The sequence below is a fragment of the Miscanthus floridulus genome, chromosome 12, assembly GCF_019320115.1.
Source record: "Miscanthus floridulus cultivar M001 chromosome 12, ASM1932011v1, whole genome shotgun sequence".
Taxonomy (NCBI): Eukaryota; Viridiplantae; Streptophyta; class Magnoliopsida; order Poales; family Poaceae; genus Miscanthus; species Miscanthus floridulus.
The window spans coordinates 16,033,366-16,105,454 of record NC_089591.1 but is presented as its reverse complement, the minus strand read 5'-3'; the positions used below and the strand labels follow the sequence as shown (position 1 = coordinate 16,105,454).

General features: G+C 47.7%; 1 protein-coding gene across 6 annotated transcripts; it reads right to left on the bottom strand.

Moving 5' to 3' along the window:
* Positions 1-21,337: 21,337 nt before the first annotated feature.
* Positions 21,338-47,483, bottom strand: LOC136495282 (glycerol-3-phosphate dehydrogenase SDP6, mitochondrial-like). Of its 6 annotated transcripts, none has more exons than XM_066491246.1 (12): positions 46,773-47,482; positions 46,323-46,691; positions 43,905-44,099; positions 43,541-43,638; positions 43,158-43,263; positions 42,658-42,788; positions 30,587-31,060; positions 27,695-28,026; positions 26,768-26,928; positions 24,088-24,346; positions 21,921-22,218; positions 21,339-21,845 (listed from the first exon to the last, which is right to left on the bottom strand). In XM_066491246.1, exons 6-12 carry the CDS (start codon positions 42,743-42,745, stop codon positions 21,838-21,840), a joined length of 1,620 nt encoding a protein of 539 aa, XP_066347343.1. In that variant the 5' UTR covers positions 42,746-42,788; positions 43,158-43,263; positions 43,541-43,638; positions 43,905-44,099; positions 46,323-46,691; positions 46,773-47,482; the 3' UTR covers positions 21,339-21,837. The 6 variants fall into 6 exon arrangements, with proteins under 6 accessions (XP_066347342.1, XP_066347343.1, XP_066347344.1 ...); XM_066491247.1 differs by having other exon boundaries at positions 43,905-43,962; XM_066491248.1 differs by lacking the exon at positions 43,541-43,638.
* Positions 47,484-72,089: the final 24,606 nt, after the last annotated feature.

Sequence of the window (72,089 nt, the reverse complement as noted above, 5' to 3'; positions counted from 1 at the left end):
CATCGTCATCATAGTATTACTAGTAGTTGTGGTAGTAGTAGTGGTAGAGTAGCAGTGGTGGTAGTCATAGGAGTCATAGGAGTGGTTGTGACATTGTTATATATGTGGTTGGATATAATCTTGTGCATGTCGGCCATCGTGTCGTTGGTTTTCTTGCAGGTTTTGGAAACCTCACCGTGCAGGGGAGGTGTTGCCAAAATTTTGTATTGATAGTTTTATATTTCTTTTTTTGTAGAGAAGAGCCCATCAGAGCGGAGCCGAAGTACCTCGGCGACCCCGATCGCCTTCCTCGCCGCTGTGGGTCTGCCTGCACCACGTCGCCTAGCCACTGCACCGACCCGCCATGGCCTCACTAGCCTGACTCCATGGCCACCCTAGGTATAACCCCTCTTTCTGTATCATGGTTGTAGATCACGTAACCCAGTTAGGCATCTCCCGTTCGAAAGAGATACAGTTGAAAATATGCAGATATTTCCATATCTAAAACCATATCTGTTTTGAATTGTCCACATTTTTTGGACAGCCCGCAGATGCGTAGGTGGAGTTAGTTTTCCATGGTCTGCTCTGATCCGAGACTAGAGTTTTGGCATCATCTCCCTGTTATTCTCTGGATACACACTCTCTTGAGCAGGACGTGTATTTGGAGAACAGCGGGGAGGACCTATCCTCACCTATTAGATGAGTAGAGCATGGAAACTAACCCCATCTACGGATCCTCATGTGGGATTAGGACCTATCCTCACCTATTAGATAGTAGGAACATCATGTAGATGCAATTAATGTTTATATTACTCGTCGCTATAAATGTTAGAGGATGGAGGACCATGAGTGGATGTACACGGGCCACGCAAGTCAGGGTTAGGTCACCAATGAATGGATCGACAAGATCGATGCTTTCTTGGAATGGGCATTTGGCGTGGCTGCTAAAGGAGCGAGTAAAATTTGCTGCCCCTACAGCAAATGTGCAAACAAAAAAAGACAAACAAAGAAGGTCATGGGGGAACATCTTTGGAAGAATGGATTTACTGACAGACTATACCCGATGGGTCTACCATGGTGAAGCCGATCATATGAGAGAGGAGGTGGGAGACCACGCGTCGAGGATTATGATGCTGATGCTAGGGTAGCAGACATGTTAAATGACTATCACGAGGAACAGTTCGCTGAAGGATGTACGGAGGAGGAGCCAGAGGCAACCGTAAAGGCGTTCTACGACAAGTTTGCCATGGCACAGAAACCTCTTCACGGCTAGACAAAGGTTTCTCAACTGGATGCCATTGGACACATAATGGCGTTAAAGTCCCAGTATAGCCTGAGTCGATATGCCTTCGATGGTATGTTGACTGTTATTGGCAGCCTGCTTCTAGGAGGGTCACCTTCTGCTAAAGAGCATGCATGAGTCACAGAAACTCCTTCGTGCACTTAAGATGTCGTATGAGTAGATGCATGCTTCCCTGAAGGGGTGCATCCTATTTAGGAAATAATACATGGAAGCAAAGTACTGTCCAAAGTGTAAATCCTCTAGGTTCCTAGAGGTAGATTCTAGTGATGGCCAGAAGAGGTAGCTTCACATTCCCATGACAATCCTATGGCACCTTCCGTTCATACCGAGGATCCAACGGCTATACATGACTGAGGAATCCGTGAAACAGATGATATGGCACAAAAATGGCAAACGATACAATCCTGACAGGATGATACATGCATCCGATGGTGAAGCATGGACCCACTTTGATGGCATTCATCATGAGAAAGCTAAAGAGGCTTGTAATGTACGTGTTGCGCTGGCAACATATGGGTTCAATCCTTATGGAATGATGGCTGCCCCATACACATGTTGGCCCATGTTTGTTATCCCCCTCAATCTCCCCCCCCACCGTATGCTTTCAACAGATAGAATGTATTCTTGTCGTTGATAATTCCTAGACACCCAGGGAATAATATGGGTGTGTTCATGGAGCCTATGATTGATGAATTGGTCCATGCTTGGGAGGAAGGGGTATGGACATATGACCGAGCTATAAAGAAAAACTTCAAAATGCATGTTTGGTACCACTACTCCCTGTATGACTTCCTGGCGTATGCTTTAGTACATGCAAAGTCTTGGCGCCGCTACGGGTGTAGTTCCGCCACCTTCGCTATTCGCTCCACCTCCACCTCCACCTCCTCACTATTCTACTACTATGAGTATAAATGTTTTAGTTTGTATGTTCATGCTTACGGTCAAACCTAGTGGAGTATGAAAGTTTTATTCATGTATGGTATATATTTATCTTGTCTCACACATGCAATCTCTTCTCCTTTGTGCAGAATCAATCGGCGGCATCGAATGATCCTCATGCTTCAGCGAATCCTTCACCAAATCAGTCTTATTGGCCATCTGGTTAAGATTCTAGTGGTTGTTAATGGTACTTCTATTTGCAATTGTGGTTGTAGATGATGGAGCACTTGGATTACTTGTGAACTTATTTGTGATATATTGTGAGACATGTGACGTTTGTGATATATATATGACGTTTGTGATATATATGTGGTGTTGGTGATATATATGTGTTGTTGATGATATATATGTGATGTTGGTGGTGTTTGTTATATATATCTTCTGTTTGTTTGGATGGGATGTAAAAAACAAATAAAAAAGTTGTTTTCAGTCACTTTGCCGAGTGCAATGGCCATGACACTCGACAAAGTGACTACCTAGGAATATGCTTTGCTGAGTGCAAAGGCCATTGCACTCGGCAAACATCATAGATTTGTTGAGTACCATGGGCCAGGCACTCGGCAAAGGTCTCCTATTTACTGAGTGTCTTGACAGGACACTTGGCAAATAGGCTACCTTTACCGAGTGTCTTGCTGGTGGCACTCGGCATAGTGGCCACCTTTGCCGAGTGTCTGAGTCAACGACGCTCGGCAAAGCAGCGACCTTTGCCGAGTGCTTGACCTTGACACTCGACAAAGCCGCTGTCATGGTGGCGCTCGCTGTCATGGTGACTTTTCTTTGCCGAGTGTCAGATTAACACTCGGCAAAGGCTTTGCCGAGTGCCCGATAAAGTGCACTCGGCAAAGAGGTCTTTGCCGATAAACTATTTACCGAGCGCTCTTTGCCGAGTGTATATCGGACTTTGCCAAGTGCCTGAGGCACTCGACAAAGAAGCTGAATCCGATAGTGTCTTGTACCAAATACACACATCGTACCATTAGCTTTTCTAAAAAGGAAGAAGCATATAAAAAGTAAACTTAGCTTTTGTTGGGGTGGCTCATTAGAGCAATTTTTAAAGGCAAAATAAATACAAGGGCTGATCGATCCCCAACTTAGGATTTTAGCACAACAAAATTGGAATTACAAAGGGTTCAAATCGTGATTATTTCAAAATTTAACTTTTACATTAAGCAAGATATTGCTAGTTTCAATTTTAAAAACTGAACCCAAAAAGGCCAATATGCTTGAAGTTAATCAGTTTATTTTTTATTGAATGGTGTAAGATTTGATAGTTGAAAATTCATATTTTCAAGTGTTACAATCGTGTAATGAAACTAATTTTTTATTAGGGTCCAATATGATTAAGACGTTAAGAATTTGAGTAAGAGTTCAAACTTTTGTGTTCCCAAATTTTACTTCAAAATAACCAAAACGTTTCTACACAACCAACTAAAGGGTAAAGGAAAAAATAATGACTCTTTTACCTGTGTGCCATTATAAAAGATGGTCCAGATCTATGTGTGACTAAAAAGTTTGAACGTACCCAGGTGCCATAACGCTAAACTTTCTTGCCTTCCACGCCATTCCGTTCACTTTGAGCTCTAACACTGTCTAACTAGGACGGGAGAAGTCCAAAATACCATTGCCTGAACGCACGTGAGTGCACATGACAGTGTGGGGCCAATAAAATAAAAAATCAACTTGTCAAGAGAAAAGAAAAAACAACGAAGCCTTTATCCTAACTCCATAAGCTCCCGTCCGCACCACGGGTCTAGCGCGGCCGATTTCCGGCGAGTGGAGGCCATGCCGACGACAAAGGATGGCTGAGTGCCCACCCTTGGAGCCACGTGCACTAGCTGGTGCTCGCAATTTTGAGGGCAGTGGCCTAAGAGATGATGCTAATGCCGAGCACCATTGACTCAGACGCGGAGCAGCGCTGCAGCCAGCGTCCCACCACTTCACACCATTACAGGCCAAGCCAAGGTCACCACCAAGCCCACCACCCTCTCCTCCACCCCGCGCTCATAGCTCGAGATATGGCTAAGTTCACCATTCCTGCCAGTTGTCGCCACCATGGCTGCCACCCACGGCAACCAACAGCAACCCCCGGGCGTAGCACAGCCACACCAGGCCGCCGAACAGCGCCGGCACCCGTAGCACCAGCCTCCCTAGCACAAGCACATCAAAGACCATAGCTAGGAACATCGGTAGGGACACGGCGGCATTGACCAGCGTCGTGCTCTAGATAGCCCTGTGATCATCGATGCAAATGCAGCCCCGACCACGAGCGTGGAGTCATGCAGCACAGGGTGGATGGGGGCCACGCCAAGCATCTCCATGACACGCGCGATGGCCATGGCCACCTCGTCAGGTGCGTCTAGAGACCTCCGTGCATGATGAGGTGGCGGCTGGTGCCTCCTGGTATGGGACCTCATCGATTTGCATGAGGTGCTCAAAGGCGTGGAAGATGCCATGGTTCTTGATCTCCTTAAGCGTCGTGGCATGGACGCCATGGGAGGAGAGAGACTAGAGGCAGCATTGAGGTAGCGCCTTTCGTCAATGTCCAAGATGGCGTTGGTGGCCATGGCCTCGTCGTCCCCATCATGCGACGAGTGCCCGTTGAGCCGGGTGCGGGAGGGGGCAGTGTGGGGTCTAGGTCATCGTTGGAACTATTTGGTGGCACGCCATTTTGGTGAATGGGTGGTGTCAGGGACCAATACTAGGGTACCTGAAGAGGAGCTAATGATCATCAATATTGATTCATCCGAGCTGTCAAGAGCGCAACTATAGCTCCAATCGACCCCTGGACGTGCGGGCTCCGCCTCGCTCGGCCTTCGGGAGAAGGCTCTGCCTCGCCTGGCCTCTAGGGGAGGGCTCTACCTCGCCCGACCCCAAGGCCGAGGGCTCTGCCTTGCCCGACCCTTAGGTTTCCGCTCTACCTCACCCGGCCTCTGGGGGAGGGCTTCACCTCGCTTGACCTCAAGGCCGTGGGCTCCACATCGCCCGACCCTTGGGTTTATGCTCCATCTCGCTCGGCCTCTGGAAGAGGGCTCCGCCTCATCTAACCCTAAGGCTGTGGGCTCTGCCTCGCCTGACCCTTGGGTTTGCGCTCTGTCTTGCCCGGCCTCTAGGAGAGGGCTCCGCCTCACCCGCCCCTTGGGTTTGCACTCTGCCTCGCCTGGCCTCTAGGGGAGGGCTCCACCTCGCCCAGCCCCAAGGCCATGGACTCTGCCTCGTTCGACCCTTGGGTTTGCACTCCGCCTTGCCTGGCCTCTAAGGGAGGGCTTTGCCTAGCCCAACCATAAGGCAGTGAGCTCTGCCTCGCCTGACCCATGGGTTTGCGCTCCACCTCGTCCTACCTCTTGGAGAGGGCCCCACCTCGCTCGATCCCAAGGCCATGGGCTCCGCCTCACCTGACCCCAACGTCACGGGCTTCACCTTGCCCAACCCTAAGGCTATAGACTACGCCTCACCTGATGGAGACCCATGCCACCGCCAACCACTCTAGGTCTAAGTGTATGGGCCTGGGTCAAAGATATGACATCAGGGAGGTGACTAGCATGCCCCGCTGTAACCCACAGCCACGACGGGCCATACCTGAGGACTCACATTAGGAAAAACATCGGGCATACTAGTGCTGTCCTGCCTAACCCTCATATAAACACTGACAGACGTGTTAGTTCACCATGACATCCACCAGGACAGAGTGGAGCGCCATGATCGGCAAACAATGCCTGCGCATGGCGCCAGTGATAGATAGGGCCATGATGTGGAGCTGTCTCTGTCGACATTTATAGGGTCAGTGAGACCTGCATGAAGGATAAGGACCTAGTGGTCCTAAAGGCCGCTCTCTCCCTATCATTTCTTCTCTTTTCTGCCACTGTAACCTGTGCTTTCCCTTGGTCTATAAAAGGGAAAGCAGGATGCCCTAGGATGGGCATCGGATCGATCCAGGCTAGACCCAATCGAATCATCATGAACCCATCGAACCTCAAACTGACCAGAACACAACACAAGCACATGGCTGAGCGACAACCAAGCTCTTAGCACCCGTTCACTCTTTCTACTAGGGACTTGGGACATATCCCTCTCTCACCCATTTATAACCCCTACTACAAACTTTTGGTGCTAGTAACACGAGCAGCAGCGACAAACTAGATGTAGGGACATTCTGCCCAAACCAGTATAAACCTTGTGTCCTCTAAGCACACCATCTGAACCAGATGCGCAATATTAGAAATTTACTTGTCAGTGGTGACTCAAAACACCGATAGTTGGCACGCTAGGTAGGGGCCTTTTGTGCATCTCGACATCCGTACCAGGCCTTGGATGGCTAATCACAACCTTAGCTGGGTCCCGGGCACACATGTGCGCTTTGGGGACCTATACTTCATTGTCATGATGAAGGGAGAGTTGGTGATGGCTCCCACCTCTGTCGTGACTAAGGCGCTTGAGGAGTTGTAGCTACACGCACCGGAGGCCCACGCCCCTAGAAGTGACCAGCTCCTTGACTTCGACTACGGGAAGTTACAGCGCCAGCTCGGTGCCTTCCTGGCACCCCAACCATCCTGGGAGGACCTGTGCCACCTCACCTTCTCGTTCGCCAATGTCATGGCATAGCTTGCTGGAGGGGAGCCGCTCTCTCTAGAAAGCCTCATCCAGAGCACCCCGACAGTGCTCCCATTCGGTCTCTGCAACATTGCAGAGACCGATGGCCACCTTGTGGCACAACGCATGCCTCCATCACCCACAAATGACAGGTTTGTGGGGATGACCAAATATGTCACGGAGTCTTTTCATGATCTCCTCGTGAGAGAAATGGAGTTGCCCTCCACCTCTGACTCCAGCAGGGGGGCCATCACCCCTCTCGTGAGTGTTTCATGGTAGGTACCCCCGAGGGACATGTCAGAAGCATCCACAAGGAAGAGGCTACCCTAATGAACGACTTCGATGACAAGGTCAAGAGGGATGCAGGGGCCCAACCATGTCTACAGGTGGAGCAGCTAAAGGTCCAGCACCAAGAGCTTGAGGAAGAGTGACATTAGCTTGAGCAGGAACGCATGGAGCTCAAGTGAGAGATTGAGCGCCATGGAGATGGTGGGGGCACGCACGCCATGGCCCGTAACATGAACCAGAGGATCATCAAAGATGATGAAGTGCTCCCACACTTTGCCCAGACAAGCCAGAACATCGCTACTACGGCTGCCTTGCACCGGGGACTTTTGGGGCCCATAATGCCCGAAGACCATTGGGCCCATTGTGAGATTCGCACGCTACTTGAGTGTGTGGCAACGCAATAGGACAAGAGCTCATCGTCTCGACAACATGAGCTCATCGCTAGCCAGAGCACGCCCTTAGAGCAACCCGATAATGACATGTCAGTCCACCCGGCATCACAAGGAGGCAGGCCATGCACCATAGTCCCAGTGCATAAGCATCTCAGCCGCCATCATGATGCGCGCGACACCCATGTGCCCATAGGCATGCCCGCAACAATGCGAGGGAGGGAGCTAGCCATGGCTAGCACCCTTGTCATGGTGGACACTATGACAGTGGCGAGGACCGAAGCCTGAGCCATGGCCTACTGGAACCTCAGGCCTTTGGCCGACACATCCTCAATGTTGCCTTCCTGCCATGGTATCGACCACCGACCAACATCCCAAAATACTCTAGGGAAACAAACCCCAGACTGTGGCTTGAGGATTATTGGCTTCTTGCCAAGCCAATGGAGTGGATGATGATGATTTTATTATCCGCAACCTTCCATTGTTCCTAGCCGATTTAGCGTAGATGTGGTTGGAACACCTTCCGCCCAACAGGATCTAGAGTTGGGCGGACCTGAAGGAGATCTTCATGGGAAACCTCTAGGGCATGCACAAGCATTCTGGGAACCCATGAGATCTAAAAAACTACCAGCAGAAGGCTGGGGAAACCCTTTGGGGGTACATCCGGTGCTTCTCCTGACAGTGCAATGAGCTAACTAATGTCACCAATGCTGACATCATAGGAGCTTTCCTATCTAGGACTACTTGTGAGTCCCTAGTCCATAAGCTAGGACATAAGGGCCCATGAACCACCAAGGAGCTCCTCGACATCGCCACTAGCCACACCTCGGGTGAGGAGGCGGTCAAGGCGATCTTCGACCGCCTCAAGGGCAAGGTGAAGTGGGACAAGGATGCCGATGATGGCGCCTCCAACTGCCCCAGCAAGAAGAAGAGCAATTAGCGACGCGAGGGCTCGCTCGTGGCCATCGTCGACCACAAGGGGGGTTGGTAGCCCATAGAAGGTATCTTAAACCACTTTGAGAAGCTGTTTGAAGGGCCATGTCCAAACCATGCCTTCCCCATCAAGCATCTCTACAAGGACTATGGCCTCATGAAGCAGTTCTTGTCTAGAGGCTCCAACAAGGGGAGCACAGGGAGGACCCCAAGCCGACCATAGATGATGCCGAGGGGAATAATGGTGGCTTTTTAACACTGGATGGCTGCCTCATGATCTTTGGAAGGTCGATGGCCTACAACTCCAAGTGTCGTCAGAAGCTTGCACACCACGATAACCTTCCTCCGATGGTCGGAGTCCACCATAACCTTTGATCAAACCAACCACCCAGAGAATGTCCTGCAACTAGGGAGATGTCCGCTCGTGGTGGACCCGATCATCAGCACAAAGTGGCTCACCAAGGTACTAATGGATGGAGGCAACGGCCTCAACATCATGTACGCCGAAACACTCAATGCCATGGGCATCGACCGATCGCGCATCCGACCGACCGGAGCACCTTTCCACGGCATCATGCCTGAAAAATAGGCCATGCCACTTGGGTAGATTGATCTACCCATCACCTTCAGGGATCCATCTAATTATAGGATGGAGACCCTCACCTTTGAGGTGGTCAGGCTCCATGGAACCTACCACACCATCCTAGGATGTCCATGCTACTCAAAGTTCATGGCCGTCACCAACTATACCTACCTAAAGCTGAAGATGTTGGGACCATGTGGGGTCATCACCATCGGCACCTCCTTCCAGCATGCCTACGAGTGCGAAGTCGAGTGCTACGAACATGCCACGGCAATCGTCACCTCCAAAGAGCTTGCGACCATTAAGAAGGAGGTCGCTGAAGAAGCGGCCAACCCTAAGCGGTCAGCTACGTCTTTCGAGTCTATGGAGGGCGCCAAGGAGGTCCTCATAGACCCCAGCGGCTCCAAAGGCAAAGCAATGCGCATTAGCACCACGCTTTCCTCTGAATAGGAAAGTGCGCTCATCGACTTCCTCCGTGCCAATAGAGATATCTTTGCATGAAAACCCTTAGACATACCAGGCATTCTGAGAGAAGTCGCTGAGCATGCCTTGAAGATCAGGCTAGGATCCAAGCCGGTGAAGCAGCGCCTGCGCCGCTTCGACGAGGAGAAGCACAGGGCCATCGGTGAGGAAATTACAAAGCTTTTGTCAGTTGAGTTCATCAAGGAAGTATTCCACCTCGAATGGTTAGCCAATCCCATTCTTATATGAAAGAAGAGTGGGAAATGGAGAATGTGTGTTGACTACATGGGTCTCAACAAGGCATGTCCAAAGGATTTGTTTCCTTTGCCACACATAGACCAAGTAGTCGACTCAACCTCAGGGTGTGAAACCCTTTGCTTCCTTGATGCATACTCTGAGTACCATCAAATCATGGTGAAAGAGTCTGACCAGCTCACGACATCTTTCATCACCCTATTTGGATCGTTCTACTACGTCACAATGTCGTTCGATCTAAAAACATGGGGGCTACGTACTAGCATTGTATGCTCAAGTGTTTCGGGGACCTCATTGGGTGAACCATTGAGGCCTACATAGATGACATCATGGTCAACTCCAAACAGGCTGACCAGGTCATAGCCGACCTTGAGCAAACCTTCGCAAAACTTCAAGCAAACGACATTAAGCTCAACCTCAAGAAGTGCGTTTTTGGCATCTTAAGGGGTATACTGCTAGGTTTCATCTTCTCCAAGCGTGGCATCGAGGCCAAACTAGAGAAGATCTTGGCCATCCCAAGGATGGGCCTGATTCAGAATGTAAAGGGGGTATAGCGAGTTGTAGGGTGCCTCACCGCACTCAGCCGCTTCATCTCGTACCTCAACGAATGAGGTCTCCACCTCTATCGGCTTTTGAAGAAGACCAACTATTTTGAATGGACGCCCAAGGCCCAAGAGGCACTTGACGTGGTCAAGCAGCTACTGACGAAGGCCCCGATCCTGGTCCCTCCAACCGATGAAGAATCACTTCTGCTCTACATTGCCGCCACCACGCAAGTGGTCAGCGCTGCCCTAGTGGTGGAGAGAGAAGAAGAAGGGCATGCCCTCAACGTGCAACATCCCGTGTACTTCGTTAGTGAGGTCTTGTCCAATTCTAAGACTTGCTACCCCTAAATCCAAAAGCTCCTGTATGCCATCCTTATCACCAAGAGGAAGCTGCGTCTCTACTTCGATCCATATATGGTGACGGTCGTGACGTCCTTCCCCCTTGGTGAGGTCGTCCAAAACCAGGATGCCACAGGAAGAATCACAAAGTGGGCACTCGAGCTGATGGGTCAAGGCATTTGGTATGCCCCCAGACGACTATCAAGTCCCAAGTGTTGGCTAATTTTGTTGCAGAGTGGATCGAGGTCAAAATGCCACCGGTAGTCGTCGACCAGGAGTACAAGACGATGTACTTCGATGGATCGCTGATGAAGAAAGGCATCGGCGCAGGGCTGGTTTTCATTTTGCCCCTCAAGGTATGCATGAGGTACACAGTTCGCATCCATTTCCCCTCCTCCAACAATGTGGTCGAGTATGAGGTGCTCATCAATGGCCTACGCATCACCATCGAGTTGGGTATCTGACACCTCGACATCTAGGGCGACTCCTAGCTGGTCATCGACCAAGTCATGAAGGAGTTGAGCTGCCACAATGCCAAGATGGATACATATTGCTGAGAAGTCTGCTAATTGGAGGACAAGTTCAATGGTCACAAGCTCAACCACATCCCAAGGTGTCTCAATGAGGCAGCCAACACGCTGGTGAAAGCGGCGTTCGGTCGAGAGCTGGTGCCAATGGGAATCTTCGCCAACGATTAGCACAACCCTTGGTCCACTATGAGAAGCTGAAATAGGCCAGTGATGGGCTGCCTACCCTAGGCTCGAGGGCTAACCAGCCATTGGCTCCATCCGACCCTGAGGTCATGGAGCTAGACAAGGATCCAGTGATAGAGCCCGACCCTCTAGTCGACTGGAGGATGCCTTACCTCAACTATCTCCTCCGTGAGGCTCTATCGACGGACAAGATGGAGGCTCGGCATCTCACATGTCGTGTCAAGTTCTTTGTCATTATTGATGGCAAACTCTACAGGCAGAGCCACACTAGGATCCTACAATGCTGCATCCCCATCGAGCAAGGGAAGCAGTTGCTGAGTGATATCCACGGTGGGGTCTATGGTCACCATGCCACATCTAGAACCCTAGTCGAAAACACATTCTGACAAGGCTTCTACTGGCCAACTGCAGTAGCTAACACTGAACATATTGTGTGTACCTACGAAGGGTGTCAGTACTATGCCCGATAGACCCACCTACCGGCCCAAGCACTCCAGACGATCCCCATCATGTGGTCATTTGTGGTCTGGGGACTCGATCTGGTTGGAGCTCTCAAGAGGGCACCTAGGGGCTATACGCACATGCTTGTCACTATAGACAAGTTTACGAAGTGGATAGAGGCTCGACCAATCTCTGCGATCAAGTCCAAGCAAGCCATGCTATTCTTCCACGACATTGTCCATCGCTTTGGGGTCTCAAACTCTATTATCACGGACAACGACACGTAGTTCACCGGAAAGAAGTTCCTCTGATTCTGCAAAGAATACCACATCCATGTCGATTGAGCTACCATGGTGCACGCCCACACCAATGGGAAGGTCAAGCGTGCGAATGGCATGGTCCTACAAGGCCTCAAGTCTAGGATCTTCAACCATTTGAACAAATTTGGTGGACGATGGGTTGTGGAACTTCCTATGATGCTCTAGAGCCTAAGGACGACCCCTAGCCGAGCCACCAGCTACACATTGTTCTTCATGGTCTATGGTTTTGTGGCTATCCTCCCGATCAACCTCGACTATGGAGCGCCAAGGGTTAGGGCGTACGACAAATAGGGAGCCAAGGCATCCCTCAAAGATGCCATGGACTAGCTAGACGAAGCATGCGACGTCGCCCTCCTCCACTCGACCAAATACTAGCAAGCATTGCGCTAGTACCATAGCCATCGAGTGTGGGGTTGGGCCTTCAACATCGGGGACCTAGTGCTCTATCTTGTCCAGAGCAACATGAACCACCACAAGCTATCTCCACCATGGGAGGGACCGTACGTCATCATGGAGGTGCTCTGACTAGGCGCATACAAGCTCAAGACCATTGACGGTGAAGTCTTCATCAATGCCTAGAACATCGAGCAGCTATGTTGATTTTACCCTTAATAAACACACACTTTCTCTTATCAGTTTTGCTTTCAAACTCCCTGATCTTTAGTGACACCCGACCCTAGTAGCGACGAGGGGTCGGACCTCGCTCGGGGGCTAGTAAGAGCATATCTATCTAGAAGACATTCTCTATGCTCGACCCTTTCTCAGGTTAAGACCTAGAAGCGAAGTTTGCAGAAACAAATACTGAGTAAAACTAGTCAGACTCTGAGAAACATACGCCTTGGTGGCTATGACGTCTTTGCTCACCAATGTGATCAGAGTTTTTTTCCGCACCCTGGGCTTTTTGGCCTTAGCTATGGAAAGAGTCGGTATGCATTTAAGAGTCTATCCACCTGGCAAGCATTCTTCGTGCCCGACCCTCTCTCACAATGAGACCTAGAAGCTAGGCTTGCGGAAACAAAATCTAAGTAAAACTGGTCGGACTGTAAGAAACCTATGCCCCAGTGGCTACGGTGTCTTTGCTCACTAGCATGATCAGAGTTTGTTTGCCTGCACCCCAAGCTTTATAGCCTCAACAATGGAAAGGGTCAAAATGCACTAACCTTTTTATATGAAAAGGGGAGAAGGGCTAACCTTTTTATATGAAAAGGGGAGAAGAGCTTGTCCACTTATTACAAGCTCGCTGCATGGCTCATCTCCCTAACTAAATTCTTAGGGGGATGATCTCATCCTCTATCTCCATAGGAAAGCCCTATGCCAGCGGGTCACCCAAGCCGCTCGAATGGCTTAGGCCACTGCCGAGAATGGTTAGGGAGCAGTGGAATGCCACACAAGGGTTATGCCGACCCCGTTATGAACAATGGACCTAGGTTCCACCCAGACATATCTAGTAAGAGCTCCCTGAGCCCGTCACTCGAGCCATCTAGGTAAGTCTTGTGCCAGCGGGTCACCCAAGTTGATCGGTCGGTTTAGGCCACTACCGAGAGATGGGTTAGCCTTAATTTATGTATGTTTTTCTCTTATTAATTTTGCTATCGAGCCCTCGACCCCAGCAATGGCAAGGGGTCGGGCCTCACTCGGGGGCTGGTAGGAGTGTCTATTCGGTAGACATTCTCTAAGCCCAACCCCTTTCTCACGCTAAAAACCTAGGGGCAAGGTGTGCGGAAACAAACTCTATGTAAAACTGGTCGGACTGCTAGAAACCTACGCCCCAACGGCTATGGCGTTCTACTCACCAGCGTGATCAAAGTTTTTGCCCCTGCACCCCGAGCTTTAGCCTCCGCCTTCCCTAGAAGGGTTTGGAGGGACCCACCAGTGGAATCTCCATCGAGGAGAGGCTGGCAGGTCGCCCAAGTTGGTCGGATAGCTTGGGTCACTGTAGAGAGATGGGTATGGAGAAGTAGGATGCCCCATGCAGGTTACACCAACTCCATCACAAATGATGGACCCAGGCCCCACACGGACATATCCGGTAAGGAGCCCCCTGAACCCATCACTCGAGCTATCAAGGTAACTTTACCGACCCCACTTTACTTTTCCCGTACATGAGCATTCATTCATTCATTCTCATGCATGCATTCTAAAAGGATCAAGATGCCCAAGAGGGGGGTGAATTGGGCTAATTTTAAATTTCTTTGCAATAATTAAATCCTATGGTTAGCCCAATTAACCCCTTGTGCCTAGAAAGTGTATCTAATTGTTCTACTGCACAAAAGACTTGCAACATAAGTTCCAATCCTACTCTAGCATGGCAATTCTATGAATGTAAAGACAAGAATTGAATTGCACAAAGTAAATGCTCAAAGTAAATAGAGAAGGAGGAACGCGGCGATGTTTTGCCGAGGTATCGGAGATTCGCCACTCCTCACTAGTCCTCGTTGGAGCACCCGCACAAGGGTATAGCTCCCCCTTGATCCGCGCAAGGATCAAGTGCTCTCTATGGGTTGATTCTTTGACACTCCGTCGTGGTGAATCACCCACAACCGCTCACAACTTGAGTTGGGTCATCCATAAGCTCTTTGGATGATCACCAAGCTCTCAATCACCACCAAGCCATCTAGGTGATGGCGATCACCAAGAGTAACAAGCACGAACTCTCACTTGACCATGACAAGCCTAATGAGAAGGTGGATGCATACTTTGCTACTCTTGATCTTCACTAATGAGGGCTCTCTTTGGGATTCTCAAATCTCAATCACCTCACTAGGACCTTGCTCTTCTTGGCACTCTCTAAGGTGTTTCTCAGCTGTTGGAATGAGCAAAAGTACCTCCACACACGAGCGGAGGTTGTATTTATAACATCGGCTAAAAAACAAACCGTTATGTGCCTCTGCGGGGTGACCGGACGCTCTGGTCATGTTGATCGGGCGCACCGGTCAGTACACCCTGAACTCTAGTGGTTAAGAGTTGACCGGACGCAGGCAGCGTCTGATCAGCACTGACCAGACACGTCTGGTCATGTTTTTCCCTCACTAGAACCTTACTGATGTCGACTGGACTCTAGACCACTAGCGTCCGGTCACTTACTGAGCAGCGTCCGGTTAGTAGCCGGAACCTGATCAGTGTTCGGTCCTCATTGACTGGACTCGTCCGATCAGGATTCTCCCTCTCTAGGACCTTACCGGAGTCGATCAGATGCTAGCCCTTAGTGTCCAGTGACATGACCTTGCAGCATCCGGTCACTTCCAGATGCTTTCACCTTGGTCAAATGAACTGACCGGACCCTGAGCCAGCGTCCGATCACACCGGAGCCAACGTCCGGTCAGTAATTGACCCTCCATTCACTTTCAACTCTCGATCATATGTGAATGAAGTTTGCTCCATTAGATCAAAGGGATGTTATGGAGCTACCTAGTGCTAGTTTTAACAAGTGTGCACCACACCTAACTCACTAGACTCACCTAGGTCAAGCTACCCGTTCATACCTCCCTTAATAGTACAGCCAAAGGAAAAACAAAGTCCTAAACTACTCTAAGTGTCTCTCCAACTCCAATCGACACTTAGAACTAGTCCATCCTTAACCTTGTCATCCATCCTTTGAAAACCGAAATGATTTCCATCGTAGGGGCATGACAACCATAATTACCCAATCGATCTCCATTACCGTGATCTAACTCAATTGTTTCTACAAAACACACGTTAGTCACAGTAATCATGTATTGTCATTAATCACCGAAACCCAACTAAGGGCCTAGATGCTTTCAGATTCATACATTCATCTCATACATCCAAGCATTGCATATGCAATTATTGCATCACAACGCTTCGTGTCGCATCATGAAGCGGTAGTCATCTCATTCGACATGAGCGGCAACCGACCGAGGTTCGAAGGCTAGCCCGCAGAGGGCTCGAGACTGCCTCAAGTCAAATAGAGCTAGAGGAGAAACATGGACATGAGCCCTAACGGCCCTTGCCTGACCCCGCTCAGAAGCGGATAGGGACATCTTGACCTTTCTCGTTTGATCCTAACGTCGATCCAAGCCCACAGAATCTCCATCGAGGAGAGGCTAGCAGGCCACCTGAGTTAGTCTTTGGAATGACTCGTGCATCTACCAAGAGGCGGGTTAAGGAGCAGTGGAATGCCACATAAGGGCTATGTCGACCCCGTCATGAACGACAGACCCAGATTCCACTCGAACATGCCCGTTAGTGAGCTCGCCAAGCGCGTCACTCGAGCCATCGAGGCAAGTGACATTAGCTCAACCCCTCCAGTTGTGAAAACCACGGATGGGGCGACGATCACAAAAATGAGCCGACCCTCGACTAGACCCCCGCTACGTGCTGGGGCTTGAGGAAAGTTAGACTCGCACAAAGGCCGAGCGCTCAGTCGTGGAACGATAGACTCCCATAGGGGTCGAAATCAGGAAAGACCTTTTCTAAACCATCAAAACTCATGGCTGCACCCCCAAGGGGTCTGATCATGACGAAAGTGAATTGTTATCCCTAGGCCATGCTGTGGGCAACAAAGGAAGGCCAAGGCCATCAAAGTCCTCCCGTTCAGAAAAGCATCTGAAGGAGTATTCGACTCCTCCATAGGCTCAGGGGCTACTGTCGGGGACCAATACTAGGGTACCCAGAGAGGAGGAGCTAATGACCATCAACATTAATTCATCCAAGTAGTCAAGAGCGCGACTACAGCTCCAACTGACCCCTAGACGCGTGGGCTCCACCTCATCCAGCCTCCGGGGGAAGGCTCTGCCTCACCTAGCCTCTAGGGGAGGGCTCCACCTCACACGACCCCAAGGCCATGGGCTCCGCCCCGCCCGACCATTAGGTTTGCGCTCTGCCTCGCCTAGCCTCTGGGGGAGGGCTTCGCCTCGCCCGACCCTTGGGTTTGCGCTTCGCCTCGCCTAGCCTCTAGGAGAGGGCTCTGCCTCACCCAACCCCAAGGCCGTGGGCTCTACCTCGCCTAACCCTTGGGTTTGCGCTCTGCCTTGCCCAGCCTCTAGGGGAGGGCTTTGCCTCGCTCGACCCTTAGGTTTGCGCTCTGCCTTGCCCGACCCCAAGGCCATAGGCTCCGCCTTGCCCGACCTTTAGGTTTGCGCTCTGCCTCGCCCGACCCTTAGGTTTGTGCTCCACCTCGCCCGACCTCTGGGGAAAGGCTTCGCCTCGCCCGGCCTCTGGTGGAGGGCTTCGCCTTGCCCGACCCCAAGGCTACAGGCTTCGCCTCGCCTAAACCTTGGGTTTGTGCTCCGCCTTGCTCGGCATCTACGGGAGGGCTTCACCTCACCCAACCCCAAGGCCACAGGCTCTACCTCGCTCGACCTTTGGGTTTACGCTCCGCCTCATCCTTCCTCTAGGAGAGGGCCCCTCCTCACCTGACCCTAAGGCTGCGTGCTTCGCCTCGCCTAACCCCAAGGCCAGGGGCTCCGCCTCACACGACCCTGAGGCTGCAGACTCCGCCTCGCCCGACGGAGATCCATGTCATCGCCAACCACTCCAGGTCCAAGTGTATGGGCCTAGGTCAAAGCTCTGACATCAGGGAGGCGACCGGCATGCCCCGATATAACCCGCGGCCACAGCGAGCCATACCCGAAGACTCACATCAGGAACAGCGTCGGGCGTATCGGTGTTGTTCTGCCTAACCCTAGTACGAATACTGATAGGCACGTCAATTCACCATGACGTCCACCAGGACAGAGTGGAGCGTCATGACCGACAGACGACGTCTGCGCATGGCGTTAGTGACGGATAGGGCCACGACATGGAGCCGTCCCTATCAACATCTACAGGGTCGCGCGGGACCCACATGAAAGATAAGAAGGACCCGACAGTCCTGAAGGTCGCTCTCTCCCTCTTGTTTCTTCTCTTTTCCTCCGCTGTAACCCGTGCTTTCCCTTGGTCTATAAAAGAGAAAGCAGGACACCCCAGGATGGGCATCGGATCGATCAAGGCCAGACCCGATCGAATCATCATGAACCCATCGAACCTCGAACCGACCAGAACACAACACAAGCACACAGTTGAGCGGCAACCGAGCTCTCGACACCCGTTCAATCTTTCCACTAGAGAATTGATACATGTCCCTCTCTCGTCTGTTTGTAACCCCTACTACAAACTTTCGGTGCTAGTAACACGAGCAGCAGCGACGAACTGGACGTAGAAATATTCTGCCCGGACCAGTATAAATCTTGTGTCCTCTAAGCACACCATCCGAACTAGACGCGTAATATTAGAAATTTACTTGTTGGTGGTGACTCGAAACACCGACAGTGGTCATCGTTGGCAAAGGATCCGACGAAGGCGGTGTATAGCTCCTCGACCAACGAGAGCACGAGCGCAGGCTCGGCCCCGACCAACGTGTGACGCCCCCTCTGCTGGTGTCCTCTAGACGCGCGTGCTCCACCCTCGGAGTGGTGGTGCCGGTCGACGACCACGCGCGTGGGACGGCCGAACGGGCAGCATGTCGAGGTGGGAGTAGGCATGTGGGAGATTGGAATGGTTGGCCGGCGGGAGGAGCTGCGGGCGTGGTTGCGAGCATCCTGCTCAACTTCCGTGCGCTGCTCCTTTCATGTTCCTCCATGGACGCAAGCGCCCTGCCCCACGGCCGCGCGGGCCATCCCCGGCGTTGGCGTCGCGGCCGCCGCTGTGTAGGCCCTGCCCCACACCGCGAACGTGCGGCCGCCACGAGCGCCCCGCCCTGCCCCATGGCCGCACGGGCCATCCCCGATGCTGGCATTGCGACCGCCGCTGCGTGCGCCCTGCCCCACGTCACGCACGCGCGTGTCGTCCTCGACACCAGCAGCGTGGGTGCCGCCGCGACTGGCCGGCCCCACCCCCGCGCGGGCGAGCTCCGCCCCGGCCACCACAACGCCGCGCGGGTGAGCCCGCCCCCGGCAACTGCGACAGTGCATAGACTTGCTCTCCCCGGCCGCGTTCTTGAGGAGAAAGAAGGTGTCCGGGTCACTTACAGCTTAGCCCCACCGGACATAGAGAAAGAAGTGAGAGGATAAGGTTGTGAGAGAAGGGTATTTTAGACATTGTGACCGACTGGGCCCACATATCAGGGCTGCCAAACGGTGGAAACCAGACGGAAGGTGGACGGAGTGGCGTGTGGAGCAAAAGAGTTTAGCGTCATCACATTAGAGTATGTTTGAACTTTTAATGACATATAGGTGTGGACCATCTTTTATAATGAGTAAATGCCTCAAAAATAATCGCAGTTAGTGAAAGGATATTTGCTTTTTCTTTGGTGTGCGTGCCTACTATAGGTTCAGATTCGGGTCGGAGAATTATCCATTCATTTTCAACCCCAGTGCAGTATCCATGTCTCAAACATCCCTCTCGCTTTTCTACCTCCTGCCCTTCTATTCCTCTCCTCTCCTCTCCTCTCCTCTCCTGCCACGCAAATGGCAAATGGTAGGAAGTATCACACGGAAGAGATTTCTTCCCATGAATAAGGCACCCGCCACCGCCGTAGCCACCTTGGCACCTAAACAAGCAAGGTGGACGCCATATACGCGCAGCGCACATGGCTGGGTGACCCTGACACCCAAACTTTTCCCTCACCTTGACAACTTGATGATGACTTAATAACTATGGTGACAAGTATACTTCCTCTAGGTCCTAAAAGCATGTCGTTGGAGGGTAAGAGCACAAGGATCCTAAAACAAGTTGTTTTGGAGTCACAGGGTTAGGGGCCGTTTGGAAGTAAGAAACGGTTTCAATTCTCTAGTGAAACCATAGAATCGCTGCCAAACAGTCGAAGACCACAAATGCTTCAATCAGAATCGGTCATAAACGTTTTTCATTTTTGCACTACTTGATAGAATCGACAAAGGCTGGTTTCGCATGTGAATCACTTCCATTTATTTGCCTCCTTCTGTACTAGCAATTATATCATTTTCAGTTACAATCCTTTTTTAGTGCATCAATTAAAAATGGGTTGTATTTAAATAAACATATATTTCAAAAAGATTCTGAACTTTTTGTAGACAAAAAACAACTTAAATACAACCCATTTTTAATTGATGCACTAAAAAAGGATTGTAACTGAAAATGATATAATTGCTAGTACAGAAGGAGGCAAATAAATGGAAGTGATTCACATGCGAAACCAGCCTTTGTCGATTCTATATATATATATATTCTTGTTGATGAGAATTTGGTCTTCTAACCAAACAGTCTTATAAAGTGATTCTGATTCACCACCTGAAACGATTCTAGAATCTAGATCCAAAATATTTTCTATGAGCAAACGGGCTTAATTTGGAAGAAATTGACCCTGCTGCCCAATATCCGCGTGGACAACATTAACGACATGCAAAGGCTCTCTCCGTCTCATGTGCGCATGCAGTTCCAAGAAGCAGGAGCCGCCCAGACACTAAACTACTCGCATGCAGCAACAGGCGCGGCTAGCTTGCTTGTTCCTTAGTTTGCTACCGTACCGCTCGCAAATGGAAAAGGCATAGCACGATGGAAGGAAATTTAACAGCCCGGCTAGTTAGCATGCTCCAAAAAAAAAAATAGCAGCACGTTTTACCAAAAAAAAAAGGAAAAATAAAAGAATGCTGGCCATGCTGCACGTTTTATAAAAATAAAAAAAAGTTGACAAATTTACACTACAAATAGGGTAATGGCCAGAAGTCAAACTCAGCTCAAATGCTTCAAAAGTGATGCCCTTTGCCACTAGGGAGGAGAGGAAGCTTTGATTCAAATTGTAACCAGATCCTATTTAATATGGGTAAAACAGAGAATAGACATCCTAATTAAACACTCCTTGATACGGAGATGATGTCTAAAACGGCATGTTTTTAGGACCTAGAGGGAGTGCAAATTATGAAATGCAACATGCAATACAAATTGATCTTCATGAATGTTCTACTCACCAACGCGAAATAACATATATATACAAGATATAAGTATGCACCTCCTGGACAACCACCTATGGCGAAGATATAAGTATGCACCTCCTGGACCACCACCTATGGACGGCCAGTCGCCATAGGTGGCCAGAGCTCGTCATCGGTGGCCAAGCGCAAGCAGCGCCAGCTAGGGCAAGGCCATGGTCGTCGGCCAGGCAGGCAACAAAAACAAAATATCTAGCGAAGACAATGGCCAAAAAGGCTTAATATTAGGGATGAAAACGGTACAGATATTTTCCAACCGTATTTGAAACCGAATCCGTTTAGAGAGGTTGAGATCTATCCATATCCGAGTCCGGATATCCAACATCCGATACCGTATCCGTATCCGAATACTCAAATTGCATATTTATGATGTCGATATCCAATCGTATCCTATCCAACATAGTTGACACTATCCGTATTCGAATCCGAATCCGGACAAAAATATGAAAACAAATGTAATATCGGTGATATCCGTCCGTATTCGATCCATTTTCATCCCTACTTAATACCTGCGAGTCTTAATGACAATAGCGAGTTAGCGACAGTGGTTGTATCCGATGCATCAACAGGGGAGGAGAAATAGTCTCGTAGGAGGAAAAAGGTGTAAATTCTAGGTTGAGGAGCAAGAAATCTTTGGTCTTGATTCCAGTTTATTTTTAAATCGACTAATACGCTGGGGGTATTTACATGTACATCTTATTCTGCTGGAAATCAGCACATCGATTTCACAGCCATGCGTGGAAATGTGGAAACCGAACCTTTCAACATTCACGGGCTCACTCTTGTATCGGAGCCTGCTTGGTCAAGAGAACTTGTGTATAAGAGCCACGCTTATTCACAAAACTGCGTATTTGGTCATGGTCCTGCACATGATGCGATAAAATTAAAACATAAATTGAATGCAGAGAAGAGGAGCACATTAATGAACCTCTTCTTACCATTATGTTTCCCATCACGGAATTGGGCGTTCTTAGATGACTTGAATGTTTCCAAGAACTCTCTACTCTTCTGCAGCTCCACCTTCTCCCTTGCCTTGTCCCACTTGTGCTCTGAAGCTAAAATTTCAATGATTCGGGGCAATGCTCTACCAGCAGCATCTGTGTCAAGGAAAGCAAGCCGGCATCTCCTTGCAACAAAGTCCACAGCAGATTCACAGTATTCATAACGAGCACAGTATGCTACTTCAGCTTCCAAAAATGGGTATCCATGAGCAAGGCTCTTTCCCAAGCCTTCGTTCTAAAATTATTTAAGAAGTACAAATATTATGAATGGCCAAAAAATAGGTACCACATTTTTCAGACAAACAAATTAGCCATGGGTTTCAGTTCCATATTGATCATCCATTGAACGGAAAAAATGGGGAGATTCATGAATGCAATAATCTGAGTTGTCACACAACATGAAAACATGCCATGAATGTGTAGTTTTAATCCATATAGATAATTTACATAAATACCTTTCTTTCAAAAATTTACATAAATACCTTAAATAAAAGTATTAATGCTGACTAGTTTGCGATAGCCAGGGCCTAAGCAATCTTCAATAGTACTAGAGAAATAATACAAGGGAATCATGTAGACACTCATGTCAAAAAGAACCTAGCACTATTAATGTGTACATCATTGATACAGTTCTATTGAAACATGGAATTAGATTTATAAGTTTTGGCACATGCACACACAGGTGACACGGCACTTAGGTTGATGACCCAACTTCTCCTAAACAAAGAAAGCTGGCTGTCAGGAATTCAGGATGCAAATCACATTGCTTGACTCCATTTTAGTGGAAATTTTTCAAGACATCAGAATGCATACAATAGGAATCTTGCAAGGTTTTCAAAAATACAGAAATGATAACAGAAAGGCGACAACAAATAAACTAGAAAACACCCCACTGCTGGGGATCTGAAGGTTACCTTGTCACCTGTGACCTTTTCACACAAACATTTATGCATATCTATGCAAAAAAGAAACAGAGCAACTATGCGATCCCACCACTGAACACATATATCTTGATCCAAAAATCTGGCAATTGATTTTGAAATGGTACAACATGATGGGTTCTTATCCTATAAACTATATTTACAAACATTATTGTTCGCTTTGGTGAACAACTTTTCTTCCAAAGGCCAAAACTGACTCAAATTTGACATGTTATTCCATCCTCAAGATGTTACAAAATTCATGGCTTGCTAATTATATATTCAATTATAAATAATCCATTAACTCACGGAAGAAAATAAGTTTTTGGTTTCAAAAGAAACTACAAATAAACTGCAGTGCATCATTATTCCAATCAGTCATGCTTAATAAGCTTACGCAGACCACTGGTTCTTAAGGTGGTAACACGAGGCGTGGCAAGCCAGCCTCTTTCAATCACCTAGTCGATACCAAGGCACTTATAAGACGAGGCAAGACAACGCCATACCAATATAAGAAACTGCAAAAAAGCAGCATGGAGGAGGAACAGGGAACATAAAAAAGGAGTAAGAAGGGGACTGGTGCAGCCCCTATACCCCGTCCCCTAGCATAATCTACCACTCCCTTTCTCCCTCCCTCCCCTCCCTCTATTTCTCTCATTGCCTCTCGCTTGCCACTCGTTTGCCAGATCAGTGCTCCCGCCTGCAACCTTCCCCTCCCTCTCCCCTCCCCATCTTGGTGCCTCTTGCTTCCTGCTCATTCACCAGATGTGCTACTACCGCCCGCAACTTCTCCCTGTTCCTTCCCTTACCTAACTGCTCTGTTCCCTCAAACCGACCGCTGCTGACACCCCTTTCCAGATTGACTGCCACAGCTGACCAAAGCAAGTTCTGTGGCTCAGAGCCAGCGAGTATGGCAGTGGCTGCAGGTTGTTGGCCTGCTGACCAGCTCCTCTCCTGTTCATCTCTTCTCTCTCCCTCTCTTTTGCTGAACTTTTTGTCACGGTAACTGGGATGCCCAGAGTCCCAGCACACCTCATTGCATAGGTGGCGCCTTGAAAACCACGCATATAACATTTTACTCCCCCAACAAATGCAAAGACAAATTGAAGCAAGATCTTTATTTTTCTTTTCCATCGTACTAGAACAGAGTTCACATAAATAGCGCTACCGGAAGGAGAACACACCTGGGCAATAGTAGCCACTTGTTCAGCCAAAGTTCCATATGCATGTGACAAATGTTTCGATACAGCACTGTCCATTGCACCTGGAATAACCTTGCCACCATATGTCTTTTTCATTCGCTTATAATTCTGAGCAAGAACTGTAAAAGAAGCAGGATCCCATCCATATCCACCAACAATATGCAAATTATCGGTCACACAACCATTAGCTGGTTTCAAATTCCCAGACCTGACTGCTGCATTTACAGCATCTTCAGCCATACTGAACAAACAAGCTCATTAGAATTCAACAATGGAATAACTTGTAGTGCACCACAGAGGATCTTTTGTGGAAGGGGCTAAGGGTAAATATATCCTAATAGCAAAAGACAACCCATGTGGTTTTGCCTTAAGCAGAGCTGACAGTCAAACTAAAATGAAGTACTGCCAGTAAATTACATGACACTCTGATTGTAATATATATTATATATGCTATGCTACTTCAAAGTGAGATTTGGTGGCAGCGTCTGCATAGTTCACTCGTGTTTCCCCATTGTCTTTCAACAATCACCACTCTAAAGTAACCCAAAAAATGGAGGGAAACAAGTAATTCTTAGCAAAATTCTAATATTGTATCAGCTAATCCCCGCTTGCCAAATCTTTCTCATTGACTCATCATCATCATCCCTTTATTTTCTCACGATTTCCTGCAGCCATGAGCGGATGGGACTGTTCCACACCAGCAAACCCCTCCCAAGGCACCCAGATCATGAGTTAAATAAGGTGCAATTTATGCTAGGCACAATGCAGATGAACAAAACAGTGGAGGTGCAATACAAGCAGGGCAGAGTTTGGCTAGGCACCATGGAAATGGCAGAGACTAATATAGGCATTGCCCGCGAGCATATGATAGCTAGATGGTAATTTATTTTCTTATTCAGGCAATCCCAAGAAGGGCAGTCAAAGCTCGGACTGTTGTTCAGTCACTCCAAAGTAGGAATTGGGTGTGTGATATCAAAGGGGCCCTAACAGTTCAGGTAGTGGTGGAGTACCTGCTGGTATGGGACTTGGTGGATAGCCTAATTCTACACTCAGGTGTCCCTGATCAGCATCGTTGGAAGCTAACCCAATCCAGGGTCTACAGCAGCAAGTCAGCTTACGCCGCATTCTTCGTTGGAACCATCAAGTTCACCCCTTGGAGGAGAATCTGGAAGAGTTGGGCCCCTTTGCACTGCAAATACTTCTTGTGGTTGGCTTTCAACAACAGATGTTGGACTGCAGACCAGCTAGCCAAGCGGGGATTGCCTCATCCAACTGCCTGCCCGTTCTGTGACCAAGCTGAGGAAACAATCCAGCATTTGCTAGACCCATGTGTTTTCTCTCGGCAGGTTTGGTTTTTCTGTTTACAATGACTAAATCTGGCTGTTGTAGCACCTGTGTTAGGGACAAGTTTCTCTAGCTGGTGGAGTGTGATCAGAGGGGTGCCAAAGGAGACACGGAAAGGGCTAAACTCCCTTATCATTCTTGTGGCTTGGGAGATTTGGAAGCATCAAAACTCATGTGTGCTTGAAGGATTGCAGTCAAACCTTCAGGCTCTCCTGCAAACAGTGGTTGTTGAGAGCACCATATGGTGCTGGGCTGGTGCTTCCAAGCTCCAGGCCCTCCTCGCTGGGTCACCAGCTTCATAGTTCTCTAGTTTTCCGGGTGGTCCTTGGTCAGGGCTTTTCTATTTTTTTGTGGTCTTTTCCTCTGGGGGGTCGTTTGGTTGTGGATGTGCGTTCTTGTTCGGGTTCAGCTTTTTGCCTAACTCTTTGTACTTGTGTTTTTTCTACCTTAATGAAATGACACGCAGCTCTCCAGCGTTGTTCGGGAGAAAAAAAAAATATTTTCTTACAAAAAAACATGAAGCAGCCTTGTTTCTGCTAGATAGTCAGGCTCTACTCATTTTCATAAATCATAATTTCCATCTGCATATGACAATGCAGTCATCATAATTGTAGCTGTAGGCATATCTTAACTTTTTGACATGTCTAGATTGGTAGTTGGCTGGGTTAGGGAGTGATAGAGGCAGAGATATGCTGCACTTGCCCTCAAGAAGAGGTTCTGAGTTCTTACGTTCATTATTTTTGCTTGATTACAATCAATTTGTCAAACTCTATAAGTAGAGATGGTGCTAACAAACTTGCTACTTATCCTCTCACAACTAATCTGAAACAAACTCTAACAACTTAACTAGCCACTTGTGAATGCCAGTTCCTTCTTGTTGGAATATACCCATCAGCTTAAGCTTTTCGGTTCAACTGGTCGGTGCATGCAACTTAATATGGTATCAAAGCTAGAGGTCTCGAGTTTGAATCCTGGTTAGCGCAATTAATTAAAATAATTGTTGCCTGCTCCTATTCCACGTCTGAGGCCTGAGGGAGCCTCCACGTGAGGGGGAGTGTTGGAATATAAGTGAATTGCCCACCTCTCCCCATCAGCTTAAGCTTTTGGGTTGAACTGGTCGGCGCATGGAACTTAATACTTCTAGTGGCACACATACGTTTCTCGCCTACAAATGTGTCCACAACACTTTTCGTTAAAAAAAATAGATAGGCCCAATAAGTAAATTGGCAATGCTGAATGCTTGACCAAGTCAAGCCAGTTTCATCCTATCAATTCCACCAATAAATATAAATTATAGTAGCAATTATGTAGGCCTTACCTCCTATAGGTTGTCCATTTTCCACCAGTAATTGTTATTAGCCCGGGGTAGTCTTCAAATACAACATGATCTCGAGAAATACTCTCAGTATTCTTTGCTGATGGATCCATAGCCAAAGGACGTATACCACTCCAGGCAGAAAGAACATCTGAACGCCTTACCTGATGAATGAAGACATTAAAGTTATATTTGTACAGTCAATATTTCTCCATTTGTGTTGGAAAATATGATTCTAATTACAGTCTCACAAAGTACTTTTTAGTATGAAACTAAAAAGAATACACAGTAGATTATGGACGCACTTCAAATGGAGGTTAAAAGTAGATCATCACTATAAAAGAAGATTTAAACTATGTAACCATTTGATCCCATTGGATTCCAAAGAGGCTAACCAGTCCTTATACAGCATGTTGACATACATGGTTAGTAATTAGCAACAGCCTTTTTTTCTCAAACAGTACAGCAACAAAGGGATCATTAAATGCTTTTTCTTCCTCTAAAAAATGGTTCATTAAACAGAATACTAAGTAGCTGTGGAGGTTGATATAGAATGTAGGATTTCATAACATGTAGATTGCTAAATTAACTTCCCTTCTAGAAGCATCCGATAGAAGAGCTCTTTAGTAATCTAACATGTGGAGACAGAGCAAGGTAGAGCATACTAGCATAGTGATGCAGCATCCTCATAATACTTAAAGTGGACTGCCACCCACATTCATGCAGTAAACTCAACAAACTAAGATGTGTTTTGGCTTCATAAAGCACAAAACTGAAACGAGTTTAAACTAGCAACTAAAATGTTCCTCCATCTCCAGTTTTGCAAACAAATACAAGATGAAAATATGTGAAACAACACTACAATAACAAAAGAACTTTACAACATTACTTTAGCATGTAAAGAAAAGGATAGCATATATGCAAACACACCTGAACATTAAGATAGTCAGAGATTGCATCCAATATGAACTGTATTTCATCCTCATGTGGTTCAGGAAGCATTGTTACTGCTGTGCTAGAATCAGTTGTTCCCGCAACGGTCCTTCCTAACCATGGTAACATAAATACAACTCTGCCATCCTTGGTTTTAAGGACAATTAGCCCCATCCCTTCAGGGGAGTAGTAATCAGGAAGTACAATGTGCACTCCACTACTAGGACAGATCATAGGTGCTACGTTACTGTTAGCCATCTTCCTCACAGAGTCACAGAATGGTCCAGCTGCATTAACAATCACCTTTGCAAAGGTTTCAAACTCCTTACCTGACACATATTTGCAAGCATTAGGTGAAAATTCAGGTAATCTTTGCTGGAATTTCGTTGCTTATGGTAATGAAATTCAGGTTTCCCATCATGGAAAAAAAACGACACATTTGCAAGCATTAAGTGACCACACAAGGATTATTTTACAGTTACATAAGCAGCAATACTCTAGACAGTTACATAAGTGACGACACATTTGCAAGCATTATGTTGCGTTGGATTTGCGGTCATACAAGAAGGGATCGAGTTCGGAACGATGATATACGTGATAGATTAGGGGTAGCACCAATTGAAGAAAAGTTTGTCCAACACCGGTTGAGATGGTTTGGACATGTCCAACGGAGACCTTCTGAGGCACCGGTGCGTAGTGGAATCCTAAGCCAGGATAATAACGTGAAGCGAGGTAGAGGAAGACCGAAGTTGACTTGGGTAGAGGCAATAAAAGGAGACTTGAAAGGATGGAATATACCCAAAGACTTAACCTTAGATAGGAGTGCTTGGAAGACAGCTATTCACATGCCTGAACCTTGATTGCTTCTACTTGGTTTCAACTCTAGCCTACCCAACTTGTTTGGGACTTGGCTTTGTTGTTGTTGTTGTTGTATAAGCAGCAATACTCTAGACAGTGCTGCATTATTAAAACACCAAGTGGATGACACAATCAATTTCACATATGTGCTTAACATGTGGCAACCAACAAAACAGAATCATATGCCAAAATATGTAGTATGGCTAAAATACTCGTCAAGTTGGCAATCCACAATTTCACACAGAATGTGCAATGACATGTTGCTATAGTAAAAAATGAGAAGGTTTATTTCAAGCACAACTTTTCCCCTGGTTTCAATGTTTCGTTTTGGTTCTTCGTCTCCAAAACCAGATCCAACTCTCAAAACAAGTTCAAATTACATCCAAGACATTTTTTTCTCCTTTTGGGTGGTTTTGGGTGACACGACAGCCACATCAATCCTTAACTCCTTTTGCCATGTAGCAGCCATCATCCACAGATATAAATGATTACCGTCAAGATGTTAGCATCTTGCAGAATTATCTTCCAACTAAATGAAAAGCGCAAAATATATAGAAGTGTGAAATACACATCCATACTTGTTTAATAAAAACAACATATTTTTGAGGGAAAAAATATCAGCATCTTAATTTTTCAGAACATATTGTATTCTTAAAAAAATTGACCTGCGGGGGGTAGGACAGCCCCTGGGCATTGCATTAAGAAGACCTTCTCATGCAGGTCGAGAAAGCCCCCGACCTCCGCCCCACCCATACACAGTGGCAACATAGCCCATGTGAGAACAACCATGACCAGGGGGCATTGCATTAAGAAGAAGACCTTCTCATGCAGGTCGAGAAAGCCCCTGACCTCCGCCCCACCCATACACAGTGGCAACATAGCCCATGTGAGAACAACCATGACCAGGGGCGGGCCTTAGACATGTGCTTTGGCATGGGACAGGGGATTTTTTTTAACCGCAGCATGAAATTTGCTCAGAGTCGAACCCAGGAACTAAGGAGCTACTATAGCCACCTAACCAACTCAGCTAGAGACCCGTTCGCACATATTGTATTCTTGTTAGAGTTAGCAACTGGCAATAGATTAAGGATGTAGGACTGTTTATGTTTAATGATTTGAGGCACCTAACAATGAACTGAATAGTAAATTAGGCTAATGGATCTTGGAAAGCCAGCATCTAATCTAAAAGCTTAAAACAAAGATAAGCAGAAGAGCAAGATCAATAGACGAACGGAGTTTTCGTCTGAAGTTTCCATTCCCGGAAGGAGGTGGATTATTATCCACAGTTTCAATTGTTTACCTAAAAAAAATTCCTTACGATAGAAAGCACAAAGTGATTCTTTGTTTCAAATTTCTGTTAAATATTAATAATGCTAACATCAACAAAGAAAGAAATTAACTAAAGCAATAATTCATTTCAAAAGAAAATGCATTACTTTTAAACATGATACTTAAAGTAACTTCATATAGACATCTTAAGGTGCAAGAATTTCTTCAGAGATCAGAACTATGTATTGTTAAAATAGTAACCCAACATTTACTTTCAAAAAAAATAGTAACACAACATGTAATTTAAGTTTTCGTAAATTATGTACAACAGATTTGTCAGCTAACTCCTCCTAAAACAGTTGGAGAAAGCTACTAAACTGGTCATTTAATAACCTTAAGTCAAACTCTATAAGAATAAAAACTCAACAGTGCTATATGATGGTAAAAAACATTAAGTGACCAAGCCAGAAGTTTCACAGCTCTAAAGTTTGTTCTTAAATTAAATGCCTCCATCCAGAACTCAGAATGAATAGCACAAATACTCAACCAAAATCAAATTCTGAACAAGAACAGAAACTGCAGAAGCATTCAGAAATACCAATATATAAACAATGGCATTAGAAACTAGAAAGACTGTTTGTATTCATCAGTTAAGTATGGAGGAAAGATACACATAACTATCAAAGAAAACAGATAACTTGAACCACTCTCTAAGATGGTTATTTCATATAGCGAGTAGAGATAGTACATACTTTATTCTACCTGATAGTGTGTCACGAATGCGTGCACCAATGATTCTCTCTCCTGAACCGTCCTTAATGAGGGAGACCACTTCAGCATAATTGAGAACAGCTGCACCAACAACTGCAGCAGTGCATGCCAACCCCACATTCAGCCGAGAGTCATTCATTTGACCATCATAGTACACAACTGTTCCTCTTAGGCTACGATCGTGGACATTTTTTGCAAGGGTTGGGAAAAGCTCAACTGATTCATCTACAGAATAATATCGTGACAAATGTAGTAGCCTTCTTCCAGCAACAAGATCATAAAACTTCAAACCAAACCAGTAGTATACAACCTCAAACCAGTTAAAGCAAGGAGTCATGCATGGCAAAGCATGGCACAAATGGGGAGCATTCTCAATAACCTGCTTGCGTTCCTTAAGTGCATGAAAAACAAGTTTCAGCTGCCCGTAATCAAGATTGAACACTGCCTTCTCCAAGTAGCGCACACCTGTACAAATTGAATGCAATATAATAAGGGACAACGATAAATTAAGTTTTCAATCCCAAAAAGGCACAAAAAACTGGAGCAGGTATTTCTTGTTCGTAATTAAGCCTTTTCTGTGTCACAAAGTATTTTTTTTAAATTACAAAAGTTTTACCCAATCTTTATAATAATATGTTTATCCATGCATTTGTTTCAAGCTAGCCATCTATCTGCAAATGATGTTACTATGGCAGAAAGCTGAATAAATTTATTGCATCAGTATTCAGTAAGAGGGAACACAAGAAGAGGGAACACAAAAGCAAGACATTTTCACAGCAACAGGGAGAAGATTAACCTTATATTTTCGTTGGGTCAAAGTTAACAGCAAATTAGACATAGTTGGCATGGTATATCAAGTGAAAAACCAACTAATTTTAGGAACCTTGGAAAAGGTTTTGGATTGACCATCAAATCGACACGAAAAGGTCCCAACAAAGTTGAGTAATAAGAACCTTAGTGTGGGGGTATGGCCCCCGGATACCCACGGCAGACCACATGGACTGCGCCCCCAGGGGTGGCCCAGCCCACAAGATCAAGGCGTGCACGGCGCTGCTCGGCATGCACCGCAAGACATTGTATAGTACCAAATAGGATACTTACCTTGTAACCCTGCTCCTCCAGACTATATAAGGAGAGGCAGGGGACCCCTAGCGGACACGATCCATCAAGATCTATCTACTACGTCTTAATACAATACACCAAAGACACACGACGTAGGGTATTACGTCGATCAGACGGCCCAAACCTGTCTAAATCGCTGTCCCTGCGCCTTGTGTCACCATCCGCTTCCTGATTACGCGCATCCCCACCGACAAATCTACCATCACGGGATACCCCTCGGTGGACTGCCGACGATATTCTGTCGACAGTTGGCGTGCCAGGTAGGGGTATGCGCTTGATCCATGGCGAGTCAGATGGACCTCAAATCAACAGCTCGTTCTCGTCATCAATCTCGTGGAGATCCATGCCGGACCACGACGACGATTCATCGCTGGCTACACCAACCCTCGCGACAGCAGATCTGATCTCGGAACCACCTCTGAGGTCGTCTTCACCGACAACTCACCACCTGCCAGGTGCTCACCGTCAACGCCGACCAGATAACGCCATACGTCGCCGACCAGACGCTCCATCTAAAGCTAAGTCACGCTTTAATATTCTTCTAAATATTCTCCAATCTCCGTATATCGCCATAATATTTCTCCAAACTGTTTTCTCCATATTTGCTCTCCAAACGATTTTCCGAACCCTCGAACAGTCACGTTGATGCTCGGACGCCTCCAGAGACGGTCCTGTCTCCGGCTCCTCCCTACACGTGCTACGGGCTCCGCGCTTTGCGTTATGGGTGGTCGGCAGCGGTTCCTTGGTGACGCCTGTTCCTCCTACACATGCACGGGCTCCGCGCTCGACGTTATGGGCTATGGGTTAGCTAAGGCTAGAGACTCAGCTACACACTAACTGGTCGGGCGGTTTATATTAAATATAAATACATCTTCGCTCCAACTGATCGTCGATCTACATACGCTATTTTTTTCCTCCGAAGTTCATATATTTTTACATCATGTACTACCCGTTCTACATGTTTGTATTGCAGGGTCATCGTCCAGGTGATCAGACCACCTGGTGCTCGGACTTCTCCACCGATCAACTGGTCGGACTGCTTGGTTCATCGACTTCGTCGTCATCCAGTTGATCAGATTGTTCGCCGGTCGCTTCTACTCAATGCTCACTTCGCCACTGACCAGTTGACCAGACTGTTCGCCGCTCGTGCTTCATCGCCAGCTACGCCGGTTACTCAGCGCTCGGATTCTTTGTGCTCGAGGACTAAGTGGGCACAATTCACCGCACGAACGTCGCCAGCTACGCCGGGGATTCCTTGGTGCTCGAACATCACCGCCTATGCCGGGGACTCCTCGGTGCTCGGTCATCGCCAGCGACGCCGGGAACTCCTCGCTCCTCGGTGCTCGGACATCGCCAGCGACGCCGGGGACTCCTCGATGCTCGGTCATCGCCAGCGACGTCGGGCACTCCTCGCTCCTCAGTGCTCGGACATCGCCAGCGATGCCGGAGACTCATCGCTCCTCGGTGCTCGGACATCGCCGTCTACGCCGGGGATTCCTCACTCCTTGGTGCTCGGTCATCGCCAGCGACGCCGGGGACTCCTCGCTCCTCGATGCTCGGGCATCACCAGCGACGCCGGGGACTGTTAGTCGCTGAATTCTCACTCTTGGAAGTAGCAGAATTCTTACTCTCATCGAGATAGGATGACACTAGGAGTTGGGACAATTTTCTGGTTTATTTCTCAATGCCATACCAACCTGAGGGGTTGGGGATACATATTTATAGGCTGCTAGTCAGCCAAGCATATGCCAAGATGCTAGTCTAAGATGATGTCCTAGATGTTGTCCTATGCTGTCCTAAAAATACAAAGACCACAACAGCCCCACAAAGACCACAGCAGCCAGACTTATCCATCATTCTCCCCCTAAGTCTTGTGCGTCGTCTTGTGGGAAAGTTGAACCATCCCGGTCCTGGAGCAGAGCTCAAGGAACTTGATCCTCCCAAGAGGCTTGGTGAGCAGATCCGCAAGCTGGTCCTTGGTGTTGATGTAGCTCGCCTTGATGCTCCCTTCCTCAAGACAGCCTCGGATAAAGTGGTACCTCACCCGGATGTGCTTGCTGCGTTCATGGAAGACGGGGTTCTTTGCCAGAGCCAAAGCGGACTTGCTGTCCACCCTAAGCTCCACCGCTCTAGTGTCTCTGCCGAGGAGATCACCAAGCAGTCGAGCGAGCCAGAGCGCCTGAGTCGAAGCGGTGGAGGCCGCTATGTACTCGGCCTCGTAGCTGGACAGGGCCACCACCTGCTGTTTGACCGACTGCCAGCTAATGAGGCACTTGCCGAGGAAGAAGAGGACACCGCTCGTGCTCTTGCTGGTGTCGATGTCGCCAGCGTGGTCGCTGTCGCTGTACCCGACGAAGTGTGCCGCCCCAGGGCACCTAGGGTAGTAGAGGCCGTAGTCGAGAGTCCCCACAACGTAGCGGATGATCCTCTTCACAGCCTGCTGGTGCTCCGTTGTCGGTCGCTGCATGAACCGACTAACGTAGCCGACGGAGAATGCCAGGTCCGGCCATGTGTGGGCGAGGTAGCGAAGGCCCCCCACAAGACGCCGGTACTGCGTAGCGTCCACCTCCTCCGTCGTGCTGTCACGGCTCAGCTTCAGCCTCTCCTCCATCGGAGTGAGAGCTGGGTTGCAGTCGGTGAGCCCAGCTAACTCAACGACGCGCTTGGCGTAGGCGGTCTGTCGAAGCGTGATCCCGGAGTCATCCTGGTGCACCTCGATTCCCAGGTAGAAGAAGAGAGGCCCCAGGTCACTCATCTGGAAGGTGGCCTTCATCTCTTCCTTGAATGCCGCCACCTCCGCATCCTTGGTGCCGGTGATCACCAAGTCGTCGACGTAGACACCCACCAGCAGAGCATTACCTCCACTGCCCCGTCGGTAGATGGCCGCCTCGTGCGGGCTTTGCTCGAAGCCCATCCCCTTTAGCGTGGAATCCAACTTGGCATTCCACGCCCTCAGTGCATGCCGCAAGCCATAGAGGGCCTTGCGCAGGCGGAGCACCTTGTCCTCCTTGCCGGGGATCGCAAATCCCGGCAGCTGGTGCACGTAGACCTCCTACTTCAAGTCGCCGTTAAGGAACGCCGACTTGACGTCCATGTGATGAACACGCCAGCCCTCCTGGACAGCTAGCGCAAGGAGGAGTCGCACGGACTCCATCCGTGCCACGGGAGCAAAGGCGTCGTCGAAGTCGACCCCCTCCTGCTGCACGAAACCTCGTGCCACCAAGCGAGCCATGTGCTTGACGATGGCACCGGCTTCATCCCTCTTCAGCTTATACACCCACTTAAGGGTGATCGCGCGGTGACCACGAGGAAGGTCAGCAAGCTCCCAGGTGCGGTTCTTCTCAACCGCATCCATCTCCAACTGCATCGCGGCGCGCCATGCCGCGTCTCTCGGCCTCTGCAAACGACCGAGGCTCGCCGTCGTCACACGCAAGGTGCAACTGCGCCTCCAGGTCGTGAGGCACCGGTCCCGGCACCGGCTGGTCGTCGAGAAGGTTCTCCATCGTACGGTACCGCAACGGCTCGCCGTCGTGGTACGCGTCGACGCGCTCCTCGTCGTGAGAGAGCGGAGTAGCGAGCTCAACCGGGCCGTGCTCGACACGAGCTGGTGGTGGAGTAGACGTGCCCGGAGTGGTGCCTGTCAGTGCTGGAGTGCGTGGCGTTGCCGGCTGTGGTGGAGCCGACGAAGGACTCATCGCAGCCGAGGTCCTAGCTGGAGAGCGTGGTGCTATCGGAGTAGCAGGCGCCGGGGTCGGTGGAGGCTCGGGGACTGGGGTAGACACGCTCGCCGAAGAAGAGCCGCCTACTCCCCCAGCTCCCTCGAAGTGGACGTACTCGACAGTGAAGTCGTCGTACGTCGGAGCCGAGCCGTCGTCCACCGCCTTGTCCCACGCCCATCCTCGCCCTTCGTCGAACACAATGTCGCGCGCCGTGAGCACACGCTGTGTCTTCGGGTCGAGGATGCGGTAGGCCTTCGAGCCCTCCGCGTAGCCGATGAACACTCCCGGAGTGCTCCTGTCGTCGAGCTTGCTGATGTGGCCAAGCTCCTTAGCGTACGCGAGGCAGCCGAAGACCCGCAAGTGGGAGACTGCCGGCTTGCGCCCATGCCAAGCCTCGTACGGCGTCCTGCCGTCGAGCGCCTTGGTAGGCGAGCGATTGAGGATGTAGACGGCCGTCACCACCGCCTCTCCCCAGAAGACAGCCGGCATCCCCCTCTGCTTGAGGAGGGCCCGAGCCATCCCCACAACCGTCTGGTTGCGCCGCTCGACGACGTCGTTCTGTTGCGGGCTGTACGGCGCGGAGTAGTGGCGTTGAATGCCCTCGTCAGCGCAGTACGACGCGAATTCAGCCGCCGTGAATTCGCCGCCGTTGTCGGTGCGCAGCACGCGCAGCTTGCGGCCGCACTCCGCCTCCGCAGCAGCCTGCGCGCGCCTGATGGCGTCCGCAGCTTCTCCCTTGTTGCCGAGGACCATCACCCACATGTAACGGGAGAGGTCGTCGATGAGCAGCAAGAAGTAGCGTCGTCCTCCCGATGTGGCCGGTGTCACCGGGCCACACAAGTCCCCGTGCACAAGCTCGAGCCTCTCCTTGGCTCGAAAGCTAGCCCGTTGTGGAAAGGGGAGTCGCCTCTGCTTCATCAACACGCAGACGTCGCAGAGCTGCTCCACATGGTCGAGGCACGGCAGGCCTCGCACCATCTCCGTGGCATTGAGCCGCTTCAGGGCCTCAAAGTGAAGGTGCCCGAAACGCTCATGCCACTACCACGCCTCGTCGTCCCGACGAGCAGCGAGACAGAGGGGTTGTGCCACCTGCACGTTAAGGACGTAGAGTCGATTTGCGCTTCTGGATACCTTGGCAAGAAGGCGACGACGACGATCCCAAATCCTCATGACTCCGTCCTCAACCACCACGCGCGAACCGTTCTTATCCAGCTGTCCCAAGCTGATGATGGAGTTCCTCAACGCGGGGATGTAGTAGACTCCGGTGAGCAGCCTGTGCTCACCAGACACGGTGGTGAAGATGACGGAGCCGACGCCCTTGATCTCCACGCCGGAGGCATCCCCAAACTTGACGGAGCCTCGGACGCTAGAGTCAAGCTCGATGAAGAACTCCCGTCGACCGGTCATGTGATTGGTGGTGCCGGTGTCGAGGCACCACCCGTCAGTCTTGTCGTTGCCGGAGCTATCGTCGAGGAGGGCGTGTGCTTTTGGCTCGTCGAGGTGGAGGAGAGCCGCTGCGGCCGGTGCCGCTGGAGGTAGCTCAATGCCTGCATGTGCCATGAACAGAGCCGGCTCCTAATCCTCCGCCTGTGCGATGTGGGCCTGGCCGCGTCGTGGCTGTCAGCAGTCCTTGGCCCAATGGCCGAGCTGGCCGCAGTTGCGGCAGGCGTCGTCTCGTGCCGGCTTGTGCCTGCTGGCGGCGCCGCCCTGGGCGCCTCCGCGGGCATCACCCTCATCACCCTCGGCACGTCCTCGCGCCCCAGCCTGGGCGTCTCTGCGCGCCTTGCGTGGCTTGCCACGCTTGCGGCCGCCTATCGCGGAAGAAGGCTCCCCCTTCTTCCGGTCACCTTGACTGGCAAGCCACTGCTCCCGAGTGAGAAGGAGCTTCCCGCCAGTGATGATGGGCCCCGAGAGAGACTGTGGCTCATCGCTGTCGACGACCTTGAGGCGACCTATCGCCTCCTCGATCGACATCGTGGAAAGATCCAGCAGGGACTCGATCGAGCGAGCCATCTGCTTGTACTTCTCGGGGACGCAGCGAAAGAGCTTTAAGACAGCTCTCTCCTCGCCGTAGGTGTCATCGCCGAACTGCACCATCTTCTGCAACAGAGTGTTGAGACGGAGAGCAAAGTCATCAACGTCCTCACCTGGCTTGAAGGCCAGGTTCTCCCACTCCTTGCGAAGTGCCTGCAGTGTGGATTTGCGGGCGCGGTCGCTGCCGATGTGTGCCGCAGCGATGGCGTCCCAAGCCTCCTTGGCAGTCCGCTTGTTGGTAAGCGAGAACTGCATCTCGGGCGGAACTGCAGCGATGCGGGCATCCAGCGCCCGTCGATCTAGGTCGTAGTCGACGTCGCCGTACCAGACTGCCTCCCACATGTGCCGCACCTGAAGCTTTACCCTCATCACCGCAGCCCACTCGACGTAGTTGGTCTTGGTGAGGGTAGGCCACCCACCGCCGGGACCGACGTCCCTGACAACAGCCTGGAGCCCATGGTAACCACGGTACCGATCCGGGGAGAGAGAGCCACGCTGCCTGTGAAGGCCGCGCTCTCCATCGACCCGTCGGTACCGGTCCTAGAAGAGAGAGTCACGCTGCTTGTGAAGGCCGCGCTCTCCATCGACCCGTCCGCCACCGTTGCCGTGCGCGCCTCCTCCAGGAGCGCCACCGTCGTGCGCGCCTCCTCCAGGAGCGCCGCCGACACGTCCGCGCCTGTCTGGGCTGCCGCCGCGCTCGTGGGCGTGCACGGCTGCCCCAGGGGCGCCACCGCCGTGCGCGCCTCCTCCAGGAGCGCCACCAGCGCGTCCGCGCCTGTCTGGGCTGCCGCCACACTCGTGGGCGTGCACGGCTGCCCACTGCGCCGCCCGCGCTCGCGCTGCCTCCCTCTCTAGCAGCTCGAGGTCCGCGTCGGCGGTGTCGTCAGAGGAAATGGAGCTGCCAATGCTGCCGCACAAAGCCTCGACCTCCGCTGCCGCCGCACGCGCTGCATTCGCCGCCTCCGCTCTGGCTACTGCCAGCTCCGCCGCTGCCAGCCTCGACGCCCTTGCTGCCGCCGCAGCGGTCTCTGCCGCCGCTCGCTCGCGTTCCTCTGCCGCGGCAAGTTCGGCCTCCTGCCGACGCCGCGTGCTCGAGGCGACCGAGCGCTGAGACTGCCCTGCGGACATGACGCGCTACCGGGGGCTGCTGCGTGGGGAGAGGGCTGCTTTAGACGAGCTGCGCGGGGGAGGAGTGAGTAGGAGCGGCCGGAGCTGCTGCTCGCAGCTGGGGCTGTTGTGTGGCTGGGAGAGGAGATGAGCAGAAGATGCTCAGGCTACAGGATAGTACGGCTTTAATACCACTTGTTAGTCGCTGAATTCTCACTCTTGGAAGTAGCAGAATTCTTACTCTCATCGAGAGATGATGACACTAGCAGTTGGGACAATTTTCTGGTTTATTTCTCAATGCCATACAAACCCGAGGGGTTGGGGATACATATTTATAGGCTGCTAGCTAGCCAAGCAAATGCCAAGATGCTTGTCTAAGATCCTAGTCTAGATGCTAAGATGCTGTCCTCTAGATGCTAGTCAAATAGCAGAATTCTTACTCTCATCAAGAGAGGATGACACTAGGAGTTGGGACAATTTTCTGGTTTATTTCTCAATGCCATACAAACCCGAGGGGTTGGGGATACATATTTATAGGCTGCTAGCCAGCCAAGCAAATGCCAAGATGCTTGTCTAAGATCCTAGTCTAGATGCTGTCCTCTAGATGCTAGTCTAAAATATTGTCCTAGATGTTGTCCTCTAGTCTAAGATGTTGTCCTAAAACACAAAGACCACAACAGCCCCACAAAGACCACAGCAGCCAGACTTATCCATCAGGGACTCCTCGTTCCTCGGTGCTCGAGAATCGCCAGCGACGCCGGGGACTCCTCGGTGCTCGGTCATCGCTAGCGATGCCGGGGACTCCCCGCTCCTCGGTGCTCGGTCATCGCCTGCGACGCCGAGGACTCCTCGCTCCTCGGTGCTCGGTCATCGCCAACGACGCCGGGGACTCCTCGCTCCTCGGTGCTCGGTCATCGCCAGCGACGCCGGGGACTCCTCGCTCCTCGGTGCTCGGTCATCGCCAACGACGCCGGGGACTCCTCGCTCCTTGGTGCTCGGACATCGCCAGCGACGTCGGGGACTCCTCGCTCCTCGGTGCTCGGTCATCGCCAGCGACGCCGGGGACTCCTCGCTCCTCGGTGCTCGGTCATCGCCAGCGACGCCGGAGACTCCTCGCTCCTCGGTGCTCGGACATCGCCGCCTACGCCGAGGACTCCTCGTTCCTCGGTGCTCGGACACGCCAGTGACGCCGGGGACTCCTCGCTCCTCGGTGCTCGGTCATCGCTAGCGACGCCGGGGACTCCTCGCTCCTCGGCGCTCGGTCATCCCAGTGACGTCGGGGACTCCTCACTCCTCGGTGCTCAGTCATCGCCAGCGACACCGGGAACTCCTCGCTCCTTGCTGCTCGAACATCGCCGCCTACGCGGGGGACTCCTCGGTGCTCGGTCATCGCTAGCAACGCCGGGGACTCCTCGCTCTTCGGTGCTCGGACATCGCCAACGACGCCGAGAACTCCTGGCTCCTCGGTGCTCGGACATCATCAGCGACGTCGGGGACTCTTCGCTCCTCGGTGCTCGGTCATCACCAGCGACGCTGGGGACTCCTCGCTCCTCGGTGCTCGGTCATCGTCAGCGACGCTGGGGACTCCTCGCTGCTCGGTGCTCGGACATCACCGCCTACGCCGGGGACTACTCGGTGCCCGGTCATCACCGGCGACGCCGGGGACTCCTCGCTACTCGGTACTCGGACATCGCCAGCTACGCCAGGGACTCCCTTGGTGGTCGAATCTTGCTACGTCTCGTCGGTGTGCTATCAAACTGCTCCATACTGTTCGGATCAGGGTGCTGATCTTGGGTAGCACGTCTTGGGTCTTGATACGCACATGTCGGACGACGTCGGCAAGCTTTCAGACTTCTTTTTCTTTGACCCTGCTACAAGATTCATTCTTCATCTTCCAGCAAGCTCGGGGACTAAGTGGGCACACTTCACCTTGTGGTAAATGTGCTTGTTCTTATCTCGAGGCTACGCCCGGGGACTGGCTGCCTGCTCGGCTGGTCTTCTACTTTCTAACCCGGGCACCACGTGACTATGTCACCTACTGTCAGGCTCGGGGACTAGCTGTGGGGGTATAGCCCCCGGATGCCCACGGCAGACCACATAGACTGCGCCCACAGGGGTGGCCCAGCCCACAAGATCAAGGCGTGCACAGCGCTGCTCGACGTGCACCGCAAGACATTGTATAATAATAAATATGATACTTACCTTGTAATCCTGTTCCTCCAGACTATATAAGGAGAGGCAGGGGACCCCTAGCGGACACGATCCATCAAGATCTATCTACTACATCTCAATACAATACACCAAAGACACAGGACGTAGGGTATTACGTCGATCAGACAGCCCGAACCTGTCTAAATCGCTATCTCTGCGCCTTGTGTCACCATCCGGTTCCTGATTACGCACACCCCCACCGACAAATCTACCATCACGGGATACCCCTCGGTGGACTGCCGACGATATTCTGTCGACACTTAGAAAACATTCTTATAAAATGCAATGGTAAGTTCATTTTCTGTTCTCCTATCTCATTTTGAAATTATCCTTAAAATTTTTTAGCATAATTCAATATCCAGGATTGCCTACTGAATCTTTTATGTTTTCACCTCATATGTCTCTTTATGTACAAGTAAAATAAAACACATTTAGAGAATGTTAGATGCAAGATATGCCTCATGTTTTGAATGTAGCAGGGATAGTGTATTGGACAGTAAATATTTTATCAACAGGTTGACAAATAGCATCAGTCAGGAACGGTCAGTATCACAATATAGGTTCCTAGACTGGCATAAACATATTAGAAATAAATTTGCATTGCTCAAACAAAGCCAAGGCTTGATAGAGCAAGTATTGTTCCACACTTCCACTAACAAAGAAGTGCAGTACCATCGTAGAACAACTATTTCCAACACAAATTCAACAGATCCACTTGCTAATGTAGCCAGAAAATAATTATGTATGCTATTAAGATAGTGCATCGCACTACCAACCCTAACATACCAAGCATCAAATAGGGCCACATTAGTTCACCAAACTGCTACAGAATGGTTCTTTCACTCTTGGTCAGACTGCTGACCGTGGTGTTCTAACAAAGGATTCGTAGGAGCCAAATTTTGGGAAAAGCACGAAAAGGGGATTCCGTAAGTCCCAGGGTTTGGAGAAGGCCACGCACCGCCATGGATGAGTTTGGTGGATCGGGAGGAGGTTCCAGAAGAGAAGTCCTCGCGCTCCACGAGGCCTACCCGGAGCCCGCGGGTAGCGGCATCGAGTGCGACGCCGCATCCGGTGGCGCCACCGCCAACGACGAGCACGTCTAGGGGCTCAGCGGGGGTGGACCCTGCCAGCGCCGCACGCTGCGTGTCTCTCGGGGGCGGCGCGGCCCCCGGCTGCGCAACGCGCTGCCTTGCTGCGTCGAGGGCGGCGGCGGAGGGGCCGGAGGCGGACGCGGATGAGGCGGCGAGAGCGGAGGAGGCAGCTAGGGCGGCGCCGGCGCGGCGGAGGCGCCACGTGGCCATGGCGGCGCCTGACGCGTGGGTCTGCTTGGATTGGTCAGTTGGGGGAATAAGGCTGGCACCGGCGGGCGGAAGTTGGGAGGAAAGGGAGAGTAGTAGCGTTGATTTTGTTCCTGATCCCAGCAAGTTGGGGCTTGTGGGAGGCGAAGCGCCGGTACCGTTCTGGATCAATTTCACAACTATAAGGCCGCTCGGCACACAGTAAATCACCGTAGATTATTTACTCCCGATTGGTTTGACATGAGAGAAAAATAATATTCTAACTTATAATCCACGATCATATACAAGTAAGCGAACAGACTGATATCACGTGACCGGTAACTGGTGGCCCATGTGTTGGTACCGAACAATTAATTTTTTATAATGGAAACGTACGGATCGAACGATAAAATAATAATATTGTAAAATTAAATATCGTCGTTAAAATGACATTTAATTCAAAAAGCAAAGCTTATAAAATTAACACAGAGCGTGACGTCGCAGACTCAACAACTCTACTGATTTATCTCAACTCTAATTTTTTTATGCCTACAGGCTACGGCAAATGAAACTATACACCAGCGTAAAGTACCAAGAAAAATAGAGCCTTGAGAGATCCGCTTGTGATTGTGAGACACTGAGATTGCATACAAACTGGCGTGCAGACAGTACTTGTGCATGATAATCTGATTTCCAAGAGCAGTAGCGGTGGTAGCTATAACTCTGCATACATAAAAGTAATGGGATAATAAGCTAATAACGTTGCTTGTTCAAAAATGGCTTGCAAAATCTCAATGTTATATGTATACATTGGCACATCAGTAGGGCTCACAGAGTTGCAAAGACATGTCCCATTAAGTAACAACGTTTGACCATGCATGATAACAATTCATGAACGAACAAAAAAATCAGAAGATCGATCAAACTATCATTTCAATCCGGTCTAATCTATACTAGTAATTAGTACCGATTTTTTTGGGTATAAATAGCAGCAGCCTAGTTTGAAGAGGACAAACTCAGGTCATGCACAGTACCATAAACAGACTTATGAAAACTATGGGATATCTATGAAATAGTGCACGGTGACATCACCTAATCACCGGAATCGGATTGACTGCTTCAAAAATCACTGTGAGTGTTGGTCACCTAATGCTAATGCCGTACAAGAGATGCAGCATGAGACAAAGAAGAGAAGAACCTGCATAGAACAGACATTGAAATTAGAATGCCAGTAACTATTTTTATCCTCTCCAGTGAATTTCTAGGTTGTACTTTTTTTTTGAAACATATCATTTCATACAGAAGATTGCAAAAAAAAACGAACGCAACCTATTTATGATGTGGGCCGTAAAGGTATCCCTAGTGATTTAACATTCCAAAATATCCTCATCAGCAGTCAAATAAAGGGCGTACCCAGTGCAGGAAGCTCCCGCTCTGTGCGGTGTCTAGGAAAGGGTGTTAGTGGCAAGCCTTACCCTCGTCTGCACAATGCGAAGAGACCACGACTCGAACCTGGGACCTTTCGATCACAGGTGGTAAGACTCTACCGCTTGGACCAGGCCCCCTTCCTTATCTACAGTCAAGTACCCAGCATATATAGTAGATCAGTTCTAAATTGCTCTTAGGTGTTGTCATGCAAATCAGAGATTTGTAAAGAGCTGAACTACGACCATTTATGACCAGTAAGCTAATTATATACATATCATATATTAATCAAAGTATCAATGCGTTCACGATTGCAACCAAATCATTTTTTTTCTTTAACAACCGCAAGATAGTGTTACGTTCATTATCAGGTAGCGAGCTAGTAACCACAAGGCATGAGAATAGACAAATCACCTTTGCTAGTGATGAGATGGAGTTGTCGGCATACTTGTATTAGGTCTAGACTGTGGATCTGGCATAAAATTATTTAGTATCTGCACTTGTACAATTGACTTAATTCTACAAATAAACTAAGCACATGAGAAGAGATGAATCATCTTTGCTATGGCTGAGATGGAGTCGATGGCATACTTGTATAAGCTCCAAACACTGGAGGTGGCAGAAAATTATTTAGTATCTGTATTTGTACAGTTGATTTAATTCTACAAGTAAACAAAGCTCATTCTGAATAAACATAAATATATTTATCCCGACAATACTTGCAGAATGGATCATCAATACAAGTTTAACTAAACCAAAATAAATTATATTGATAACTTGTTGCAATTTATTACTGAATCAAGGGATAACACAGACTACTTATGGTATACAAAGGATTGAAAAACACTGATTCGGGTCTAAAAGGGTTTAAAAAACATTCTATTCAGCTATAAACTGATTCAAACTTTGATGGAATTTCTGATTGTTGATTTGTGGACCTCCTGGTGGGCTAGAGATGTTAAGGATAGTAAACTACAGAGGCAGCAAGGTACCAACATGGGTAAAAGATCTTAGTTTGTTTGAGCAATACTTGACTGAGCTCCATCTAGTTGGTTGTACCATGTGTGAGGAATTCCTGATTTTTCTCATTTTAGGGCTCTTCAGGTTCTTCACTTGATTAGGCTGTATAAATTGCAGCCCTCCTGTCAACTACTTCTATTTTCATTATGAGGAATTTTAGAGCACATAGCCATGGTCAAAGCTAACCTAAATAGGAGCATGTGGGAGCAAGGTAACTACACCATAATCAAAGTCGTTGCCGCATGTCTAAAAAATTTCTCCAATTCCAGATTTGGTGCTACAAAAATATGAAACTGCAGATATCTTTAATCAAGTCTGCTACACGTTCAAGTCTGCAGATATCTTTTATTTGCAAGGTACTGATTCAGTTCAGATTAAATAATGATTGTGTTCAGGTAAAAGGAATGAACAATTGACTAATTTTATTTGAGGAAAAAGTTCAGATAAGGTATTTGTGGTGAGCTCTGTGGACTGATGTTTTAGTCCTTTCTCTTTGACGAAGGTAGCATGTCTGCAGCAATACACATGTCAAAGTTGTCGGCAATGGAATGCAGTAATGAATAACAAATTCTCAAGCACTGGATATTCCCTACTCGACTTCCCTTCTTCCACCTGGATATTCTCGCTAAGAGACCTCCAGAGAAGAAGTTTGAATGGGTAAATATAGACTAATAGACTTCAGTATTCATTTGTGCTGGATAGCCAAACAGCTAAGAAGCATGGCAAATAGCCAGCTCGTGATGCATGGCAAATAGCCAAGAAGAAATTGGAAGAATGGTGACCTACTGCCAGCTAAAAGCTCTGTTAGATCACTAAAAAAACAGTAAGTCGCTACAAGTGTGCAGCTGCTAGCTTTGGGTGCTGATGTCCAGTAATAGCTCAAATATTTTCACATTTTCCTAATAAACTAGGTCACAGAACAATCTATATCATCCATGAAATCAGATCAAGCTACAACAAACTTTTATTTTGAGGTGAGTCTTGAATCAAACTGAAATCAGGTATCCTCCTATCTTTTACCAAATTGTAACCGGTGGTAAAGTTATCTTTTACCATTGACTTATTAAAATTTCAACTGAACTATAATTGGTCCCAAAAATTAAAGTTCCTCAAAACCATTGACTGTTTCCTTGCGCTCTGCATTTACATAATTATAAACTGAAATGCCTTCTAAATAATTGGCCCTGAACATGGATTTATGGATTATTGCAAAGTACCGCTTCAGGGAATCGAAGCAAAGTTGTCCTGGTCAAGATCAATTAATAAGGCAATGATTTAGGGAGGTGAGGTTATTGAAAGTTTTCTGTTTTTGTTTCGATTAACCATAGTCAATTTGGTAAAAACTTTCCAGTTTGTTCTAAAAATTACACGTAAAAGTTGGTTTTCTTTTGGTAAGCACTCAGCACTGCTTGAGTGAATTTATGATCTGAAATTTAAAGCACGACACAAGCTCCTTTTACTACATTATAGTATGACAGATGCATTTCATACCAACCAAATTTCACATTTTCTAATACCTTCAAGGATAATCAGCATAGTTATTGGCTAGGTGCACTGCATGGTCAATGGAAACCAAATGCACAATAATTGAAACTGAATGTCCAGGTCTAAAATGCCAGTAGTATGCACGGCCATTCTAAATTTACAGGTTATCTCAAGTACTAAATTACAACATTATGTCATTAAAAACTATCAGCATTAGCTATTTAATTTGATAAAAAGTATCAGTTTAGCTTTTCAAGGAACTAACTAATAGGGGGCCCTTCCTATTCAGATCTGAGGGGAGAGACGGGAAAAACGACGGAAACTCACCTTGGGCCTGGAGGGTGTTGCCCGGCACGGGAGACGTCAGTGGTGTCGCAACTCGCAAATCCTAGTCCGGCGGGCCCTGGTCAGTGGCATGGACGCAGGGTTGACTCCGCCACCTTGGAGGTGAATCGAAGCCAGGGCCTAGTAGGGCCGCCGCGGCCCAGGACACGTAGTCGACGGCGACGGCATGGGGACTGCCGGGGACCGGTGGGTGATGAGCACCTGTAGATTGAGCCAGTGCCGGAGTGGAGCGCACGACCCTTGCGGCGTCGAGGCAGCGGAGCGGAGGCGCAGGGGTCGCAGGCGTCGCGTCCGGTAGTGGCCCGTCTGACGGCGGCGGCGTGTGCTGGTCCAGGCCGAGGAACGGAGGTGCTGCGTCATGGCGGCGGCAGGTTGGCGAGGTCGTCCGGCGTCGTGTAGGTTGGCTAGGAGCCCAGAAGGCAGAAAACTCACCTTGGCTGGCGCGTTCGCCGGTGCCGCGGCCTTGTCCTCCGCTACTGCTGTCACCGTTGCAGCGGTGGTGTCCTTAAATCCGGCCAGCGATGTGTCCTCGGCGGGGGCGGCGAGATCCCCGCGATCAGTGGCGGCGGCAGGTACCCTTCGACGACTGCTTTGGCGACGACATACTCCTCCCCTTCGATCCCATTCTCCGCGCAAGTGGTGCCCTCGCAGCCGGCGTCCTCCATCGTGGTGCTCAGATCCGGAGGCCCGCTGCCGGCACGTCCTGGCCATCCAACCTCCAGCGGCGCCGACGCGCGTGAAGGGAAACTTCCGCTTGTATGGGCACACAAGTGAGCTGCAAAATTCGCCGATCTTCTAGTGTGTATGATCTGGAAGGAGGTAAAGCTAGAAGTCATCTCCTCAACGGCGTCCAAGATTGCAGTGATCTCGGACCGGTGCTTCCCTCTGTTGTCCACGGCGAAACCAGCTCTTGAGAATCCGTCTCTACAATGATGCGCTCCCCGGTACCTTCTGGTACGAGCCGTACGCCATCCCGAAGTGCTTCTGTTTCTGCCAAGAGGGCAGACCCTAGTGATTCCAACCATCGAGCCGATGCCGTCTGGAAATTTCCGTTGTTGCCTTGCAGAACCGCCCCTGTTGTACCCATGCCAGACTCTTGGGAAAACGCCCCATTAGCTTGATCTTGAGGGTCCCCTCCTCCGGCGTTTGCCACTGCATATTTGGCACCATCACCCGCCTGCTGTCCTGTTGTTTACCGCCTGACAACTAGCAGCAGGTCTCTAGCGCGCATTCCATTGCTGCAACCGGGTCGATCGAAGTCTTGCCATGCCGACCGACGATCATTATTCCGACTTCGCCACAAGGACCACATCGCACATATGATCACACCTGTGTCTTTCTCTGGACAGTGAGCGTTATCCAGCAAGTTTCGTGCCTACTGGTGGCAACGTGTAGTTTTGTTGCTGCCGTTGATACTCGGGGATTGACTCTGCGAAATGCTGCTGCGTCACGGTACACTCTTCTCGGTGGAACTAGAACACGTACGTAGGTTAGCTCGTCCTCTGCAGGCTCCTGACATGCATGGGTTCATCGCGACCATCGCAAGGTTTAGTCAACAACTGAATTTTAGCTGATCGAGGTAATTATTTCTTACCAGATTCAGAAGTGAGCGCCACTGGTTGCGTCCGTCCACCCTGATAGGTCCTGTAAATCACTCCAAAAAAGAGATAAAAGAACACTCTCAGTGATTTTACTGTTCCGATTATGAAATAAAAAACATCTAGTTCTGAAGAAACGCAGACAAATAAAGACACGTACCTCTGAATTTTTTTCCTCTGCTGTCTTCTAAATGCCTTCTTGTACTGAACTTCTCGATTGGGGAGCTCAGATAAAGGCGTAGTGATGCAAGCAACGAGCCTATACCTGATACTTGTTCGGATTCAGAATGCGTTCGCAGACAAGGCCGAATAGTAGGGTGAGTCAGTATATCACCCTAACTATTGTGGCTTGTCCATGTGTGAGGCAACTAAAAATGGGAGCAGATAAGCACCTACACGAGTCAATATTCGAACACAGGCGGGCTCGGACGCACACCTGGCGTAGTTGCCAACCGCGCTATGTGCGGTTCTCTCTTGAGCTACCATTGAACTATGATGCTGTTTGGTTTCACGCTCTGTCCTCCCCGTGGGATTCGCTTGTGAAGATCGGGGAATTAGCACCACTGCCCCATCCTCACACCCTCATGCTCCATCCTGCCTACCCCGTGCCCTTCACCGCTGCGCCTGCGCCCAACATCTCCTCAACCTCAAAGCTAGCCGCCGCACCAACGACCACCCATGCTGTTCCCGTAGCGGCGATGGCCAAGGCCTCGCGATGGCTCCCCGCCAAGGCGCCAGCGACCACACCCTCTGCACCTATGTCCGAGATGCTCACGCCGCCACCGACCTCGGAGACCAAGCCCACCGAGGTCTCAGCTCCCGAGCTGGCCAAGAATAAGTTTTCCTCTTTTTCTAGGGAGAAGAAGAACAGATACAATTCACATTGTGAACTAAATAAATAGTATTTTCTATTCTCCTATAACATCTGACGTCAACAATTGATTGCATTACCATTCCCACACCCTATTGTTGAACCAAACAACACATAGGAGTATATGTGAAGGGGCACGCTCTACCTGAATCTCATCAAGGCCCATGATTTGTGGACTTGTATGTCCAGTCAAGCCTGCACATCCATCAACACGCATCCTCCATCACACTTCTTATTATTTCTTTTGTTCCTTTTTTCTTATTCTTTTTTATTTCCTTTCCTTGCTTCTATTTATTTTATTTTTCTGTTGAGGCCACTGCTCACTGTGAAAGTGGCCCACTGCTCTCTGTGGACTGTGGAGGTAAAGATGTTGCCTCGTGAAACACATCATCAAATTCCTGAAGTAGTTGTTCAGTGTCAGGTGTGGTATGGGGACCCGATCAGAAGGGGTGCCAGATGATGATTTGGTTAAAACAATGGTAGCTCCAATTGTCTTTTTTTTTTCTATAGAAGTTTGGATCCCTTTGTTTTAGCCTTTTGTTGACTTCTGTGTCAGCTAGAAGGCAAAATTTGAAACAAATTGTTAAGCTACCTTTTGAAACGATAGAATGCTAACTTATGAGCAAATAAACTAAAAGTTAAAAAACATGCTGAGAGCAGCTTTTCTAGTTTTTATATGCTAAGAAGCTAAAAATTTATTAAAAAACCAATATAAAAATAAACAGTCAGAAACCAAAATCTAGAAAGCATGTTTTTTAGCTGAAAGCACAAAAAATGCAGCTCAAACAACATGCCCTTGGAGTGTTCTTGGCTGTCCCTATAGCCATGAAACCAGGTCCTTAACAATGGGAAGTTGAGTCTATGGAGGGGTTATTTCTTTGCATACAACACGTCCATAATAAACAACAATTTTTTCTTTCGCCCTTTCCACCGCTACTCTATTCTCTTCATATATCGATTTAACCCTGATTCTAAATATTGAGACAAATTTAAGCACGTCCGATCTTTTTTTTTCGAAAGATCCGTTTTACTGGCTTCCATTGATAAGTGAAGAGCAATTTTATGTACAAGGGTAGCCAAGCTTGGCGACAAGCACCACAAAAGGCGAAGCCCACCCACGCAGACACGACAGAGTGCACACTACCGTGAGTCATCGTTGCCGAGCATGGTTGCAAAGCAACCAGTAGCTTCGACTTCCCATGGCAGCTCACAAATGACCCAACTAAGATGTGAGACTGACAACCCGAAGCAGGAGACCGAGGCGGTTATCGTTGCCAAGCTCAAGCACACCGTGAAGAGCAGCTCCAACTTCCACCCATGACCTCCCACCCCGCCCGTGGCGATTGTCGTGCATCTGAAGCAAACCTAGCCGTCGAAGGGTGGACCGGGCACCGAGGAGCAGAGGGCAAACCATCATAGGTGACATCTCGACCGAGTCAAAGTTCCACTGTGACGCCTTTAGGAAGGGTACGACGTCGAAAGTGCCGCTGTCACTCGTCCAGGAATGGACTAGGTTTTCACCAGCGGAAGACATTGTTGGGGGGCACAACGGCCCCAACAAGGAAGCGGCGCCCACAGACGTCATCGTCGCCAGGCTTTCGCCCGAGGACCCCTCAACATAGACCTTGGTGAAGATGCCAGACCCAACCTATCGCACCATCGTCATTGCCAGCCGTCCAGCAGAAGCCTCGCCAAAAGGGGCACCGACGTGCCGGCTGCTCACTGTAGCCGCCTAGCTACGTCGACCACCCCTGTCGACCAGACAACATGCTGACCCCCGGTCTCCCTCTATCACGCGCGTCCCCCTACTGCACGCCGAAGCCGCCACCGGCTACCACCGCCAGCTAAAGCACCTGCCATTGATGCTGCTGAACACCGCCAGCCACTATCAGACGCATTCCCCACCAATGTGGGTGATGCCCCCTACACTGGGGCTGCCGGGTACGGATGCCAGGCCCCGAACCCGACGCCCTCTGCCGACACCGCCGCCTTCGTCTTGACCACAACCATGGCACTGTCCGTAGCCAGCCCGGCGCAACCGCGGCCACCCTATCCGTTACCCGCCATTGGGGGCGAATCGCCGCCCGACCGCCGCCACCGTAACCCAGGCCATGAGAAGGAGGGGCAGGCAGAGAAGGAGAGTGCTGCCCCCAGCACCTTCACGAGCCCGGTCGCTGCCGCAACCGCCGCTGGCTGCCACCGGACATGCCATCGACTCCCAGCCAGATATGGCTGCCTAGGCCCCGGATCTAGCCGCCCAGGCCCTTGATTTGACTGCCCAGGCACCGGGCCGGCTGCCCCGGCCATCGTCGCCATCGCTATCAAGCCCAGGAGGAGAGAGCACCGCGGAGGAGAAGGAGAGTCCCGCCACCTTGTAACACCCCAGTGTTAAGCATGGCATTTGGCACTTTCATTTCATGAGCACAAGCATCATCCAAGCATTCATGAATATGAGCATATGAAATTTCATCCCATTCTTATACATTATCGCATGAAATGTTGCTTATGCTTGTAATCATGCATGACCAATGTATGAAATGGTTGTAAGGTCACAACAATACCTTAGATACATCTAGGATGGTAAATGGAACAACTTTTATATTCATGACATGAACCAATTTTGCTTCAACTGTTGGGTTACCTTGGAATGCCATTTTCATGATGCTAGTTTGACCAAAGTTGAACAGTAGCTTAGAGTATTTACATGGCTATGTGACCTAAATAAAATTTGTAGTTCACATCAAGGGTAACAAACTTTATTTAAGGGTCATGAGCTAAATCAGTGCCTAACATGGTCAAATAGAGTTCACAAGTTTTAACTTAATGTTGTTTGCAACTTAGAAAATTTTTCTAAGTCTTGAAGCTGTTTTTAGTTTCAATTTAGCCTATTTTGGAGCCTTATAGTTTGAAAACCATTGCGATTTAGACAAAACTCCTTTAAGCAATCTTGTAGTTGAAAGGACCTAGGATGCCGCCTAGAGGGGGGTGAATAGGCGTTTCTGAAAATTAACACCTTTAAATGCGAAAACGATTAGTAAAGGGAGTTTCTAAAATGGAAACTCCAAATAAAGAGTAGTACCACCCTTCACAAGTTAGCCATAGAGTATACAAGGTATAAGGAATATATCTAGAAGCTACAACCCTACAACACAAAGTTAGAACAGAGAATGAATATATTCAGCACATGCAGGAAATACCGGACGTGTCCGGTAGGTATACCAGACGTGTCCGGTATGCACGTGTTCAGCAGAACAGCCTAGCACAGTGATCAATACCGAACATGTCTGGTATACACGATTTCAGTGGAACAACTCTAAACTTGCTTCTTTCGATTTCTAACTTCAAATCAAATTGCAAGTACCTACTAGATATGACAATATACACAGATAACCTGCATAAGAGCAAGAGCAACACAAATATCGAATGAAATGCGAATTGAGACACGATATTTGTTTTACCAAAGTTCGGACTCGTTCGAGTCCTACTCTCTGTTGAGGGGGCTACGGGCAACCCAGCGAAGATCAGCCCTAGAGGATACCACAAAGGTCACTCTAGCCGGAGTCTTTTCCAGCTCCTTTTTCTCCTTCCACTAGTTGATTCCGAGGCGGCGAAATCGACCGTTACAAACTTTTCGAGGCACACCACAATCTCTCGGGTGCTCTCCGACGACGTCTAACCGTCTAGGACCAAAGAGTCCAAGAGTAACAAATGCGAATCATGAAATAGACAATATGCACAAGTGCTCAAGTGGTGACTTACTCTCCTTTTCAAATTCTTTCTTAACCCACAAATGGATTTTGCTATTTGGATCACACACTCACTAAGAGAGGGTTTGGGAGAGTTGGCAAGGCTAAAAAATATGTATGTGTATCAGCAGAATCAGCACCTCCAAAGGTGTAGGCTTGGGGGTATTTATAGCCCCCTTGGAAAAAAATAGCCGTTATATAGCCATTGCCATACTAGACATGCATACCGGACATGTCCGGTATGACTTACATTGTGCCAACGGTAACTGAGTTACAGTAACGTTGTGAGGTGTCGGAACTCCCGATGAGTGCCGGAACTTCCGACCGTCGGAACTCCTGACTTACGTTGGAACTCCTGACCCTCAACACATTTGAAAACTATGGTAACTGAGTTAAAGTATGTGAGGTGTCGGAACTTTCGACCGTCGGAACTCCTGACTCAAGTCAGAACTCCCGACCCTCAAAGCATTTGAAAAATAGTCATTGGCTTCTGGCCATTCATAATACCGGGCACGTCCGGTATGACCACCACAGTGAACTCTTTAAGTCAGTTAAGCACGAGACGTCGGAACTCCCGACGAACCAACCCGAGATCAACAATATTATCATTACTGGGCAAATACCAGACACGTCCGGTATTGCCAGACCAGCAAAACTTAGTTAGCTCTTTTGTCTCTCAAACACTCTAAAAACTCACATAGGTTGGCTTGAGCACTTATGAAACATTATTTATCAACATGATGCATCCCTCTTAATAGTACGACATTCCTATTAACTCAAACTTAAAAGTATAACGAATTTAAACCTTTTGAGTTGATCTCTTTCAACCGAAGCCGTGTATTCCACTCTTCATCAAGTGAGGGTGCCAACATGTTGATATTGATCTTTTCACTTAAGCATAGCCATCTGTTTACACCAAAATTTGGTAAGCTTTCCCTACAAAGGAAGAGATCGGCCGTTGATGTTGAATGCAAGAAAGATCTCCTAATTGATGTATATTTACGAACCGGCCGAGGAATATTCTTTGAAATATTTTGATAGAAGCATGATGTCCAAGATCTCTTGACGTGAGGATAAGAGGCAGCTACGAGCATAAGTTAATTTGCATACACGTGAAGAAAATTAAAGGAAGCCAGCCGGACTCCATATATATCACGTTATACGGGCTATCTCCAATACGAATCGGTCGAGGAGCAATATATTGATATCCAAAAGGAAAGCATACCGATTTAATTATCATTGGAAATTGGCATACGTATAACTGGGTACAAGCAAGCAGTGACAAAGCCAGAAAAAAATTTAGGAAGGGCTGAACAAAAGAATGGAGGTTTTTTTATCTTCTCTTAACCTTAGCCCCTCCTACCTAATACATATATGCATAAAATTTTAAGAGAGGACTTAGGAAAACTCTACGTGCTCAGGATGGGTAGGGGGGGGGGGAGCTGAAGCCCCCCTAGCCCCACCGCTGGCTACGTCCCTGCAAGCAAGTAAGATGGTCCAATTATATACGTGTATATGGCATACACGTTTTGGAGTGGTTAATAGTTACCAATCTGTTAAGGATGCATATATACACGTATACAAGGCTGTAGAAGGAAAGCTTCTTGATACTGGTTGCCGACATGATAAAGATGCAGGCCAATGAAGATATGCTCAAGCACATGCATACATACACACTACCAGGCTATTGTGGAGAAGAGTTTCCAGGTTATCAACCAGGACAGTTCACATGAAGTTTCAAGTAAGAAGCCGATGAACCTCAAACCAAACGGATCTGGAGTCCAGACACTATACGTTTGCTTTGCTGTATGCTTGGTGATGATATTATTTCCCACAAGGAATTGGATATGGCAACATACAGGGGATGCAAGCAAAATAAATATGGATTCTTTATTAGATCAAGCCGATGGGGCATATGCACTGATCAGACCCTACCAGCTAGCAAAATAAGAAGACTTTGCATGTGTGTGTTAAAGTCCTGGTGCACCACGTTGAACTAAACTCCATCGGCTCGAAGACCAGATGTACAGAGACCGGCTGGGGAGGCGATACTGGCTCAATTTTCACCTTAGCTGAAGCGTCAGGCGATGGGACCATCTGGCCTGGCAAACATAGCGTGGCCAGTTCGGGTGGACAGCCGCTAGCGAAGGTACTTCGGCAGTAGATGACCGTGTGCGACGTTGAGAGCTTGGATACACAGGTGGTGCTCTGAACGCACAATCGACTATATAGGAGCCGATGCCGCCACGATCGGCCATGATTTGCAGCTAAAACAAGGAAAGATAAAAAATGCTTCCATATATATTATGATTAAAGAGGAGTATCAGAGCTATAATCCTAATTTGGGAAACAAAAGCCAATGATAAAGCATATTACATCAGCTAAAGATATTGGCTCGCTTGTCACGATATGTTACTTACAAGGCAAGATGAAGGTGAGCGGGTCCCATACAAGATGAAAGCGGCCACTGCTAAAGACTTCTTCTCCAACATCATGGTCAAACCTAATGATCAGCTTGTCACGCCAACCAACAGCGAGAAGATCCTTGGGATGAGCACACTCGGCGTCTCAATCTCCCGCATCAACTACGCGTCGGGGTGCCTGAACCTGCCGTGCACGCGCCCACATGCCAGACTCATCTTCATCCTCTACAGCACGCTCGATGTTGGCTTCGTTGCCATGACGTTCTTCGGGGTTACCTGTGAGCTGCCCGACGGTGTGCTCACCTAGGCGTTCTAGATCCCTGACAAGGAAATCGAGACACAAAGTCCAGAATCTGTGCATGAAGGAAAAAGGAGAGAAGCTGGCCTCACGCGTGTTCAACATATTTGCATGTTTGGCTAATCAATACATATGTACGTAACCAAATATGATTAGCCGTGCATGAGTAATATATTGTGTGGAGGTTAATGGTGTTGTATGCTCGGTTAATCACACGTGGATGTGCATATGGAAATTATTTGATACTTGAAGATGGAGCTCATATGCAAACAGCTGATCTCGCCCAGGGATTCCAGGAAGCCTTATCTGGCAACAAACTATGCAAGATGCATCATGTACGTACAAGGAAGGAAAATCAGAATTGTTAATTTGGGAATCGGATATGCTAATGCATGACGAAGCAAAGGCATGCGGCAAACAACGAGCAACATGGGCAGGGACAGCAGTCCATCATTATTGGTGTCCGACTGAAGCTCAGAGATCGAGTAACGCGACGAGTGCTTATCATCGTTGTCCACACTAAGCCTTATCGACACAGTGGGTAACCTCAGCTGCATCGTGTCCAACGTGTCCACGACCTTCTCGGAACAGTGCAGCAGCGTCGACGTCCGACCGCCGATGTAGCCGAGTTCATCGGCCGATTCCCAGTGTCTGTTGCCATGACCCTTACGGCTCAGCATGGAATCCCACGCCGACGTTTTAGACTGCCGATCCGCAGTTAACACGATGTATATCTTCTAGAAGATGGAATTCTGGTTCGCAGGATATCAGGAATAGGTCATTTGACGTGATTACTTCATCGTCGTCGCTGTGGACACCATTGTCATTCAGGAGGTCAGATCACTAGAATGAGGGCAAGTGGCGACTACCAGTGACCTGCGTCCTGGACGCCGTCTTCAAATGGATTGAGTTTTCTTCTATCGGTTAATATCATCGGCTATTGCACAGTAGCAGCACGTCTAAATGAAATTACAGCCGATCATAGGAAATATGATTAATAAAATATCCGGCCAGGTTTTGAAGAAGGAAAGCTGATTCCTACTTTTGTTGGTAATAGGTCCAGCAAATTGCAGCCAAGAATATAAATGGTTCGGCCATGATGAATAGTAGCAAGCATTAATTGAAGACCAATCTGGGGCTAGTTGTATACACACTAACGATGAAAATATATGGAATCTGTTGAGTCGTTAGAGACAACCGATGTGACCGAATTCGCAAGAACAACAACCAATGTCAAGATAAAATTCGGGTGGAGATGCTCATTGGCTCAGACTGGAGAAGCGTATATGCATATATGAGGTACATGCTCTTCTATGCTTGGCTCGTATATTCTTTATTCCTAGCTTTTTCTGTCACTTGTGAATAATCTATCATAGAGAAAGCATGCTATCTAAGTAGTTGATGAATGAGATATGGTATGATGAAAGAAACTTTGCTTCTTTTGTAAAGTACTTGAGAAATTTTCTTATAAAAATTCAAAATCAATAGCTTGTCTCCTCAATGATGTTGAATTTCCTACCAGAGCCATATATTAGTCTCATTAAAAACCTTCCACATAAGCTGCTTGCTCTGTGTTGAGTTTTGTCGAGTCTTGTTGACCCTTGTTGAGAGATTTATCATGTTCCCAAGATCAAGATCACGTACACACCACATATATGTGCTGCTTCTATACTAGAAGCACACGAAAACATGTTTTTCATCCACCTTAAAATGTTCTGCTCCTACACTGGAAGAAGACAAAATATGTTAGGTTTTATTAGAATAAATGCTCCAAGTTCTTGAAAATATTTCTCTTAAAAATTTGTTTTAAAGAGAGACATGGGTTATGCAAGAATATATAAAAAAATGGATACAAAAGAAGTTCAAAATAAAAAAAGGAAGGAAAAAGAAAAATATGAGAAAAGATAGCCCATGTTCTCACAAAAATATTTCATAACAGAGAAATATATTTCAAAGAGCATAGTAGAATTAGGTTAGCCACAAAATATTCTCCGCACATGCACATCTTGATCTAAGAGTATGGCATCTCTCTCCTTGGGTCCGGGATTTGACTTGTACAATATATGCAAGGTAAGTACGCTACATATTTTATCCCTACCTAAAACTCCGCATAAGCTTTTTAGAAGTAGGATAAGAAGAGACAAAACAATGCTTTGACGAGGAACTATACACATTGAACGATCTGAGAGTCATTTGAGGAGCAAATCTATGTTTTTAATTTGAAAATCTTTCAAAAACCCAAGTTTTCTGAGCAGGAGATGCATGGATGACTGGATTCTAATCCGTTCCATTCCTCAACCACCCAAGATGATGTGGTAGACACTTCAAAGTTCACATGTGTAGGTGAGGTTTGGAATAAAGTAATATTACTGCCAATAAATTCCTCGGCTCTTTGGAAGAAAAACTATCGGCTAGGATACCTGAGTATATTTCCATACTTTCGGTTACCTGGTGCTGCTATGATCGAGTTTGTTGCAAGCTGACAGTTCATATTTGTGCAATCAATTTGGCATGATAGTCTTCGGCAAATCACATATACAGATACTTAATGGTCAATAGCAAGGAAGAGGCCAATGTTCTTGATTATTGCCTATTATAACCATGGACTCGGGGGGGGGGGGGGGGGCAGCTCCTAATCGGCTAAAACAGAGATGTAGAGAAAGATCAATTTTGGAGTTATTAAGATCAAAGAGAAGATAGAGCCGATGCAACTTTCAGTGATTGCGATAAGATGTCATCGGCTCAGGAAAAGAAGACCATCGGATTGAAATAGTTCGAAGCATGAAAATTCATACTCCGAACTAGGGGGGCCTATGTTTATACCAAAATTTGGTAAGCTTTCCCTACAAAGGAAGAGATCGGCCAATGATGTCGAATGCAAGAAAGATCTCCTAATTGATGTATATTTACGAACGGGCTGAGGAATATTCTTTGAAATATTTTGAGAGAAGCATGATGTCCAAGATCTCTTGACGTGAGGATAAGAAGCAGCTGGGAGCATAAGTTAATTTGCATACATGTGAAGAAAATTAAAGGAAGCCAGCCGGACTCCATATGTATCACGTTATACGGGCTATCTCCAATATGAATCGGTCCTGGAGCAATATATTGATATCCAAAAGAAAAGCATACCGATTTAATTATCATTGGAAATTGGCATACGTATAACTGGGTACAAGCAAGTAAGATGGTCCAATTATATACGTGTATATGGCATACACGTTTTGGAGTGGTTAATAGTTACTAATCTGTTAAGGATGCATAGATACACGTATACAAGGCTGTACAAGGAAAGCTTCTTGATACTGGTTGCCGACATGATAAAGATGCAGGCCAATGAAGATATGCTCAAGCACATGCATGTTTTACATCAATCTTGATCGTGCATAACATGCGGTTAAGGCATGTTACGTCTTGAGTAGATCTATTGGCTAGAGAGAACCCTTCCATGGCCCATTATCATGGCCTGTGTGATTTTGCCTCACACCCCACTGTTAGCATCATAGAGTGGGATCGATATTTAGTAGATCTATTCCTGGTAAGGCATGACTTTAACTTGTGCGTTATGCCTGAATCGGCTGTTTTAGCCGATATCGAGCGCTTTCACGAACAGTTCGCATCACGAGACCGTTGAAGTAAAGATAGGTTGAAAGATATGTTAGCCCTATGATCTTATTATTGTATTATGGCCTGCATGATTCTGCCTCATGCCCCACTGATATTAGTAATGAGTTAGGGTCGTCGAGTCTATTGCTATTTCTATGGCCTACATGATTCTGCCTCATGCCCCACTGGTCATGATGATAGATGAGATCTAACATGTTCATTAGATTTATCTTTATTAAATGGTTAAGTGGTGTTGAATTGTTTCTTTATATAAAAAGGGGTTCAATTAATAATAATCATTGGCTCAGCACAAACCGATCATTGTTGACATCTTATTGCCATTGATTAATCTCTGATTCAATTAATGATATTTATCCTGAATGATAACCGATTCTTCTTACACAACCTCATGAGCTCTAATTAATTTATTCTCATGAATATACTAGAATCAACTATTTAGTCGATCTCCTTTCATATTGGTTCTCATAGCCGCACATTCAGGACTGTCTGGCAATACCGGCAAGTTCGGCCCTTAATTACTGATGAACTTTCTCTCCTTATCAATTGCAGGGTCAAATTGACTGGCACATCTCGGGAGGATCGCGTATGATCGACCACCCCTGCAGCTGAAACTAGGTGGATCTGCTCCATCGAGCAGACCCTTTCCGGCTAGCTGCGTGTGTCCTCAGCACGGGACAAAAATTCTATGTCGACATCATCTTGGGCACGTGACTTGATTCCATTCATCAAATTTGAATAATCCCAAATGTATCAAGCCACTTCTATCAAACACTCCAATAGTGATTTGATCCTCCACATAGACATGACCATCATAGCTTGATTAGTACCTCAACTAAATGCAAGTACTTTCTTCTTCATCCTAGCTAGGTTCTTCGGCCGCCAAGCCGTCGCTTGCCCTTCACCCTTGCTTAGTACCTCAAAGCATTTCCTTGCTATCTTCACCATCTCAAGCTATCAAGTCACATCTTGTGTTGAATCATCCATTCATTTGTATTGTTATATTTTTTATTTCAATTTGGCAAGCTTCAAATATGAGACCATTCCATATGCAATCCCATATGTCTCATTAATTAATTCTTTCGAGCTTGCTTTCACTATAGTACATGAAAATCCCACAATAAATAAGCCTTTGTATAAATTCCATTTGCATTATTGTCTTGTGCTTGAACTAGATTGTTTATACAACAACACATCATTTTGGCTTTCATTAAGTACTTATGAGATAACCTATTACCTGTCCACACTTAGCAAACGGGTTAGACCTTTAATCATGTTGTTATTCAATCATCCAAAACCGACTAAAGGGCTAGATGCACTTTCAATCTTTCCCTTTTTAGGTGATTGATGGACAACTTAATTAAAGCTTACAAAAAAATATAGACATTTAAACTTTTGAGTTCAATGATTTATGAGAGGCTCCTCCTTAATATGTGCTTATGATTGGAATCCACAAAATGATCTCAAATGTCAATTGCACATACTAAAACATATAGGAGACTCCCCCTAAATTATTGCATCCAGTGGGGTGCATGTGTGTGTGACAAAGTAAAATCGTGATGCATATGACAAGATATATCACACAAGAATAAATATAAAGACATCACATCAAATATTTTCATTCTAGCACTGCATAGTCCTTATGAAAATAAATATAACACATGTATGTCACACATAGCACTCATTACACATTTTCTTAAGTCCACAAGCCACTAATATATAAATAAAGATCATGTCTCAAGAGATACAAAGATAAAACATAAGTAAGTCTTATCTCTCACATGATACAATCTATTTCAAACTCAAGATATACATCAATGAAGCTCACAAACTATAGCCTGCAGTACATATCTTCAGGTACAAAGATAAGCAAATGAAAACTATCCTAAAGCTTTAATCAGTCTCTCTCTCCTCTTTGTCATCTATCACCACAAAGGTCCAACAATAACATACTAAGGACAAAGGGGCTGCAAGCTGTCTCTGACAGTAGTGATCACTCATCATCATCTTCATCTCTACCAGCATCCTCATCATCTAAGCATGTAGCACCGGCTGGACGAGAACCACCAGCACTAGACGGGTCATAGAAACTACCCGTGAGGTCACTCTACTAGTCTGAAGCATACTCGTCTGCAGCACTGGGACATGGCTGAGAGTGAGTAGGCACCCAAGCCTATAGTGGCAAAGTGTTAGGGTGCACTCTAGAGCCTGATGCTACTGCTGTTGTCGCTGAAGGAACTCAACAAACTCTACGTTGTACCTACCCTGCTGCTGCTCCTCAGTCTTAGGCTCACTAGCTGCCTTATCTGATAGTGGAGACCTAGGAGGATCAAGCTCAAGTCTAGAAGCACTCGCTTCAAAGTCTGAGTATCCTTCCTCCTAGCCTCCCTCTCCTTCTGCTGATAGGTCCAGTATGTCCTTGCAATCCCAAAGATAGCACTAAACATCTTGCGAATAGGAGAAGGAGGACTACGGTGATGTGAAGAAGAACATGAAGGAGCATGTGGTAGAGGGGAAGCTCGTCCTGCTGCTACACCACCTATGCGTGCATCTGCCTCTGGTGCTGCTGCTCCTCCTCTTGGTCCTGCTAGAGGTACCCCAACCTAAGCAAGTCTGCAACAATCTTTAGGGCCTTATGCACCTTGTCATACTCAAAGGTATTCCCTGTGACCTGCTCAATCATGTGCATAATGTAGGGAGCAAAACCATAGCCCTTGAGGGGCCTTCTCGCCGACACTCCTGATCTCGCACCATATGAAGTCAAAGACGCTAAAAGGTCATGCATCAGGTGCCATCTTATGGAGCAGGTTCCTAGAGTAATCTGCAATGTTTCCCTTATCTTCACCCTTGCAATCAATGGTCTTCCTAAACATCCTGTTCAGGTATCTGTAAGTAGGGATGAATACCTAGAACCTTCCCCACTGCTCCTCTCTCACCCCCTGGTGGATACATGTAGGCAAGCTGCTCTAGGAGGAAGTACCTATTCTATGTGAATCTTATCCCTCTAGAGATCATCCTCTAAGAAGCCAAGCTGGGCGGCGAATACATCATAATCAACACTGTACCACTGGCCCTCAAGCATCTAGTGCATCCACCTCTCATCCTCCTCAACAAACAAAGTAGCATAAAACTGAGCTACCACCTCTGTGTTCCAGTCATGCTAGAACTCCATGATCTCATAAACTCCTGTGCGCTAGCAAATGGCAATAGCATGATCAACTGAGGCCTTCTGCAACTCTCTGATGTACTGCCTAGTCTATCCACTGAGATTTGGCTACCACAGGGTTCCTGGTGAGAATCACACTAGAGTAGAAGTCCATGTGAAAGGCTGTCTAGAAGCGATGATCATACTGAACCTTAGGTAAGCCTCTCGGATCTACTCTTCTCTCATCTCTGGCTTTCCTGGTCCTACCCTTTCCCCTGTAGTCAACTCTAAAAACATAAGAGGGCACATTAGGCAGACGTGTCTCAAGAAGACCATAATGCATACCCTGACTAGGCTAGTGCTAAAATGGAGGTACTGGCTCCTCCTCCTCAATCTCCTACTCCTTATCTAAGCTATCACAATCTAATCCTCTATCAGTGCTCTTCCTCTTTCTATCTTCTCTGGGCTCCACTCTAAACTCATCAGTATTTGTGTCAGAGGAAGAACTATTGTCTCCTCTCTTTGTACTGTGGAGCACCCCTAGTAGCCCTAGAGAGTACCCTGTTGCTGCCCTTGCTCCTACTGACTAAATCTAGGATGCATTTCCTATCTTTGCCTTCTTGTGTTTCTCCAAAGCTAGATCAAGCCTATGCTTGGACCTAGGCTCCTATCTTCCGCTCATGCCTGTTGTCCTGTATCCAAAGATATGCAAGAAATTTTAGATACACACCCAAACGATTGCTTATTTTAGTCAAAATATAGAAATAAGAATAATTATCCTATGCTGTGTAATCACCTCAACCAAACTAGGTAAAAATGGTTCACAAAATATAATAGACAATTAAACTTAGTCCTAAGAATCAACCACCGAGAAGATTGAAACAAGGGAGTAAAATCTGCTCTGATGTCCCATACTAGACACGTCCTGGTATGCTGGTATGAGCGGACAGCAACCCTAACCAGGGTCCTTCGCTCAATCTTCAACCAATCCAATCCAAACTTTGGGCATTTCTTCTAGATAGGTATTGTAGCATCTCTACCGAAGGAATTACAAAATCATGCCCTAACCACTTAGATTGGATGAGGTCTAGGATTAGGGTACCTTGTGAGAGTGAATGAAGATACGATTGGAAATCCAAGTCCCAGGGACCTTCGATCTTGATGCAAATCTTCTCCGATCCAATCTCCCTCTCTTCTTTTTCTCGGTGGAATCACTCGATCGCCAATATGGTGGAACAGTAGTGGCGGCGTTGGCTTGGAGGAGAGAAAAGAGAGATAGAGGATTAGGGCCAAAAGGGTACCAGCCATTTTTATAGCTCCGCTCATACCAGACACATCCATTATTTGCGGGCTAGCTGATCTTTTTCCAAATTTCATTTACTTAATTCCAATTCCCTTTTATATCATTTCTTGATCCAAAAACATGTATGTCCTTGATCCAAACAAGGTGTAAATACTTTTCTTATACAAATGCCATGAGTAGCACTTCTCTTTTCCAAATATTTGGCATATATAGATTTTGATTAGTTGAGAGAGAGATTGTGAGACATAGTAGATTGTGGACTTAAGAAAGCCATGTCATGTGTAATTAGCCAATCAAACAATCAAGGAGAGCTATAATTATCACATGATAAGGCTAGGTGACAAAGACCAAGATTCAAATAGTTTTTCAAATTCACACTACCTACACATGCTAGTAATGAGTTTTGAAAAACATCTCTCCTATGTCACACAAATGCACATTCTAACATATAAAGGGCCTTAGATGCACTTACAATGTATGTATATAAAAACATACCTTTGACTTGAGCCCACAAGAATACCACTAAGAAGATACATAGCATGATAATCTTTATGTTGACCTTAATTGCCAAATAATCATGCTAGATATGAAATCACTTTTTCATCCAAAGGACTACAAAGAGTACTAGATAAATTTGTTAGTCCACAAGGTGCAAAATAAAAACTGAGCACCCCTTAAATAAGTGCTTTAAGTAATTTGAATGACTTTCAATTAGCACTTTATTCTATTAAGAATATGGAAGTCAATTTTCTATTTTGAACCACAACCAAATAATTTGCCATATTCAGGATTTGAGTTCAAGAGATGCTCACAATTCACTTAGATTTGGTAAACCACAAGCTTCTGAATAAATTGAGGATATATGAAAATATGTGGATCAAAGACTCAGTTGCAATCCTATCAGTGTTCTAGTTCCTACAATATCAGGACACATCCGGTAGGTATACCGAACATGTCCAGAATACGTAGAATAGAAACACTTGCTTTTTGTCCCTGTCCATACCGGACACGTCCGATAGTAATACCGAACACTGTCCGATAGGTGTAGGACAGAAGCAAATAACCCGCTGCTTGTGATTCTTCGTTTTAGCGATAATATTTATTTTATGCCCTACATCTCAACAAATAAATTGCTCCACTAAAGAGCCATTAAAAGCATCATATGGCAAAATAAAATACTTTTCAATTAAATCTTATTAAACACTTTAAAATTTCACAAATAGACTTAATTGTGAGCCATTGTACACAAAATATACAAAGTGGCTATGCTATAGGGTTTAAGTACTTGTTACCAATGGTGAGGATAAAGTAAATGATATATTCATTAAATTATCTTTGGGTCAACCATATAGGAGATTATGATGAGAATTGATTGATAGATTGAGTGAATATTTTCAATTTACTTGCTCAACCACCCTGAAGCCTTCATCTCATCACCAAGTACCTACATCATTAACCTAAGCACACTTTGGTACCCTAACTCTTGTTGGGTCCTTTTGGGTTAGTCAACAAGTTCTTAGGCACCCAAATGGTTTTAGCACTAGTTTGTGGTGAACACATCACCTTGCTAGTGCTAACTCCATTTGTGGTCTTCCTAAGCATATCATTATAATCAAATATGTTCGGCTTAGGAGTGTTACCATTTGGGCATTCATAGCTTAGATGCCCCTTTCTTCTACAAGTATAGCATATGCAACCTTTGTTTGCTCTATGCTTGTTTTGCTTGTATGGACATCTATCAACCTTGTGGCCCATCTCATTGCATCCATAGCATCTTCTTGTTGCAACTTGGGCTTACTTTCTTGCATCTTTGTACATTGGGCATTTCTTGGTAGGATGCCCTAATTTCTTGCTCATGAGACAAGCGCTTTGTCGATCACTCTTCATTTGCTTGGCCTCCTTAGTAGAAGCCTTTTGATTGGTGGCTTCAACCTTGTCGGCCCAACTCTTGTGTGGACACATAGCCCACTCATGTCCATACAATCCACAACCATAGCACAACCTTTTTCCATGTTTCTTGCTCTTGGTTGTGTTGGCCTTGCTTAAAATGTGATTCTTTTGTTGGGCTTTGGAGGAGCAAGGTTTGAACCCTTCTTAAGCTTCTTCACCATGTTATCATGGTTATCTTGAGAAGGTTGTGCTTTCTTCCCTACCCTTCAACCGAATCACATCTTTCTTTAACCTTTCACCTCTTCTTTGAGCTCTATGTTTTCTATAAGATTTAGCTCAATCGAAGATTGGCTTGCTTGAGGAGCACACTTATTAGTACAAGAAATATTTAATTGAGATGGTGTCCTAGTGAGTGAATGTGTGAGAGGTTGAGAAAATTGTACCAATGTGATCACAACCTCATGAGCTACCTTAAGCATGATGCTTGATTCTACTACTTCCTCATGAGAGCACTTTAGATGAACATAGTTTGCTTGTAGCACATTATACTTGCTTGATATTTCATCTAGCCTTACCTTGAGCTCAAAGTTTTCCTTCTCTAGTTGTGAAACACTAGAAGAGGAGTTAGTAACTAAAGCATGCTCAATTGACTAATTTTTCATACCTTTCACTTAGAGCCTTTAGTTCTTCCATCTTGGAGATGAGAAACAATTCTTGCTTTTGAAATGATTGCTCTTGCTTCTCAATCTCTTCTTCAAGCTCATCATTCTTTTCAACTATCTTCATGATGATGAACTTGTCTTTGTGGTTGAGATGATCAAGGTTGTAGTTGTCTTCAACTTCAACATCACTTCTCATCTTGATCATCTACTTATGCTTTCTCCTTTTCTTGATCTTTCTTGTTACTCTTTTTTTTGCTTTTCTTGGCCATGAGACACAAGTGATGAGTATCATGAGATACTAAGGTTGACTCATCACTTGGTCGCCATCGGGCTTGAGCATCAGTTGCAAATAGCTACTTGCTGCTCTGCTACCTCGGCCGTACAGTATGTGCAGGCAGACAGCAAGTCATGCGCTGCTTGCACTTCTTGCTCCTGACTCGGCACTCTTGAGGTTTTGTGAGGCTTCTTCGCTGCATGAAGACACAATGGACATACTTTCCATTGACTCAATCTCAAGTGCATCATCACATTTGGATTTTCCATATAAATCAAAAGTCTAGTCCAAATGAGATGAGCACTCTCTAGAGGTGGTTATCCTATTGAAGATTGCCTCATCTTGAACCTCTGCACTCAATGTACTCAACATAACATTAATAGCTTGAGCATTTAGTTGCACGCTTATAGGGGGTATGACCCTAGGATACACATGGCAGACCACATGGGCTATGCCCTCAAGGGCGGCCTAGCACACAAGATGAAGCCTTGCAGGGCACGACTCTGCTCGGTGCCTCCTGCAAGACATCTGGAAGATATCCTAAAGATACTATAAGATCTGTTAGGAATATGTATGATCCTAAGATTACTGTAATCAGTTATTACTTTCTGGTTATCTCTCAGATCTTACCGACTTGTAACCCTATTCCTTGGACTATATAAGGTGGGCAGGGACCCCCTCCAAACTCACGCAATATCATACTGATAGCTAATACAAACCAACAAACCATAGGAGTAGGGTATTACATCATACTGATGGCCTGAACCTGTCTAACTCATGTGTCTCTGTTGCCTTCTTGTTCTTGATCTCACGCCCCCCTGCCGATCAATTTACCTTCATGGGATACCCCTCAGAGGACTACCAACTGATATTCTGTCGATAGTTGGTGCGCTAGGTAGGGGTCTGCGTGCTATTTCCTTATCGAACAAGATGGTTTTTTCCATAGGCTCTTCATCCCTTCCCGCATCCTGGCTAGATCTTCATGGTCAGATCGATCTCCTAGATCATCAATGCTAATGGAGTCAGGAGAGCTCCTCGAGCCGGTGCAGATCGATTCTATGACGATCATCCCCGCACCTATGATTGTAGATCTGATCTCGAAACTACCTCTGAGGTTACCTTCATCAGCAACTCGCCGCCCGCTTCCTTGCTACCAGAGGAGGCAGATCAACAACTAATGATCTGATCGAATCCATCGATCAGGTCAGGTCTGAAGCTCACCTGATTGCCTCTCCATCGCTGAATTGGCTCTGGACACTTCGGTTTCAGCGCCGACCACCCTCTGATCCAAATCTATCGAAGGCGGCTTGAAAAACTCTAGGAGTTGTGGCTCTGCCCTTTGGGCTCACCAACATCGCCGCTACCTACCAAGGTGCCCTGAGGGGCAAATTCGCTGACTAGGTTGGAGACATCCATCCTCTCATAAACCAGATCGCCTGACCAGCCTCTGCCGGCCATCAACATGCTCCACGTTGGCTGACACCTCATAGCGTCCCTCCAGACCATCCTAGAGGAGAATTCAGGCTTTGAGTCCTAGGTCTATATGGAGACTCTCACCAAAACCTTCATCAAGCAACTTCCTCTCCCTCCTTTTTGGGGTGGTGCGATCTTCAATGTCAGCGTCGATAGCCCCTCTTAGAATGGCGAGACCGAGGAGGAATGCGCCGCTCGTGAGAACTAGAACATCAACCGTGCACAACGCCGAGCAAATGAGAATGCCCTTGCGATGGTAGAGCAACAGCTCGACTCACAAGGAAGGCCACTCTGGTGCAACCTCGACGAAGAGTTTCTCCGCGTTGACGGCCATGATGTCTTCAAGACTCCAAGCGCCAATCTAGCAGTGGCCGCCAATGAGCTCGCCCACCTCCCATAGACGCCCAAGCTCACCAAGGTCATCGCCATGCTTAAAGCGGCGCACTGCCAGGTCAATGTGATTCGCCAGGATCATAGACCTTCATACTCCACCACTTCGATTCACCGATCAGTCACCACAAGAACTAATCGCCACCAAAGTCGCTTCACTAATCGCGATGATAGACAACCCCTCTAGGGCAGAGCTAGGGGCAACCACGCTAAACATCATCGCCAACATGACTAGGAGGTCAACCAGGATGTCTAGGTGCACCTCAACAATCTCTAAGATGCATGATGATGTATCGATGAACACCACTTCGGTCACCATGAAGACAAAGTACTGCCGCTGTCAGGAGTACGAGCAAGAGTATGGCAACTTGGACTTAGCCCTCGAGCCAATCGCTGGCGGCAACACTGCAGATGATGGTGCCAACAACCCCGAGGGCCCCCCGGCATTCACAAGGGCGCTTCGAACACTTCAGTGGCCCCATGGTTTCAAAATCACTAGGGTCGAGCCCTATGAGGGGAGGATGAATCCAACACAAGTGGTTATAAGCTTACTGCCACCGCTGTTCGCACCGCCGGAGGAGACACCTAGTGTCATGGCGAAACTATCTTCTCAGTCATGCTCGTGCCAACCGTCATGAATTGGTTTACTAGCCTTGCCCTAGACTCCATCAGATCTTGGGAAGAGCTGAAAAAGTCTTCACCAACAATTATATGGCTATGTGTACACGATCAGGAACCAAGCACGATGTCAACCGCATCAACCAGAAGTCATCCGAGCTCCTCCACAGCTACATTTGATGCTTTTCTGAGATGAGGAATTCTATTCCAAACATCATGAAAGCCGAGGTCATCACCGCCTTCATCCAAGGACTCCATCACTGCGAGCTTCGCTCCAAGTTCAACCACAAACCAGCCACTAGGATCGGTGAGATGATCATAACCACCAACCAGTACGCTAACACCAAGGAAGCTGAGGTGCGTTTCAATGAGGATGCGAGCACTCATCGCCCACCATGCCGCTACGATGATTGCCCCGATGATCGATGCCACAACAATTGCCGCCACAACAACCACAGTTATCATCATGACAATGATTGTGAATGGCCAGAAGGACCCAAGAATGGTCAAAATCACCGCCGCCGACCAGACCACATCATCGCTGTCAGTCAATGAACCTCGTGCCAAGCACAACTACAATGAGCAGTATAAGAAGATCCTTGATGGCCCGTGCCCTCTCCATAAGAATGCCAAGCATAAGATGAAAAACTACCTTGGTTTAGCTAAGGAGTTCTAGGATAAGAAGCTAGACAACGACACCAAATGATGGGGCCAAAGGCCACCGACCACCTTGGGGCAATGGCAATGCCTTCTAGGATCACGATAAGTGGTCGCCACCATCTTCAGGGGCCTTGCCTCTACCGAGAACAAAAGAGAACAGAAGCTCACCGCCCGACGGGTGCTCGCCATCACTTTAGAAGACACCGCCGCCAACCCCAGCAATCGCCCATGGTCTGCGGTCCCCATCACCTTCAGTAGGGCCGACCAGTGGGCAGATATCCCATACATAGGGCTATTTCCCCTCGTCCTCGATGCAACCATCCAGAAAGTGCTTTTTAGAAAAGTGCTCGTCGACGGTGGGAGCGCTCTGAATCTCCTCTTCTCCGGAGCCCTAAAGGAGCTGGGCCTCAGATTAGCAGATCTCACACCCTTCGACTCCTCCTTTTAGGGGTGTGGTACCTGGTAGGGCCTCTAAACTGCTTGGAGAGATCACCCTACCAGTATAGTTTGGCACTGGTAAGCAACTACCAGCATTGAGCACATCAACTTCTACGTCGCCAGATTTCAACACTGCCTACCACGCCATACTTGGTCGGCTAGCTCTAGCCAAGTTCATGGCTATACCACACTACGCGTATCTGGTACTGAAGATGCCTTCAGCCTGTAGGAGTTCTAGCCCTACGGGCCAACCTCTCCATCACCTTCGCCTACGAAGACTAGAGAGTCTCACCCTCGTCGAAGCCACCTGACCTCTCCATCTAGATGGCCAGTGTGGTCACCGAAGCCAAGACATTGCCCACCGACGACATGGAGATCCCAGAGCTGGAGCCTCCATGTGCCTCTGCCAAGTCTAAGGAAATAAAGGAGGTCAGCCTTGGCCTCAACGACCCCTCCTAAGACCATGAAGATTGGTGCTCACCTTGACCCCAAATAGGAAAGCATGCTCATCTTCTTCCTACATGCCAACACCGATGTAGTTTGCTTAGAAACCTATAGACATGCCGAGGGTACCAAGGGAGAAGATCAAGCACTCCTTGAATGTCTTGCCAACCGCCAAACCAATCAAGCAGAAACTCTGCTGATTCACGCCAGACAAGAAGGAGGCTATTAGGGTAGAAATAAAATGGCTCTTAGCTGCCGGATTTATAAAAGAGGTGTATCATCCTGAGTGGTTAGCAAACCCTATTCTTGTTCAAAAAAAGAATAAAGAATGGATAATATGCATTGATTACACTGATCTTAACAAACACTGCCCTAAAGACCCCTTTGGTTTGCTTCGGATAGACAAGGTTGTAGACTCCACCACCAGGCTCCAAACTGCTCTCCTTCCTCAACTGTTACTCCAGCTATCACCAAATCTCCCTCAAGGAAGAAGATCAGATCAAGACATCATTCATCAATGCCCTTCAGTGCATATTGCTACACCACCATGTCCTTTGGACTTAAGAACACCGGGGCGACTTATCAAAGGGCCATCCTAGATGTGCCTCAATCAACAGATTGGCCACAATGTCAAAGCATACATTGATGATGTGGTCAGTCAAGTCCAAGACCGCCGATGATCTTATCAGCCGACCTCGAAGAAATGTTCACCAACCTAAAAAGGTACCGATGGAAGCTGAACCCTTCAAAGTGCATCTTTGGAGTTCCATCTGATATACTCCTAGGCTACATTGTCAGCGCACGAAGCATCGAGCCCAATCCTGACAAGGTCTCCGCCATCACCAACATGAAATGACCTAACATGCGTCAAGGATATACAGAAGCTTATAGGCTGCATGGCTGCCTTATGCCACTTCATATCGCACCTCGGCAAAAAAGGGCTACCTTTCTTCAAATTCCTCAAGGCCTCTGAGCATTTTTCCTAGTCGAAAGAGGCAGACACAGCTTTTGAGCAGCTTAAGTTGTTCCTAACAAAGCCTCCGATCTTGATGGCGCCATCGCTAGATGAAATCCTCCTGCTCTACATCACCGCTACTTCTCGTGTCATCAGTACAACCATTGTGGTCAAACACGAGGAGGCTGGGCATGCCTATAAGGTCCAACGCTTGGTATATTTCATCAGCGAGGTTCTTAATGAGCCCAAGACTCGTTATCCTTAGGTCCAGAAGCTGCTATACACTGTTTTGATTATGTCACATAAGCTCCGCCACTACTTTGAGTATTACAAGATCGCCATGGTCACCGAGTTCCCTCTAGGGGATATCCTTCGCAACAAAGAGGCCAACGGCTGTATCATCAAGTGGGCTGTCGAGCTCGACACTTACTCCATTGAATTTAGAAGCAGGCCTACCATCAAGTCTCAGGCGCTTGCTAATTTCATCGCTGAGTGGACCGAGATCCAAGAGCCCATCACCGTTGTCATAGAACCGACCAATTTATAAGAGCACAAGTACAAAAACAATCAGCCGAAACGATCAAATTCTCGCACTTGAGCCCATATAAACCCGGTAGTCAACTGAAACCTCGAAGGATTTCAAACCAACTTGCATACAACCAAGATCATAGTAATTCAACATAACATATCATACGTTACAACATTTCATAGACGGTTTGCAAATAGATTACATCACCTCAGAGTCATCGTTATTACAAAACAAGTGTTGTAAAGTATGTGGAAGTAAATAGTTTAACTTACACACCTGAGTTTAAATACAATACCTAGTTGCTGATCACAACTCATAAAAGCATTCAGATAAGAGAAACAGAGATCATGCCCATGATCTAGTCTTCAGTCACCCGCTGGGTGGAGACAATACTTACAGAAGCCCTAA

Coding starts and splice junctions, on each gene's coding strand:
- LOC136495282 (XM_066491245.1), bottom strand. CDS start 42,089: ATGGCCACGTGGCGCCTCCGCCGCGCCGGCGCCGCCCTAGCTGCCTCC. Junction 28,027..30,586: donor CATTCGTGACACACTATCAG/GTAGAATAAAGT, acceptor AATATGTGTCAG/GTAAGGAGTTTGAAACCTTT. Junction 24,347..26,767: donor AAATGGACAACCTATAGGAG/GTAAGGCCTACA, acceptor TTGTTTGTTCAG/TATGGCTGAAGATGCTGTAA.